Here is a 72089-nt window from a genome sequence, read left to right as displayed (position 1 = left end):
AGCTCTGGCTAGGAAGGCAATAAAGGTGGTGACCTAGGTGATGTCTGCGGCTGTCACAAAATGGGATTAGAGCATGCCCTGTGCACTGCAGCTACACGGATGCCACTAATATAGACCAGACACACATGGTAAATTTTCAAATCATATATATTTTTTTCAACTCAGGAGAAAGCATATGCCTTAGGCTAGAGATCTAGTAAATGATGAAACTGGTAAGGTGGCACAAATGGTCACACTGACTCTTCCACCAATCAAGATGCAGAGATAGATAAACTTGATGACAGACACCGGTTCTTTGTCTCCCACCATCAATCAATATCTGGTAGCTGCTTCTCATGTAACTTAGGAAGGCCTCTCGCTTTCCCTTTTAGCCTGATTTGATTCTCCACTGCAGCTTCCAATTCTAATCTCCTCTGAAAAAAAAAAAAGAATCCATCAGTGCAATGGTCCTGGCACCATGGCCCTGCCCAGGGCTTCCACGGGCCAACCCGCAGCAGCTGCATTTCTAGTCTCAGCTAGAAAGAAGCTCAGGCTCCTGCTGAGGGCCTTGCACAAAGACCAGAGACATGGATGGCACAGCCCCGGAAGAGACTTCTGTTCTTCAGAGATGGAGCCCAGGAGAAAGAATTCTCAAGGCCTACACCTGACCAGATAAGAAGAAACTCATTTAGAACAAATACAACATTCAAAGCTATTGTTTTTCACCACAGAAATTAATTGATTAACTTTTCCCTCTGCAAATATATTACTGAAAGTTTCTCACTGCACAAACCCTCCAAACAAAATTAATGGTTTTGTTTTGAAAATTAATTTAGATATTAAAAAATTATGTTTTCCACCAAGATCTCAGTTACTCAGATTAAATATTAACCAAAAGCTGTCTTCTGCTTAAATGGAATTTAGCCTTTGAAGTGTTTTTATTAATCTTTTCTGATGGAGGTGCTTGAAATTCCAAGAGAGTGGGACTGCCACCGTTCCTGCATCACTTACTGTAATTTATTTTCAGAACATAATTCTATTTATAAATGAAAATCCTATTAAAAGAAGACAAGAAAAATTAGTCCTAGACTTTGCATTGGTAGAGTAGAAACAAAATGAGCGGCCTAACCTGAAGTGACATTTACAAATTACCTGTTAATTTAAACCGGGTTGAGGGATGACAGGATTTAGTCAGACTGACAGAAGGTACCAAGGCAATGACAGTTGAATCTGGAGTGGCCATAAAGCTCTCCCTGCTACCACATTTATCTGTGTTCTTCTACTAGCCCAATGCTTCCCCCCAAAAGCTCCCTGTCTTGTAAATAATGTATTTCTAAAAATATTTACACTTTTGGCAGATGAAGGAGAAAGAGTGGTACCAAGACAGGGGATTTACTCCTGTTTCAGAGTTTGAAGTCATTTACTGAAAGTGGCTTCTGGCATTAGTCATGTGAGTATCCAGCTTACATAATCCCTAATAGCAATTGTTCTCCTCTGAGGTGTCTTCATTTAAATATAAGGACCCCCAAAAGACGGTAAATGTGACCAGTGCACCACCTGCATGTAAGCACATCGACTTTCACTGTCTCCCATCCTGGATTACATGTGTTGACCCAATGCTTCCTGATTTAAAAAAAAAAAAAAAAAAGAACTCTACTAGATTTACAAATTGGAACATTAAGAACATGTACAGAAAATCACAGGACAATAATTCTTTTAAAAATGTCTTAGAGAGAAACAGAATTGCTTTGGACATGGATAGCTTTAGTCCAATTGAAATCACTTCTAGCAGTAATAACTAGCTGAATCAGATATCAGATACCAGATATTTTGACTAAATATCTAAATAGATTTAGTAATAAATATTTTTCCAAAAGCTTCTAGTCACCTTCAATTTATATGAGTATGTATGTTTTTCTCTGGTGAGGCATGTTCTTGGTAGCCCTAATAAGAGGTTTATGTTTTAAATATAGTGGACACACAACACACAAGACATGTACACGTTTATGACAGAGAACACATCATATGCATACTGCGCATGTATCCACAATGCACAAATACATAAACACACAGAATGTGCTAGCACTTTGGTCTTTTCTAACCTCTATTTCTCTCAAAAGACAGGATTTCTGTTTGCCTTTAAAAAATTATCAAAGCTCGTGTTTACTTATTTATTTTTTTATTTTTAAGGGATCTTTACATGTGTAATGCACTGACAATAAACACATTTAGTAAAAATGGAATACATGAAAATTTAAAATAAAGTTGAGTAAAGCAGAACTATTTTGCTTAAGTCTACAGCGAAGCTTCCTGGTGTATCGCTTGCCTGCATCTCCTCAGGGCTCCTGTGGGCTTTTCCCTCCTCACCTGAGTTTCTCCATCTCCAAACTCAGCACACTTCAAAGAACTGCTACATCCGTTCATTTTGTTGACACACTCTCAAATTCCATTGTGAGCACAAGGAAAATTTTGCAGCACCAAAACAATTACTGTGAATTCAGACCTATCCCCAGAATCTTCACCCAGCATAGAGCAGCTACTCCAGACCGGAGTGTTAGCAGGGAAAGGTCAACTTCGCTGAGCAATGTCTTTTCATATTTGTGATAAAGATGCTCAATGGAGGCAATGAGTACATTGTTTTATAAAAAGAAATGTTATTTTTAAAAGTAACTTACCTTCAAATTTTGATCCAATATCCTGATTCTGAATTATTTGTTATCTGGCAATATGGATCAACTTAAACCCCCCAACACCCACTTAACCGAAACAACCTCATGAACAACTAAGTATTTCTCAATGAGAGTCTAGTTTTCAGGGTTTTGGTTAAGAAGAAAGTTGCAGACGGGGAAGTGCTGGGTCGCACACTGTAGTTTAGGCTGTCCTCAAAGTTACTGTGTGCCCTAGCTGACCTCAAATTTACAATCCTCTTGCTTCCATTTCCCACTGGTAGAATTATAGTTCTCTGTCAGCACACTTGTCTTCAGTATTGATGCCATTTTGAATTCATTTAAATGCAAAGGTTGGAACCTAGGACTAGCTTAAAGATGGCATATTGGACAAGGGATCCTTCGCTTGACAGCTCCTCTGCCATGTTGAATGTTAGCCTGGCCCATCCTGTTTCATGCCTTCAATTAGTGAGTAATTAAAAATTAGCATAAAATCCAAAACACTTTTTAGAAAGGGAATGGCCAAAAGAAAAAAAAATCATCTCTTCCCCCTTCTATACCAAAAGTTTCTTCAACAACCATTGAAAATAGGGTGCTCCTGTGAGTTCTGTGACAAGTACCTTTTATACTAAATGCTACTTTTGAGTTTTTCTTCAGTCTGGGCTTAGAGATAAATTATAAATGATCTGTGTCTTGGGCTCCTCTGTCACTTTGCTGTCAAGAAGTATCTGCTGGTTTGGACAATCCCAGCTATTTCTCTAAGATTTATGAAATGTTATTCTGCTCTAAGATTGATATCCATGTCCTTATTCAGTATATCAAGGGCATATGATAATGATAGCGATCAATGTTATTTTAACACTGCACAAAGGCCAGTGTCAAGGCCATCACTTCATTAGACAACAAGACTATTGATTATTAACTAGAGACTAGCTGAAATAGAAATGCCCTAACAATCTCTCTACACCAAAGAAAAAAGCATTATCACTGGGTAGATAGATTACATAATCTGTCAACCACTATGAAAACCTTACCAAAGCAGTCAGAGGAGGTAGGCAGAGCATTTCAAAAGCTACTTCTCAGTAAGTGGTCTCTCTATGATGCCCTCTGGTCTTCTGCTGTCCCAGCTCCTACAGCTCAAGTCATTTAAGACTTGCAACACTACTCAAGCCTTGTTCCTCAGATGGAAACTCTGATCAGAAATTGCTATGAGCGGGGCTGCGTGTGAAGCTTTGAGTGGGTGTAGGCCAGTGTAAATGGGGAAATAAACATGAAAGGCAAGAACTAAGACTGCCAATACCTTAACCTGAATTGTATCTCTAATTCTATTATTTTAAAAAGCAGATGTTTTCTAAATATCACAGGTCTAGAGAAAGATCTACACCATTTCCCCTTCCTGCCAAGATACATATTATTGTTTAGCTGTCCCTAATCACTGTTACATGCAAATTTATCAGCCTTCCATTTTCCTTGCCCTGAGCTATATGCTCTGAAATTCGTACACTCTTTATGCAGGTGTTACAGAGGCCCTCTATCCTGCAGGTATATATTTGGACTCTAAAGCAATTTCCCCATCATGTCTGACTTAATTGGACCATGCTTCCTAATCAACATAATTTCCCCCTTGACCAGCCCTCTATGCACAGGCACTTAGGAAAAAAGAAGTGGGTTAAATGGAGGGCAGTGAGAGAGAGAGAGAGAGAGAGAGAGAGAAAAGGCAGCCAGCACAGAGCAGCAATTTGAGCTCTAGGAACTCATCCTAAGTAAAGCAAATGGCAAGAGGCATGTGGAAAACTGATTAGTGAGGACCAAAGCAGACGTTTAGTGCCCAGAGGTAGAAAGTCCAGTAATCTCCCCTGTTAAGCCTGTCTTCATTTCCTCCTCAACTAACTTCACTATGAACCCAGATTCATCACCTGTCTTCAGTCGGAGACTGTTGTTGAAACCAAAGAGCTCAAAGGGGCTCTAGTGACTAGACTACCTTGGGACTCTGTCTGCCTGTTTCTCCTTGAGTTCCCATGATCATTCTGAAGTGTTGACCCATAGGGGACTTGGCCCCTTATATCTTCCAATAATTGTTCCTTTTTAGAAAGAGCCTTATGAAGTCTGCTATCAAAGTTCTGAGGCCACCATTCCTGGTTTTGAGAAGGAATATGAGCTTGACTACAGTGACTTATTAAGCATGAAGAGGAAAATCTATGACCCCTGAGTGGAGTGTTTGAGGTTATGGCACAAAGTCCCTAGCCAGAGTTGATAGTGTTATGCTAATAGAGCAGAGCCTATTTTGATAAGAGAGTGGCCCTGTAAAGACAAGCCTCAAGATGAAAGCAACAAAGCTTGACAGTTTTCAGCCACAACAACAACCAAAATTATAATAACTCAAAATGTAAGGTAAATATGTGAGTTTATAGTATCAGAAATAGGTGAAAGAAAAATAAGAGAAATATCTTCCCTTGAGAAGAATTCAAAATAACTTTCAGAGATCTCCTCTCCAAGAGATGGTCCTTGATACTCTTCACTAGTCTTCAGTGCCCATGAGATTGGATCTCCCTAGTGACTTGTTTGCCAAAGAGTATATGGTAGGCACATAGAGAAATGAGAAGAGAAATCTGTTAAACATTACTTGGACTTCAAAATCAATATCAAAACCTTTAGCGATGAGTCACACTGACCATAGTCCCTGAAAATTGGTAACAGGAAGGGTATCCTCCTCAGATATACAAGCACTGATCTCACAGAAAAAAAAAGTATAAAATCCCAAAGGGAGAAGGACTCTACAGAATAACTGGCTAGGTTTGTTCAAAAATGTTGTAGTCAGGATGACAAAGAAGACCTGAGAAACCATTACTGATCAGAAAAGAGATGATGTTTCTCTGCAATGGTCCTTCTGCATAGGATGAAAACATTAGTGAAATCCAAATTAACTCAGGAGTTTTAGCAGTTAGCGTGGTTTAAATGCAGGCCACCTACCTCCATAAAACATACGACATTGACATAAAGTGTTGATACCAGGGGAAGCTCATTTAAAAAATAAATATAAGAAATTTCCATATCCTTTTCAAATTTCCTGTAAATCAAAATAACTTCGAAGGAAAAGGTTATACACAATACACCAATATATCTTTATAATGACCACCCTAAATTTATACATTGCATAGAAAGAAATAAAAATGATATGATAGCATTTTTGTCAAGAATAAGAATGCAAGAAGAAAGGATAACTTGTTATTTTTTCTCCAGGAGCATGAATAGCACCTCCGAGCACTATATTAGCCACAGAGTATGGTTAAAGCTTCCGGGTCAATACCAGCTGTGTTTATCCATGTGCTAAGATTCAGGTGTGTGGTGTTTTCAGCAGTAGAATTTTGTCATCCAATTCAATCAGATGCAACGACAACTGCCTGTAACATTTGGGAGGATCATAGAACCCCACAAATAACCCAATGAAAAAGAGGTAAGCCATGCCCTGGCACCAAGCTTTCTATTTGATATCCCATATGTCTGGTGGGAAGCAATGTCCTTGCTCCTACCATGTCTATTCTAGGGCAAACCCATTTACACTCATTTTTACATGTTCACTAAATGCTCTAGTAGTAGTAGGGTTTCCATGTGGTATCATCAAAGGTCTTTAGTGTTAATTAGCCCTCCTTCTTCTACTCTTCTGTCCTCCTGTCCTCCACTTCATTTAAACTGTCTATAAAACATGTCTCCTTGGTTTATCAATGGCCACTTGGGTTTAGGTATGGTTGTTTGGGTCCACATTGAGATTCTCCATGGCAGTTCTGGTTAATGAAGCACTGTTTCCTACTTGCCTTCTACGTGGTCTCATTCTCTTTCATCCACCCCACTGGCTTCCAGAAGAGGCCTTCTCTGCAAGCCTTACATGTGTTCTCACTGTCAGTCCTTCCTTATGGTGCATGGCACAGTTAAATTATGTTGTATATTTGTGTATTAATGTTATATTTATAAGTGTACATATCCCTAAAGGCTTTAGCATGAGTTACATTTTTGTAGCTTGAAAATAGGACATATTCAAAACATCAGTTTTCAAAAAACAAGAAAATTTCTTGAGTAGTTTTTCTTCTTCTACAAAACAAGAGTAAAGTCAAAATTTTCCCTAGGCTACTTAATAATGCATTAGATCAATTTGAAGAATTTTTTTTTTTATTTTTGCTTCAAGAAAGAAATAGCTTTTGGTCTTCTCTGGGTTTCTTTTTTCTTTTTCCTTTTCCTTCTCTTATATATGGTACATAGAGAGCTTATTTCAAGATAATCTTTCAAGTCCATGACTATAGAGTTTTTTGTATTTTTCAAGGAATTTTCTTTCTAGTGACAGTGTGGAACAAAGCAAATACCTAGAAAATAATACAGTTTTAAATCCTAGCTTAAAACAGTTTTAAGTTTAGTTGGAGCTCTTGGGAGTAAGAATAAAGGGAAAAAAGAAGAAAAAGGCATTTGGCTTGAAGCTTCAAGAACACTTACAAGTTTAAAAGAATAAGAAGTAGAAAACTATACAGACAGGGCATATGAGCCCAGTCCAAGAAACATTCATTATACAAGACCCATGGTATGAAGATTTTAAGAGAGTAAGACTAAGAAGAGACAATATATGGTTGTATGTTTGGGAGTGATGCTTGATGCGCTTCTGTTTTATTCAGATTTGCATGACTATAGCAAAACACCTGTACTGATTACTTTAAAAGGAGGAATGATTTATTTTGGTTCACATTTTTGGACATTTCTTCCATAGTCTCAATCAATTGGCTAATTATCTGGGGTCTTGTGATGAGGTATTGGAGGTAGCTTACGGAATGGCACCAGGAACATGGGAGAAAGCAGTGGCCAGGCATGGAGATCTCCTTCAAGAGCATTGCCCTTTTAGAACTCTGCTGGCATGGAGATCTCCTTCAAGAGCATGCCCTTTTAGAACCCTACTGGCTGCTCAGGAGATGCCTTTTGCGAAGCAAAAGGAGTTGGGGACCAAGTTTCAAATCCATGAGCCTGGGGGGTTGTACTGTCTGGTTTTGTACGTCAACTTGACACAGGCTGGAGTTATCACAGAGAAGGGAGCTTCAGTTGGGGAAGTGCCTCCAGGAGATCCATCTGTGGAGCATTTTCTCAATTAGTGATCAAGGGGACAGGGCCCCTTGTGGGTGATGCCATCCCTGCACTGGAAGTCTTGGGTTCTATAAGAAAGCAGGCTGAGCAAGCCAGGAGAAGCAAGCCATTAAGAAATATCTCTCCATGGCCTCTGTGTCCGCTCCTGCTTCCTGACCTGCCTAAGTTCCAGTCCTGACTTCCTCTGGTGATCAACAGCAATGTGGAAGTGTAAGCTCAATAAACCCTTTCCTCCCCAACTTGCTTCTTGGTCATGATGTTTGTGCAGGAATCGAAACCCTGACTAAAACAGGGGTCATTAAAATTTCAACATATGAACTGGAGAGATGGCTTAGCAGTCAAGAGCACCGAGTGGCTCACCAGAGGAGGCAGACTAGATGCTTAGCACCAATGTGGTAGCTAAAAACAATCTCTAGCTCCAGTTCCAAGGGGATCTGTCATCCTCTTCTGGCTTCTGTGAGTGCTGCATGCACACGGTATACAGACATACCTGCAGGTAGAATGCTTAGACACACAAAATAAAAATAAATACTGTAAAATTCATTAAAAGCTGATTAGAATACATAAAAATAACTTACATTATAGGTTAAAGAATTCGAAGATTTAACGTTCAGCATTATAATAATAGCGATGCAGAGTCATGGCTAACATCAGAATTTAAAAATATAAATTAAGAAAATCATGCATCTAGTTAGCTATTATTCCAGGAGAATAGTTATGGATTCATTAAACACATTGAATTCAGGTTTATAAATACAGATTGACTAATAACAGCATCTATTGTTCAGGTCTCAGTTGGAAAAGCAGAAGCTTCTCTGGACATTTTACCCTGCAGTGAATTCAATATGTAAGATTAGATCTGTGAGGAGACTAGTGGAGAAAGGGCAAGGAAGCCTCAAAGAGTGAAGGAAATCAGGAAATAGAAAAACTGAAAGGTACTGCCTCTGGTTTCTGCCATCTTCAGTATCTAAGTGTTGCCACGAAGAATCTAGAAGAATCTTGCTGCTCTCCTTTCCCAGCCAGACACCTTCCTAGCATTGTCCCACAGCAAAACCATCTCCTGATTCTGGTTTTCAACCTTTGCACAAATGTCTTCATTAGTAGATTCCAAACTAGAAAGCTGCTGGCAGAAATGATAAGAAATTCAGTTCTCATTCTTTAAGTTCCTGCTGTCGAGATGTGACAGGAAATGGCACTGAGTTGCCGAGAGTGACAAGCTATAATATGGATTAAAGGAAGTAAAAATACAACTTAAATTGTGTTTAAAGGACAGTGATAGTAAACTATCATTCTCAAATACACTGGTGAAATAAAACAACAAAATAAAAGAGGGAGCTAGCTTCTAAGAAGTTTGTAAGTCTAATTCGGAAAAGTTCCTCCAACTCAAGGGAAAGAAGGAACCGCAAGACTTGCCCTGGCCAATCACTGGGCCCTCTGACTTGAGGGCTAGTTGATGCACTCTCATATATTAATGATTATGGGTCACTGTTGCAGGATATTTGATCACACTGTGAAACCCCAAGCTTGCGTTGTTTACTGGGGAAAAAAGTCTGTTTTTTTGTTGTGGTATGGCTCAACCCTAGTACACACCTTCATTCCATGCATGAAGTATCTGTTTATTGCAAACAGTACTAAAGTCAACAATAAGTCACAAATCAGAGCAAACAGCCAGTTGAAATGGTGTGAACATAGGAAGAAAGCATGGAGAGTTAGAGAAAGTCAGGAGGACACAAAAAGTAGAATTGAGGGATATTCAGTTTGAGGGGATTTTGAGATGGAATGGAGAAGAAAGTTTCCTTTTGTGACACTGGCTGAGAAAGAAGGTCAGCTGGGTGCTCTCTGCCTCTTTGAGTCAGCAGGCTCTCACCCCAGCATCTGGCTCCTGAGTCTTTATTGGTAAAATTGAATATTTAAGATTTTGTTAAAAACAACAGGCCACCAAAATTTTGAAGAAATTAGAGATGGAAACAATCTTCAGTTCTTTTCTTAACTAAATGGTAAATTGTGCACATAAAAACAAAGCTTCAAGTGGGAATTATTATGAACTATTACAGAGTTCTCTGTAAGTATCTTAGACAGATAGATTAGATCTGTAAAATATTGTAGTTGGAGGCTAAAGATAAGGCTCAGGGTTAAAAGAACTGGTTGGTAGTGAAGAGGACTCAGGTTCAATTTCCAGCCATCAGTCATTCCAGTTTCAGGGAATCTAATACCCTATTCTGTCCTCCATGGGCAACTCCCATGCTTGATACACATGCAAGGACACACACACACATACACACACACACACACACACACACACAAACAGCACTGCCTCTTGTTGCTCTTAGGATAAAATGCAGACTCAGAAATTCTCTCAGTCATTGCAGGTTAACACCCTTGACTGATGTGCTGAACCCAGGTCACACCCTCTGCCCTCAGGTGGTATACTCTACCTCCTCTGTCTATCTCTCAGTCCTTTGATTCTATGTCTTTTCATATCTTCCAAAAATGCCCTTACCTCAATCATGTCTACTATCTCCTCTGAGTGGACCAAATCTCTTCTTGCTTTCCTCCTCTTCCTTCTCCTCCTTTCTTCTTTTTCTTCTTCTTTCCTACATCCTCCCCCTCCTTCTCCTCCTCCTCTTCCTTCCTCTCCTTCCCCTTCTGCTCCTCCTCCTCCTTCCTCCATCATCCTTCCTCCCTCATCCCTCATCCTCCTCTTCTGTTGTTTCATATTATTTTGTTTTACAAAATGCTACTTTCCACTGCACTTTCCTTGAGGTGGAGGGTGGTAGTGAGGCTCTCCTTCTATCACACTAATGTTTCTGTCTTAGGGTTTCTATTGCAGTGATGAACGCCATCCTTCTATCACACTAATGTTTCTGTCTTAGGATTTCTATTGCAGTGATGAACACCATAACCAAAGGCAATTTGGGGAGGAAGGGGTTTATTTCATCACATATGCTTCTACATTGCTATTCATCATCCAAGGCAATGAATTCAAACAGCACAGGAACCTAAAGACAAGCTGATGTAGAGGTCATGGAAGAGCGCTGGTTATTAGCTTGTTGAGCCTGATTTGTTGTAGAACTCAGAGCCACCAACCCAGGAGAAGATTCATCCACAATGAGCTGGCCCATCTCTCATCAATCACTAATGAAGAAAATGCCCTACAGGCTTGCCTGCATCCAGATTATTTTTCTTAATTGAATTTCCTATCTACCTTGTATCAAATTTTACATAAAACTATCCAGCGCAAATGGCCCCCTGTCAACCTGACACACAAACACATCATTGTTAAGCCATAACCTTTCCTTTTCTGTTCATCCCCGAGATCACATATTAATATTAACATCAAATTATAAAATAGGTCCAGCTTTAAAAGCCCCAAAGCCTTTAAAATTTCAAACAATTAAAAGTTTGAAGTATCCAAACATTGCTTTAAAATCCAAAATCTTTGTAAAAATCCCCAAATCTCCATAAAAATTTAAAGTTTCTCAACCCTGGACTCCTGTAAAATAAAACAGTAAATACCTTTCTTTTTTCCAGAAGGAAGAACCAGAGTATAGTGCCAAAATGAACAAAGCAGGACTAAACTCCCTAATGTAAATAGCGCAGTGTTCAGTGTCTGGGCTCCAAAGGGCAGGTTCACTTCTCTGTCTCTGCCTTTTGTAGCACAAACAGATTTTCTCATAGGCTTGGGTCAGCTATACTTCATACTTGCTGCTGCATTTGGCAGATGTACCGTGCTACTGGCATCTCCAACACACTGAGGTCTTCAGCTTCAGCTGCAATGTACTTTGACCAGTAGCATCTCTTGGATTTTCTTCAAGGACTCCCACTTTGCAACCCAATGCTGAGAGTCAGCTGCTCTCCATGACTTGTGCCTTTAAAACCAACACCATCTGAGTGACTCTTGCAAAGTAAGTTCTTACGCCAGTATTTAGTGGATTTGGGAGATGCATTTTACACATGCTAACTCCGAGGAAACACTTCCTAGAAGATTCCACCTCGGCGATGACGGTCTCTTCTTAATCACTGCTAATTTCTTTAACTCCATTGAACCAGTATCAGTTGTCTCAGCAAAGCAAAAGGACTGCCTCAGTAGTTCCTATATCTTGTTCATCTCAGCTGATTCTTCAGCCTCAGCTAACCAGAACCAACAGTTCTTAACTCAAAATAGCAAACAGCCCTAATAGAGTCAAGGGACTTTCAAACTTCCCTCTAAAATGTCACAAGCCAGGCCTGAACATTCTTATCTTTCAAGATCCCACAGAACAGCTCATCAAGCTTTGAACACTTACTGGATTTCTCAGCCCAGAATTCCAAAGTTCTTCTGCAGTTCTCCTATAAACATCTCTGTCACAGCAACATCCCACTTTCAGTATCAATTTCGCTGTTAGTTAGGCTCTCTATTGCTGTGATAAATACCATGACCAAAAGAAATGTGAGAAGTGTCTCTTAGGGTTTTATAGCTATGAAGAGACATTGATTTCTGAAACTCTTATAAAAAAAAAACATTTAATTGGAGCTGGTTTCTTGGGGCTGGCTTGCAGATCAGAAGTTAGTCTATTATCATCATGGAGGGAAACATGGTAGCATGCAGGAAGACATGGTGCTAGAGAAGGAGCTGATAGTTCTGTATCTTGACTCACAAGCAGCAGCAAGAGCATTGGCTTGAGCTTCTGAGACATGAATACCAAACCCCTAGTCATGCACCTCTTCCAGCAAATCCATACCTACTCTAAGGCCACACTTCCTAAGAGTACCATTCCCTGTAGACCTATGGGAGCCATTTTCTTTCAAACTACCAGAAGAAGGAAAGGTGGTATTTTTTGTTTTTTATTTGTTTGGTTTTGTCTTTCTTTTGTTTTTTTGTTGAGGTGGGTTATGCTTCTACATAATTATTCATTATCAAGGAAACCCAAGACAGGAGCTCAAATAGGGCAGGAACCTAAAGACAGGACCTGATGCAGGGGGCACTGAGTATTGATGCTTACTAGATTGCTCCTCATGGCTTTCTCAGCCTCCTCCAGGACCACCAGCCCAAGGATGCTTCCACCCACAATGGAGTAGGCTCTCTGCTATCAATCACTAATTAAGAAAATGTTCTATAGGCTTGCCTGCACCCAGACACTCTGGAGGCATTTTCTCAATTGAGGTTCTCTCCTCTCTAATAATCCTAGTTTGTGTCAAGTTGATAAAAGACCACCCAGCATAGTCCTCATTATTCTCACACATCTTGTTCTATTGGTCTGCCTCTCAGAGTTTACCCAGTGAGACTACTGAACAACTGGCATAATTTCTTTTTTATATTTCTATCTCTTTCAATAAATTCCACAAAAATCATGACATCTATTAGTCTTGTTTAGAATTATGTATTTGGAGAAATAACACAGAACTTGCCATAGCAGTTATTCTGTGACAATTTATTAGTAGATGAAGAAAAGAGAAAGGTACAGAAGAGGGGAGAAAAGAGAGAAATAAACTATAATATCATCTCTGCCAGTATATTACAAAATCGATTCTTCTCTTGTAAGCAAATTCTGAGATTATTCTCCTAAACCTTCCCTTAAATCATGAGAACTCTAGAACCTCTGATTGTCTTTGATATGTTAACTCAAGTCATATTAATTCCCACTTTAAGGCCAACTGAAGTTGCACAGTCCCCGGATAAAATTTATGAAATATATATTATTGCCTAAGAAATGGGTCTTGTATTGGGGGGAGAATGGCAACTTTCAACAACATGGAACCAGGTCGCCACACCCATGGGCTCTTCCTTTAGATGTACAACGGCTCTGGCATCTTGTCCAGGATGAAAAAAGCTTTTACACAGGTAAAGCTTTTGCCACAGGCCGGGCAGATCTGGGCCTTCCTCAACCCACAGGAGAAAAGGGGGTCCTAGTCAGGTCGACAAGGTGTAGGCAAAGAAATGATGGCAGAGACAACACATGAAGTATAAGATCTAAATGTATTTCTTAGAAGTGGCATCAGACTTTTACAGTCATTGCAAAAGAGAGATGGTAAATCTGGCAGCTCAATAGTTGAGGTACATCTGAGGCTATCTGAAACATACTGGGTCTAAAGCAGCAGCTATCTCCTCTGGACTGGTACTGCACCCCCTTGAGCCCAAGCACTCTGGGCCCAGGGGAATGCGGATTACATGATTCTGAGTCCTAGCCCATCTAAGTTCTAGTGCTAGTCCTTCTGCGAATCCAAGTGCTAGTCCTTCTCCTTGTCCTGGTCCAAGTCCTTCTTCTTCTCCCAGTCCTCATGCTAGTGAAAAGCAGGCTTAAATAGCATACAGCAAGCAGGGCTGATGATGTCAAGAGTCATGTAGACAGATGACCACACATCAAGGTCAGTAGAGTCTGGTAGCTAGGTGTGAAGTAGGAGGAAGAGGAGTGGAGCCCTCCCTGTTGAGGTATTTTGATATTCCTAGGCTAATTCTTTGGTTCTGCTGGAAGCAATGACCAGGAGATTTCAATCTAGTATTTCCTGCTAGTTCTCTGGATCTAGCTCGGGGCAGGCAGTGGGGAGTTCCGACCTGACCTAACACTTCTAGCTAATGTCCTTGAGTGGAAGCCCTTCGATTACTCTCTAGTATGTAAGACATTTCTAACTATTATGAACTGTCTATTGCCCTAAGGAATGTACTCGACCTCTGTTGCTAGCTCTGGCAAGGTTAGAAACATTGTGTCGGCCAGGAGACAATGCCCAATCTTAACCATTTATGAATCATTTCTTGGGGTACCTTTATGCCTAATTATGAGGCCACATTGACGATTGGAGAGACTAATCTGGAACACGTCTGAGTTAGAGGATACCAGCGACTAGTCTGAAATCCAGGAGGCACAGAACTCCTTTTGGGGTCTTATTTGCCTTTTATCCTTTATCAGGATTTTATCCCCAATATTTTAGATGTGACTGGAGTACACAAGTGTGCGTAGCAAGCTTTGTCTCCTGTAACTTTAGTCCATGTCAGCTGCATCTTCAGTGTGGCAAGGAATCCAAACTGGATGAAATTAGCAGGAATATGTGTTTATTTGCATGCTGTCGTCTAAAATAGTTTTTGAGATGAGGAAATGGAGGGAAAAAGCAGGTGCAAAATGACGGTGGAGAAAGCCAAAATAAGTTAGGCTATTACTTTCTAAACTTGTTGATGATAGGTGACTGCCAGACATTCTTGCTTCTTACATGTGATCAAAAGCAAAGATCCCAAGGAAAAGCCAGCATACAGGGACATTGTCTTGTTTGCCAATACTCCTTCGGGACTCTGAAATCCTTAAAGCAACGACCAGACTACAATGAAGCATAAATACACCATTTTTATTTCTGACAGATACAGTTTTATTCTAAAATGTCTTGTTTAGAGGAAAACGATGCCTGGTTTTAACAGTCCAATCCTGAAATATTTCCATTTAAAAGCAACTCAGCTTGGTATACTCAATAAGTATCTGAAAATTAACTTTTTGTTGTCCATGAAAACTCATCCTTGTAAGAAAAGCCATAAAATTGTAATGGCTTTGCAGTTATTTTTTCAACTTAATGAACAGACACACTCAGAGATATGACAATTCCTCTAATATCAGCTGCAGAATAGCATCATTGTACAGTTCACCTTAAACAGCAGATGGGGAGGTGAATGACTGGTGTTCCAGAACAACCACAGAGGGTCAAATTCAAGTTTAGGAATTGATAAAATAAATAATCCCCACCCCCCTACACACACACACACACACACACACACACACACACACACACACAGAGTATCTACAGAGGTAGTCCAGATAGAAGCATAGAGACAAATAGTCTAGACCCTAAATATCCACCCCATACAGCCTGTTTCCTAATCTATTGCTGATGACCAACATTGCAACTGATCAGCCCATTCTCTAATATAGATTACTTACCTGTATGAGAGAATAACTGTTATTTTCCTTAGTGATTACTGCTAGCCTTGAACAAGCTACTAAACATTATGTCATTAGCATGATTGCCTAGACCATAGCAAACTACTGATACATGGGATAGCTATAATGATGCCTGGAAGCCCAGACTCCTTGCAAAATGAGCCATCAATCTATATTAGAATATTTTTTTCATATCTCCATTGTGGTGATTTGAATAAGAATGCTCATCCATTTGAATGCTTGGTCCACAGTTGGCAGAATTATTTGTGAAAGATAAAAAAAGTATGTCACTGAGAATAGGCTTTGGGGTTTCAAAAGCCCACACCAGCCTCAGTCCTTTCTCTTTGTCTAGTCTTTGCAGATGAAGATGTAAAGTCCTCAGCTACTGCTCCAATAACATGCCTGCTTGTCTGCTGCCATACTTCCTGACAAGATGGCCATGGACTCTAACCATGTGGAACTGTAAGCCCCACATAAATGCTTTCTTCTATAAATTGTCTTGGTTATGATGTTTTATCACAGCAATTGAAAAGTAATTAAGACATCCATTCAGTACTAAGCACTATATACTTTCTTAAGTATGACCTGAACAATAAATTTTGAGTCACATGCATGTATTAATCTAAAGCCACCCTTCAATTAAGACCTCTTTTTATTTTTTTATTTTATTTTTATTTTTATTTTTTTAAGTTTTTTTTGGGGGGTGGGTTAGAGATAAGGTTTCTCTGTGTAGTCCTGGCTGTCCTGGAATGCATTCTGCAGACCAGGCTGGCCTCAAACTCAGAAATTTGCCTGCCTCTGCCTCCCAATTGCTGGGATTAAAGGCATGCGCCACCACTGCCCAGCTAAGATCTCTTTTTATAAGCAGTTTCCAAGTGAAGTTATTTTTAACAACAAAATTCAAATTCTTTCTTTAATCTGGTGCTTTCTAAGGGAAAAGGCGCTCCTGATATCACACTAAAGTCCTTGTGAGATAATTAGGAAGACTCAGATTTTCTCAAACATATTGATAGATGGTAGATAGATAGATAGATAGATAGATAGATAGATAATAGATAAGATAGATGATAGATGAATGATAGATAAATGAGTGATAGATGATAGGTAAGATAGATGATAGATAAATGATAGATAGATGATAGATGAATAATAGATAGAAGACAGATAGATAGATAGATAGATGAATGATAGATGATAGATGGTTAGATAGATGATAGATGAATGGCAGATAGATAGATAGATAGATAGATAGATAGATAGATAGATGATAAGTAGATAGATAGATAGGTAGGTAGATAGATACATAGATGATTGATAGATAGATAGATAGATAGATAGATAGATAGATAGATGATAGATAGATGATAGATAGATAGATAGATAGATAGATAGATAGATAGATAGATGATAGGTAGATAGATAGATAGATGATAGAGGGATAGATAGATAGATAGATAGATAGATAGATAGATAGATAGATAGATAGATAGATGCCAACCCATGGCTGTTTACTCACTAAAAATATTAGTCTACTATTTACACTATGTGTCAAAGTCCCAAGTGACCGTGGATTCTCTTGTTTGATAATGAGGACTGTGAATGCTAACACACCACCTCAAGCCTAGATGCACATTCTGAGTTCTTCCATCTCAATTGCCAGCATCTTAGAGCACCTAACTCAGCTCTCAGTTTTTACCTCTTCCCTTCTAGGCAATCCTCAGCTGCTAGACACTGCTTACAATGTGTGCCAGGCTCCATTGTTTTTATCGAAAACGTTTTAATGGCTTTCTTTACTCTGAGAAAAGTGCACTGTTACCTTCTGGATATGATGAGACTGTTGCATTCATGAACTTACAACAGATCTGATTGTATGTACAAGTCCTGTACAAGGTCAAGCTGGGCAGCACCTTAGCATAGACTAGGAAGGGGTACGTGAGCCCTTTCCCTAAGGTTCTATGGACAGTTGATGGCTTTATGGGGAAGGAAAGTCGGTTTTAAGGGTGTAATTTCTGGTAGAGACCATACTCTCCAGGGGATGATCCCATACTTGTAATATGGTCAGTTCAAATTGGGATTGATGGGTTATTCAACAAAATGGAGGAAAATTGGAAGGTGGGGCTAGATAGGTGGTAGGGATCTGAAAGGAAGTAAAGTGTTGGGAATGAATATGATCTAAATACACTGTATGAGATTCTCAAACACACACAAATACACACACACACACACACACACACACACACACACACACAGTTGTAATGGCACCTTTTATTCACTCTGAGTCTACTTCTTCATGTATTTGCTCCCTTGCCTTCTTCTTAGTAAACTAACTTTCAATCTGAGAACAGTGGCAATCTCTCTGGCCACTGTCTTTATCCTCCTTCCCTGCCTTGTATGTCACCGCAGGCCTTGCCACACACCTGTTCATTAGTATCTTTTCTTGATTCTGTCTCCCACATGTCAGGTATAGTCACAAAAACTTTAAAAGTGCTTTTCATTTCCGTCCTCATTCACCTGTGAGCAGATGCTCTTAAAATCTACATTCTCGAATGAGGCCAACAAAATGGTAGGAAGTTCAACCCAACTTCTCACTGACATAGGTAGTTCTCTAGAAGTTATTTCAAGATTCAGGGATCAAAGAGACAGCAGCAAAGGGCTCAAGCAAAGATATCTCCATTATACAACTGCATTAGGAGAAAAAAGTAAATGGAGAGAATGGGAGACACCCTGTGTGAGGTGTCACAGTTATGGAATGAGGAAAATAAAAATCATGAATTTAAATCTCAATCTTCAGCTAACTAGCTCATATCACTCCTCCCAAATCAGACTCCAGCCACCTAGAATTCTGTTGAGGCGGGGATTCAAGGAGAATCTAAAGAAGTGGCAATGTGCATGTCGAAATTAACTCTGGGTAGTGCATAAAAGAAAACCTACACTAAGCTAGACTTCGTGGGTGCAACTTTGAAATCAGAAGATGAGGGAGAGACGCAGTGGCTATACAAGACCCGTCATCATCAGGGTCAGGAAGGGCTGAGCAAACACAGCAGAGGGAGAAATCTCCAGCGGGAACTGTTGTTTCAATTCTCTCGGAAAATACAACTCAAGGACCATCTGGAAATTCTCATTGTTAAATGGACGTGGAGAAACACAAATGCTTTATTTCATATTTTATAAAATGTGATTGGTTTACAAAGCGGCTATAAACACAAGGAACAGGCTCTTCCTTGCATTTAAAGTAGTTTTAAAAAAGCACAGAGATGCATCAAAAAGTATCACAAAAGACCTGGAATTTTAATAATTTGGAGAGAGATTTTGAAATACAAGGCGGGGGGCAGGGATTAGATTCTTGATATCCAGTTCTCATCACACCAGGAATCTCATATTGCTGTCTGTTAGGAAAGGAATCCGCCCTAATTCCTACTGCCTTAATGTTGAACAGAAATGTCAATATGCTTTATTCAACCTTTTAGTTTCCCTCATAAGGTAAAATCTGGCTCAGGAATATCAGTCCATGACAATCTTTATAAGTCTAAAATTGTGTGTGTGTGTGTGTGTGTGTGTGTGTGTGTGTGTGTGTGTGTGTGTGTGTTTGTATCTTTTATAAATATTTTATAATTACTAACTTTCAATTATTTCCCAGATTGTGCCCTTACACAGCAATTTGTGTGTAGGGGAATATTTATCTAAAAATATATTGAAAGTCTTTCAAATATTTCTCAAAAGGTTAGGGAATAAAATGCCATTAAAGAAATCATGTGGTTTCTAAGGTTGCACCAGAAGATATTTTAAACAGGTATTCCTCCATCTCTATCCATTTATTCTATATACAGTCACAATGCATGTGATAAGAAGCAATGACAAAACCTCAGCGACTGAGCAATAATGAAGAGAAATAATTTGATTAGAGAGTATAACCTTTGAAGCCAAAGAAAGCTTTACAGAGTCCTCAAAGACAGATTCAGTGCTTAAGAGTAAAGGAAGGAGAAATTTGATTTTACAAATATTTTATTAATGCTTTGTAATTCAGAAAACTGTTCTTGAAAAGTTCAAAATATGATCCCTCTCTCTGCTACTATCTATGGCCATAGCTAGGGTTATGTGTAAACACACACACACACACACACACACACACATGCATGCACCTACCTTTAAATGGAATTTGTCACTATAGAATATTTAAAATCCAGACTTGCTGCATTTAAAATGTATGGAATTTATTTTTAAACCAGCCATATCTGAATTCAATGCCTTATATTTTGAGTTTTAATTCCAATCATGCTAATTTTAAGTCACAAACATATATCTGCCGGTAATGAAGGTTGTTTAATTAGGTCCAGATAAAATAGCTCCAATTCTGTTTCTGATCCACCTGTCAAAGCAAATCAGTCTTTTACATGGCTAAAAAAAAACAAATTAGACTAGCTGATGACTTTTTGAATATTCAAGTAGACGCACCGAGGATAAATCCATACAGAACTTGTGACTGAACAAAAGCCTGAGACGTGACCTAGAGATGAAGATATCTTATTCTGCCAAAAGCAGATTTGCAAGTCGAGTTTTTCCAGTATTCTGAAGTCAAGGACAGGGTACTGGAAGGAATGAGAGAAGACAAACATGAAATAGCAAAGCCCTACAAGAAGTAAAATTTTCAGTGTTTTAGGGCAATGCAGGAGCTTACTGTGCTGGCAAAATTGACAGAAACACCAAGGAAGTCTCTGAATGGGAGGGTCACTAAGTATTTTCTGTGCTAAGGAAATTTCAAAAGCAGAAATACCCTTACTCTCAGAGTCTATACCCCCAAAGAAGTTAGTTTCAAGAATTACTACAGGTAGAAAAACTGTACCCCTCAGGGGTCTGACACACATGCCTTTTGAATATTTTTGTCTGTAACTAGTCTAATTATATTAAAGTATGACAGATGTCAGTATAGATCCAAGTAAATACAGAAGTAAAGGATTTTGAAATTGGAATGGTAGCCAAAGGACCTGGATGCTTTAAATAAGAGGATACTGAAGGGAAGAGAAAAAGAAGTCCCTACATCGTGAGCTGCTTCACTCCAAGATCTAAGAGGATAAAGCCCTGTCATGGCTACTTCCTGAGATAAGGTGTGGCTCTCACACTGTCAGTCCATCCTCATATGGTCATGTGACTGTTTTCCTATTTACTCATCAATACATTCACAGGAAAATCTTCCTTTCAGAGAAGGCGTTCATGTTTAAATCTGTCATTTTTGAGTTATTTAAACAAAAGGCATTACTGTGAAACCTCTTTTCTTGGGGACCTGCAAACAAGTGTCTACCCACTCCTTTCAGAACACCAACTGCCAAATACAATTCTACAAAAGTCCCACTTGGAGACTTAGTGAATTTTTTGAGCTTATATAGCATGGGTAAGCAGTTGGCTACTCACTAGAGTATGGGTGATTCCAAACTAGCCATGGCAGACAGTCATACCCACACATGAAAACTTTCCACATGGAGCTGCACCTTCAGTTAACTGTGGTCTATATTCTTGATCACCTATTATCTCTTAAGGGAACACCAAGGATCTGATATTGGGGTATGGCTGTTCTTAAAATTAACCATAGTTATTCTGATGAAGATAATAGCTACTATGCTCAGTGATAGCATTCTAAAAAAGACATGATGATATAAATAATAATGATAACAATAATAATAGCATTTCATTGGAAATGACAGAGAGATTAGATAGATAGGTAGGTAGGTAGATAGATAGATAGATAGATAGATAGATAGATAGATAGATAGATAGATAGATGCATGGTTTGCTTTGATATTTTAATGAGGGGATAGTTAAAAAATAAAACAACAAAACAATAGAATATAAACTAATCCAAGTCCCTCCATAACTCTATACTAAGATTGAAATTCAAAGTGCCCTCCTAAGGTGGATATTTTGATGAATTGATTCTTAATGTAACAGTGTGTAGAGTTAGGACCTAGAGAGGAGATTTGGTTATGTATTAAGAGTTGGGACCTATTTTGAATATGTGGTTCATTGGGGGGGTTATTTGGAAGGTCTATCTTGTCCCAGTATCCCCCTTCTCTCTTCCTCTGCTATCAAAAAATGAGCAGCATAGTCCCCTCTTTCATACTCTCTTTGATATGAATCTCCTTACCACCTCAGGCCAAGAAAGAGATAGGTGACCACAGACTGACCCAGGAGCACAAACAAATCACAAATTTTTCTCTTAAGTTGATTTTTTTTCAAGTAATCTTGTCTCTTTAACAGAAATACAACATTCACAAAAGTAACTTAAAATGGATAATGTATCTAAATAAAAATGTGAAATCATAATATACCCAAAAGTAGGATATATTTTTCATAATCTTCAAGAAGGCAAAGACTCCTTAGATTAAGATGAAAACAAGAATCCCCAAAGGCAACACAATGACCTTCAAATTAAACATCTTTACTCTAGAGGTGTTCTTAAGATAAAAAAAAATGATATAAATCATTTAAACACACACACACATACACACACACCTTTACTATAACACTACCCACAAAATAAAAATAAAACTCAGTTTGTAAAAGGGAAAAATATTTGGAAAAATATTTCCTAAACTATGATAGGCAAATTATTCATGTGCATGGAAGAAAGTGTGTCAAAAATTAGATTTGTTCTCTTTTTTATCATACAAGCTAAAACTATGATGCTATAGAAACACACATATTAGAATGATTAAAGTTGAAGATTTAGGATGTCAAGGATTGGCAAGGACATAAAGCAACCAATGTTTTCATCCATCTCTGTCACACAGTGACACAACATCCATAGAAAACTAGTTCCTTGTCAAGCAGTGGTGGCACATGCCTTTAATCCCAGCACTTGGAAGGCAGAGACAGGCATATCTCTGAGTTCGAGGCCAGCCTGGTGTACAGGGCAGGAAGAAAGAAAGAAAGAAAATGAGTTCCTAGGGGAGGATGCACAATACCCACTCAATTCCAGTTTAACTCTGACCCAGCCATTCCCAGAAATTACTTTATTCCCTCACTAGAATCAAGGGCCTTAGATAGGGCTCAGAAAGTAAGAACCTTGCTGACAAACCTGAGAATCTGAGTTGGATCCTAGGAACCAATATGTAAGAGATAGACTCCCTCATTATGTGTTCTCTGACCTCTACAATTGTGTTGTGGCATATTCTCATGCCCCCACACACATATAAGTAGATGATGACGATGGGATGATGATAGATGATAGATGATAGATAGATAGATAGATAGATAGATAGATAGATAGATACATACATACATACATACATACATACATAGATGATAGAAGATATATTGGAATATGATAGATATATTGATAAATGATAGATTATAGATAGATAAATGGATCATAGATAGATGATAGCTAGATAGCTAGCTAGCTAGCTAGATAGATAGATAGATAGATAGATAGATAGATAGATAGATAGATAGATAGATAGCTAGATAGATAGATAGATAGATAGATAGATAGATAGATAGATAGATAGATAGATAGATAGATATGTAAAATTTACTCCTAAACCAAAATGGCCTGGAGATGAGGAGCTTAACTTCCTAAACTTTAAGAGATTCTATAGAGGTATTCAGGATGGTAATGGTGGTGGTGGTGGTGGTGACAGTGGTTGTTGTAGTGGTAGTAGTGGTGGTGACATTGATTTCTGCTTTACAAATGTCATTCTCTTTAATCCCAATAACAGATGCTAATTTTCATTCAGTTGTTCTCCAACACTTATTTTTGTATAGTATGAAGATTGAACATGAATACTGTTTTCACAAGGTCACAAGGTAATAAATAAGTAGGCTAGCCTTAGACTTTCATTGTTCAATACAGTAGTGACAAACTACTTGTCGATACTGAGCCTGGACTTGAAATGGGGATGCTTCAAACTGGCAGATGCAAAGTAAATTTTCTTGCATATTCCTCTTTGCTAACAATAAAGAAAAGAATGATAAGTAATAAATTATTAATTTTATATTGATTACTAAAACAATGATGTTTAGGATGTATGGTTTAGTCAAATATATTTTCAAGTTCATTTACTGTATTTGTTTATCAGAAAATCTTACATTCCATACATGTCTCACATCTGTGGATAGCAATATGATTCTGTTGGACAGTGCTAGTGAGGTAGCTACCATACTCTTTGCCTTCACCACACTGACTGGTTTTCCCAGATGAGTCTTCTGGGACACAGCTTTATCTAATAGGTACCCTAGTGTAAACTGCTATGTAGTCCTCAGGCATTTGCATGTTCAATATCTTCTTCAGTCTAAGATTATTGCCACTGAAGGGAAACTGAAATTAACAGAAGCTAAATAGCTGTCCAAGGTCAAGGTGGCAGAGAGGAGCTTTCAGACCCAGGTGTTCACGACTCATGTTTGTTTCTTGCACTATTCTAGTGCCACACTAAGCTGACAATGTGGACAGATACATTTTGGAGTTGAAAAAGTATAATGGAGATGGCTTGCCATTGGAAGGTCCTTGTCCTAGAACTGATACCCTCAGAATGATTTGCCTCATGCTGCCCAGGAAATTCAGATATGTTCCCAAGACTTTTGGACCATGTAAAGCACAGGGTAACTAGGCTGAGGAACATCAAAGAACACTTAAGAAAAGAAAATGTACCACATTTTCTTTATCCATTCTTCAGTTGAGGGACATCTAGGTTGTTTACAGTTCCTGGATAGTATAAATAAAGATGCTAATAAAGATGTTGAACAGGTTATATGTGGGATGGTGGAATATCTTTGGGGCATATGCCCAGGAATGGTATAGTTGGTCTTGAGATATAACTATTCCCAGTATTTTGAGAAACTGGCAAATTAATTTCCAAAGTGGTTCTATAAGTTTGCACTCCCACGAGCAATGGAGGACTGTTCCCTTTGTTCTACATTCTTACCAGCATGTGCTGTCACTTGAGTTTTTGAACTTAGCCATTCTGACGGAATGGAATGGAATCTGAGTTGTTTTGATTTGCATTTCACTGATGACTAAGGACTTTGAACATTTCATTTTTTTATTGTTTTATTTATTTACATTCCAAATGTTGCCTCCCTTTCCAATCCCCCCTCAAAGAGTTCTTCACTCCTTCCCTGCTCCCCTTTGTCTCTGAGAGGGTGCTATGCCAACCCACTCACCCACTTACACCTCACCGCCCTCCATATCCTCTTCTCTAGGGCATCAATTTTCTACAGGATTAGGTGCAGAAAAGACAGTCTTCTACTACATACATGTCAGGAGCCATGCACCAGCCCATGTATGCTGTTGGTTAGTGACTTAGTCTCTGGGAGCTTCCAGAGGTCCTGGTTAGTTGATACTGTTGGTCTTCCTATGGGGTTGCAACCCACTTCAACTCCTTCAGTTCTTCCCCTAACTTTTCCATAGGGGTCCCCAAGCTCAGTCCAATGGTTGGCTGTAAGTACCTGCAACTATTTCAGTCAGTGGCTGGTAGATCCTCTCTACCAGCCATGCTAGGCTCCTGTCTTTAAGCACAACATGGCATCGGTAATAGTGTCAGAGTTTGGTGCCTGCCTATGGGATGGATCCCAAGTTGGGTTGGTCATTGGATGGTCTTTCCCTCAGTCTCTGCTCCATTTTTGTCCCTGCATTTCTTTTAGACAGAAACAATTCTGAGTAAAAAAGTTTGCTGGGGGCCCTATCTATCTACTTGAGGTAGTCTCTTCAGGTTCCATCTCCCCACTGTTGAGCATTTTGGTGAAGGTCCTCCCCATTGGATATGAGCCTCTTATACCCCAGGTATCTGGAACTTTCTAGACGTTCCCCCCAGCCCCTGCAGCTTCTATTCATTCTTCTGGCCCTCTGATGTTCTCTCCTCTTTCTCCCATCTGATCTTGTCCCTCCTTCCCCCTCCTTTTCCCTCTCCCACCCAAATCTCTCCCTCCTCTTCCTCCTGTGATTATTTTGCTCCCCCATCTAAGTGTGATTGACGCATCCTCACTTGGGCCTTCTGGTTGTGGTGGTACATGCTAGTAGAATTTGCTGAAGGAGGCAGAGGCAGGAGGATCTTGAGTTTGAGGCCAGCGTGGGCTATACCTGAACATTTCTTTAAGTGCTTCTCAGCCATTTGAGATTCCTCTGTTGAGTTTTCTCTGTTTAGCTTTGTGCCCCATTTTTAAGTTGGGTTACTTGGGCTATTAGAGTCTAACTTCTTGAGTTCTATCCTTTCCCAATTGGTAGGGTGCCATTTTTGTCCTATTGACAGTGTCCTTTGCCTTACAGAAGTTTGGCAGTTTCATGAGGTCCTACTTATCGACTGTTGATCTCAGAGCCTGAGCCACTGGCATTCTGTTCAGGAAACTGTCTCCTGTCCTAATGTGTTCAAGGCTATTTCCCACTTGTAGCAGAAGTGCAGCTTGGTCTTCATGCCCCAAACAACTGCAGCAGGGGACATTTGAAAAGCTGTGGCCTGTCTGTGGGCTATGTTCTTCTAGCTGGGCTGCCGTGTCTGACTTCAGTGGGAGAGAAAACACCTAGCTTCACAGAGACTTGATATACCAGGCTTGGGGGATACCCAGCCCTCCCCCCACTGGCTCAAAGGAGAAGGGGGAAGGGGAGGAGTATTGTGGGAAGGGGTGACTGTGAGGGAGGCAATGAGTTAGCTGTAGAGTGAATAAATAAAATAATAAAAATAAAAATTAATAAAGGAAAGAAAATGTGAGAACAAGATTTGTTGTTTAAGCTTGCCTGCCTATGACATACTAAAGCAACATAATCTAAGTTTTATCCTGTGCTCTAGTTAAAATATATGTCCTGGTTTTTAAAAATATAAAACATGTTTTATAAACTATAGTCTAAACCCTTTTGTTCATGGAGATTGCAATCTAGTTGGGGATGTAGAGAAAGTACATATACCAAAGCGATAATGTAAGGGAATTCACTCCAGTGCCAAAACAAGGAGAAAGCTATCAGTGGTATGTGCCAACAGTTAGCTATGTCATCCCATTCTCTTTAGGATAAAACCCCAGCATTGTCCTCTTGAGCTCTGGCCTCCTATACAACATAGTCTGGCAGGGAACAAAATAATAACCAGGAATGTGAGAATATAAATTAGGTATAGAAGATCACAGAAACATAGATGGAGTTTGAGTTGTCAGGTAAAAGGAAGATTTCTACTGAGACCTAAAGGGAGAAGGAAGTAGAATGGGACTAATCACGGTGGGAAATAGTCAGGCAGAGAAAAGAGCCTGGACAGTTTATCACAGTGGTATTATGGGGCCCAGACACACAATAAATATTTACGCAAAAGACAGATGCTGTTCTGTTTCTGGAGGTTGTCATCCTCCCATAAACGGAGCCATTCCCTAGAAATTGATGGTCCCTTGAACAAGGTTCACACCAGTTCCTTTTCCTACTGATGGTCTCACACAGAGAAAGCGAAGATGGAAACACCGAGTTGAGAGTCAAAGAGAAATACCACAAATAAACAACAGAGAATCCAGCTACAGAAGAGAGGACCAAGGGTCATCTGTTGTCCCTCCTGAGGGCCACCTGGTACCAAGTGTGCGATTGTAGGGCATTATGTTTTCCTTACTAGGGGAACATGCTGCCTTGCTCTCATATCACCATGTAGTTAGCTTGTCTTACACCCCATACAATGCCACAACCAAAGACAGGGTGTGACGACTGACACTAGACCAGATTCCCACTATAGTAAAATGTTCTAATGTGATGCTATATCTCCTTTGAGAGATAGCATCTCTTCTTGATCCATTGACCCATAGATGCTGCCTCTTTTTACTTTGTTTCAGGCACTGTCTGCATTCTTTTCTTTCTAGAATGATAATTACCAGTTCCATACTTACACTGAAGTGTTCAATCAAAAGAGTGGAAGCAATCTAGACTGAATGACCTCATCGATGCAGTGGGAAAGAGTCATAGCTATGTCATCCCATTCTCTTTAGGATAAAACCCCAGCAATCTTTATTAAAAACTATCTAGCCTGCTCTGAGGAAACAGGGAGGCTTATTTACATCTCTGTATCTCATTCACCTCCTTATAAACCAAATGTAATAATATCCATTTCACAAAGCTGTCATCGAGATTAAATATATAATATAAACACTTAGGACAATGCTAAACATAGAACTATGCTCTGTGTAAATGGAGGAGAACCAGCAAGAGTAAAAAGTCATGAGCCGGTAACTTCACCCTGAGTACGTCTCTAAGGCTTCCTTTGCAACTCAGTTTTCTGCAATGAAAGGTGCTGTATAAGCAAAAACATTATTAGCAGTATTAATAAAACTATTTCAGCCATGCTGCTTCTTGCATCATGCATAACTCATTAGCGACAGTTCATAGGCAAGACCAAGTTTTCATGTGAAATAATGCTTTATGAGTCTTTAGGACATTAGACTCATTGGGTGTCTCCCCCCTAAGAGGAGACCTCCGAAGGAGAGAGGACAGACTGAGAAGGCTTTCTGAAATCCTTTCTTGCACGGACTCACCCAGTAGTTTTTCCTTCTCTTTTGACAGCCACACTGTGACAGAAAGCTTACATGGCTCTTCAAAGGGTGCATGTTGCATTGTTCATGGAAATAGGATTTATAATGATGTTACCTCAAAAGAAGAAATTACATATAAAAAAGGTTAATGAAAGGTTTCCATGATCAATCAAGGGCCAGAGAAGTGGCTGCTTTACAATTAAAATACCCAAAAACATTGTTATTTATCACTATTGTATATTGCAGCAGTGGGCTACAATTAATCGTATAAATCACCCCAATGAACTAAATTCTGAAGTTCTCTTTCTGTCAAATAAGATGCCCATGTTATTGTTAAACTGATGAAAAGACATTTTCTGATATTCTGATTAAAAACCCTCTTATTTAAAAAGATCTTTTATGCAGAGATTATAGGGAAAACTCTAGGCAGGAAACTTTAGTGATTATTTCAAAGCTCATTAGATTTCAAGGATGGATATATACCTCTCATTCAGATGTATAATAGTATTTCCACAAAGGCTTAGAAAAGGGTGAATTAATTGGGCCCTATGCTAGGTAGTCATTCATTCACTCACTCACTCATTCACTCATTCATTCACCCATTTATTAAGTCAGTACTTACTGGGTGTCGATAAGTGCTAGATACCCAGACAGAGATGATGTAACTAGAACAAAGGATTCTGTGGTCCTCTGCAAGGAGATAATCTGATCAAGGAGATCATGTTCCTGTGGGGAAGTCATTGCTGTGAAATTGTTTCTTTCATGTCAGTTCCATCCCCCAACCTCAACACTTGAAGACTACAGAATGGCGGAGTCCAGGCAACTGAGTTGAGGCAGGTTTGTTAAAGTCAGCCCCTAAGTTTAGGCTTCATATAGAAAACAGACACTTAAGAGTTTTGTCATTGTGTTTGGGGGATTTACATACAGTAAATGTAATACGCATTCAGTATGTTATTCCAATAGAGCTTCAAGGCAATCTCGCGTGCTTAGGCAATGCCCAGACTTGCAAGTGAATTCTGTGCCTAAATGAAACAGATCCTGGTGAAAATCAGTGATTTATCTAAATTCACTTACAACTCAGAGTGGAAATCAGGCAGTCTGAATCACAACCATGGTCTCTTTACCTAAAGTATAAAATAAAAAATATAGAAAGGGAGGAAGGGAGGGAGGAAGGAAACTGAAATTTAAAAGCTGTGTGTTCCTTATTTTGTGAACTTGAGAGGACACGGGGGTGCTGGGGCAATTCCACACAGGGCTATTTTTATTATGTTATTACAAATATCCAACAGAAGGGAAACCTGGAGGGTGAGAGGTGCTGGCAACATGTGGTAGTTAATTGAACATATAATCAGAGATGCAATGCTGTGGCGGCTCTGGATTATATCAACAGGCATAATGATGTTTCTAAAATTATGCACCTACAATTATCCCTTAAAGGTAGGCGATAAATGAATTAACTAAGTACTGGAGGCACAAACCTTCAATATTTAGAAATTGACTGCTGTGGGGTGTGCAGGAGCAGTGTCAGGGCAAGAAGTCACCGTTCGGGGTGATTTTTCGGTTCTTAAGCATTGAAGGGGTTCGGGAAGCACTCATACAAATGCTTCATGTAGCTGTAGCACTCTGAAATGGAGGACACGAAGAACTTATGTGTTTGCTCTAGTAAAGGCAGCAGGAGTAGGGATGCCATCACACAGAAAATTTGCAAACACACCAATATAAGCATAGTTTCTCTAAGCAATAGAAAAGGGTCATATCTTTAATTGGTCATTCACTAACACCTGTTGTGATATTTCAGTATGAGCATCTCAAGGAGAAAGCCTAGCAAACTTCAACCAATAGAGAATCCAAATGTGGGAAGAAAAGTACCATGAGCAGTGCCATAGCATCATTATGAGTGACATTTGACAGCTTCATGTGCTTAGAAAATCCAAGGTGGAAGCAAGTTCTGGGACCAGAGTGAGAGGACAAGCCTGGCTCATATCTCCTATATTGGATTCTCTCTAGAAAACCACACAAGTTGAGTTTTTAATCTCTGTAGAGTTTGTTTTCCCCAACTTCAAAATAGGAATGAAAATTGCTCTAAACATCTTTGTCTTGTTGTAAAATTAAACAGTTAAATTTAATGGCTAGTTTGGCTCCTGGCACAGAGCAAGTGCTCATGGAACAGACACCATCACTACGGTTAGAATGGGGCCTCAGGCAACCATGATCTATGTATGCTGTATACAGCTAGGCATGCCTCAACCTTCTAATGATACCACATGAACTTCCAATTCTTGATTTGGATGTGAAATGGCACCCAGAGGCTCACAAATTTGAACACTTGGTCCCATCTGCTAGTACTGTCTTGGAAGCGAGAAGAACCTTTGGGAGGTAGATTCTAGCCTAGGGAAGTGGATCACTGTGGGGGCAGGCCACGAGGTTCACAGCCTGTGACTCATTCCCTCTCCTCATTCTGCTTCCATTCTGCTGAGGTGTGAGAAAGAGAGGCAGTCCAGCAGAATATTCTTGTTACTATGGTCTGCCCATCATTCTGATGGAATGTACCTCCTAATAGTGTGAGCCAAATAAGCCCTTCCTCCCATGAGTTGCTATTTACCAAGTAGTTGGTCACAGCAATGAGAAAAACAGCTGATGCAGCCAATATCTCCACTCTATGATGTTTTATAGAGCCCATGGACATCCAGAGTCATCAGTCCTCTTTGTTTGCAGCACTTTGTTTGGGTGTACCCTCTGCCCAGATAAACAAAGATCAACCACTGCCACCATTCAGGTTGAATACTAGATAGGGAGAAAAGTTTCAAAGTAATGCAAAGATGAAAGGGGACCACTCTGTGCCACACTCAGCTGTGCCAGACAGTGTGCATCATTCTAGATAACTGATAACCGATCGCATTTCCAAAGGCTCCCTTCAAATGGGAAGCTCCTCTTGGCATCTATAAGATTCGATTAAAGGGCCTGTGTAAGCACACATCTGGTTGAACCAAATGAGAGATAAATTGACCTATAAACAGCACGCTCTTTCTTGTGGAATCCTCTAATGGCCTGATTTAGGATATCAGCAGATGGGAGGTCAGTGCCTAGTGCTTTCAGAGTTCAGCCTATTTATTACAATCAGGTTCACCATGCCACAGAGAGGGTCTAATGAAATACATTCCAGCCAACCTCATAGAGGGGCAGCTTGAGTGTGCACAAGGCATGAGGGGAGGCAGCAGGCAGACAATGGTCATTTTGAATGTCCAGACAGGTAGAGGTCCTCTGCTTGTACTGAGTTGTGTTCTTTCAGGGAGAGCCTCTCCCTGAGACATCTTACCTGGAGGAAGCTCCTTTAAGCTTTTAGCAGAAATGCTCTACTTCACATTTTTTAAAAAAAAAAAAAAAGGAAAGAAAGAAAGAAAAAAAGAAACCACTGTTTGTCACTAGTCAGTGCCCTCCAATATCAGGGCTCTAGTAGGAAGAGAGACATTAAAAATGTGCCTGATTTCAGTGAATTCCTCCCAATCTCAGCTGATAGTACATCCCTTGAGCCTTCTTCCAGAGTCTAGGGGCGGGAGGCACACCTCTGGGTGTGGGTGGGGTGAAAAGAAACACAGATACTCTGAAACCTGCAGAAACACAGCTTCAAATAATAGAACATACGTGCTTGCAGGAGTTGTTTCTTTTAAAGAAAACCTAAGTACTTTAGAGGCCTGAAAAAAAAAAGTCTGCTTTTGTGTCCACATCCATTGACACACACACAAGAGCTTTATAATCTGTCTGTGAACCAAATTAAGAACATCCCAGCAAGAAAACATCCACTTTTAGCACACACGTATCACACTGCAGGGAGTCTTACTGGCTTGGAAATACCCAGTGTCCTGCAGTATTAGAGGAGAAAGAGAAAAGCTGCCTTTTACATGTGCTTCACAAGGGATGCAGAGACACATGTGATGCATTTGTAAGTCGTCTAAGTGAATTATGGGTAAAGCCCTGGGATCTTTGGTGCTGCTTCCTGTGAGGACCCCTGCTAGGGGGAAAGGGTTCTTCCAATGCTCTTCCTAAATCTGTGTCACTTTACTATGTGAATCCGCCACGTGAACCAGACAGAAGTTCCTGGGGAATTCATTTTATAGAATATTCTAAGGCAGAGTAAATGATTTCTTTTCAGGGTAATTTTTAAAAATCCTTCCTTATTTGGTTAAAAAAGGCTTATGTTTTTCCCACATAAGCATATATATACCTTTGAAACACTCTTTTCTGTTATGTGCGGAGTTGGCATAAAGAAGTCAGTTGATCATAGCTAATAATAACCAAGTGTAAAACATTAAATTCTGGGGCTTCGGAGAGTTAAAGAGTTAGGAGCACATGCTGCTCCTTCAGATTCCTGCAGTTCAGGTCCTAGCACTCACACTGGGTACCTCCCAACTGACTGAACCTCCAGCAATTTGATGCCCTCCTCTGACAGATGCTATACCCACCTGAACAAACCTACACACATATTTAATTAACACATATAAGTTAATTAAAAAATAAAGTCTTAAAAATCAAACATTAAAATCTGAAATCTTGGTACTATGTAACCTGCTCCTTCTAAATAGATTGCTTTATCTAAAAATGCTTTCAAGTACACACACACACACACACACACACACACACACACATACACACACACCTTAAATATTTTATTTTGAATGAAAAATGTAAGTGTCTTAAGAGAACAAATTAGTAATGGTAGTAGCAAGCTTTTTAACTGGTGACTAATTACAAACACCTGCTCTAGGGCTGTCTTCATTATCACCCCATCTGGCTGTTGACCTCACCTCAAATAATAACATATGATATCATATGACCTGACCTCATATGAAGAGTTGTCAATGCCATGGGAAGTTCAGGGATCTTGACGGTTGCTTCTACTGCTCATGAGAATGCTTGCTTCTCCTTTCATCCCTCTCAAGCGTGCTCAGTTGTAATGATGTGCAGTCTTTCAGTAAGCACAACCTCAATAGACACTGCACTGTTTACAGGTGTGTTAGCTGCTGGCATAGCGAGCCAGACTGGGCCTCACAAAATTGAGTACAATCCACAAGGAGAGAGACACATCAGTTTGACTTGGTGGAGGTGATGCAGATTTACAAGAGTCAGGCAGAGGAGAGTCTGTGCTAAAAGGCACAGAGAGCATCCACTGAAGACAACCTCCAGAGGCAGGGATGGGTGAGTGTGAGGGGGAGCAGGGGGGAACATTAGGCCAGCAAAGGCTCTCACTGACTCCCAGAGATGACACTGGTCCTCAATCTAGCTCCCGTTGCTTTCCATACTGCTAATTTCTGTTCTTTTTGTCATAGCTCTTGTTACTTCAATGAAAGATCCTTACCCCACAAGGCTTGGATGCCCAATTAGATAACTGTAGTAAGTATGGCATCTAAGCGCAGAGAAAGCACCATGATTTTTAAGGACTGCAAGCATTTTATTTGATTCCACACATAAATGGGTGCCAATTACTTGACACAAGGCTAAGATTTTCTTTCTGGAGGGAGTCCTTACTTTTTCTTTGTTGCACAAGCAACACAAAAAATTTCTAGTTCAGAAATTTTGTGAGACATAAATATCTTACAGAAGTTAAAAGAATTTAAAATTGCAGAATAAACAGCATTTACCCCAAGGTTTTATAGTTGCCTGGTTGATATTTTATTTGAATTAAATGTTTGCAATTTTATTGTATTTGCTCAAATGTTACAAATTATTCCTTCTGAAATTATCATAATTTGCTGTTAAATAATTTATAATGTTTATTCTTCCTAGAAGTGGAATTTTTAACTATAGGGATATACCATATGCTTAGAACTCAGACTATATCCTGATTTTTATTGATATATAAATAACTATTGAAGGAACAAATATTTGAAATATGTATTAAATCTAGGTAAGACATTTAAATATTATTCTAAAAAACTGGCTTCTGATCCTCCTACCTCTGCCTTCTGAGTTCTGGGATGACAAGTCATACCCCACTCATGTCCAGCTGGCATGACTTTATTTAATGAAAATAACTTTTTTTGGAACAGGAAAAACAGAAAGAAACCAGCTAAGAACATGAATAAATAATGAACCAGAGGTTAGATAATAATGACTGTGATTTGTAAATTAAATGAATGTGTTTTAAGTCATGTTCAGGGGACAGAATGCAAAGAATAGAAACTGGTCTATGTTGTCTTCATGCCTTTTCATCCATAAAATTAGTAATATCTATGCTTTGCCTCACTTGTAAGAAGGTATCAAAAACTCTGCCTTGATACCACCAATTCCTCCTAAAACAACCAGCAAGGCTCATGAAAACTGTATTATTCAATAAATATCCAGGGTACAATCACTTTTTAAACTTTTAGTTTGTTTTACTTCTACATGAATCTTAAGCTGAATGTCAGAGAATCATAAAGACCTGTGGCTAGGACCTAAAATCATTCAAAGTCCACAGAAATCAAGCAGAAAGGATACGTAGAAAGCAAGCCATGTGCTATACCTCCCCCTTTCCCCAGGAGATTCCTGCAAAGGGTAATAGATTCGAGGAACACTGCAGCATCAGAGGAGAGGTGCCTGGTCCCTCTTCCAGACATTATGGAGAAGATCTTGAAAGAAAAATTGTGGAGGATGCAACCATCAGCTAGAGGGTCTGAGTTCTCATCAGTCTTGTTTTCAAAGAGGCTTCTAGAGGGCAAGGAAACTTTCACAAGATACTCATCCTAAGCAAGGATTAGATCCATGGAAGAAGGAAGTCTTTTGTGCAAACAAAAAGACATGTACGTGCTATCCAGAGGAGGGTGGCTTTATACCTTTGCACTAGACAAAATCTTCAGAGAACAGAGATCGCTGCTAATTATTTATCATCTAACCTATACTACTGCCTGTTATGGAATCTGAGACACTGCAGCTGGTGAAGAAATGAAAGTAGGGTAGTGATGAGAAATCTTGGGGAAAAGGCATTCAGTGAGCATTTGTTGTGGTGGTGGTGGTGGTAGTTGTTGCTGTTGTTAAAAGGCAGATGTGGCCAAAAATAAGGAGTGAAAAAACTCCATTTTAAAAGGAGAGACTAAGGCTATATCTCTGTAGAGGCACGGTGGAAACAGAAAGGAACTGCCCTGTAGAGAAAAAGAAGAAATCTAAAAAGGCTTGGTGGCAACAGACCAGAAAGGGGATGGTAGGTTCCAGAGTTTTCACAAAGGAAGAAGTTTTTGAACTTGGGGATGAGTCTGACATGAGAAGGGAGAGAAGATAAGGAGTCCAAGATATCTATAGGATTTGGAGTGGCTACAAACTGGAAGATAGTAAGGCCAATGGGCCAACTGCAAGAAGACAGTTCTACATTACTGCAAGGCAGAATCCATCCGAATCTTGAGCCAACAGTCTTTGCCCAAATGGCACAGCAGGGGGAATAATGAGACAACCATGTAAGCTAACCAAGTCAGAATTTTAAAAGGAAAAAAAAAAAGAGAGAAGGCAAACATAGATAAAACAGATTTCGCCAAAAGAAAGCAAACCCAAAAGTAGAGTCTCAAAATCAGGATGAAACCCAAGGCCATGTCAAAATGAAAAGGACATGGGCTGCAGGCATACGGTGATAATAATAGCTAGCATGGTTTGAGAGCTAAGTGGCAGGCGTGAAGTTATTTTGTCTTCACATATATGTCTGTTAACTCCAATGATTTACAGATTAGAACAAGATAAAACAAGGTTAAGTTGCTTATCTAAAGTCACACAGTTGATACAATGTCACAGCCTTTGCTCATAATCATACTGCCATCCATATTCTTAAGTTTAACCATCTGGCTAGGTGGCCACAGTACAGGCCTATAATCTCAGAATTTAGAGGCTGAGATAGAGCATCTCAAGTTTGAGGTTAGCCCAAGTTAGTCTGGGCTACACATTGAGAAAGGGCCTACTCAAAGAGAATTACTTATCATCCCTGTTTCTAGGTAAGAAGCCAGGCATCAACAGAAAGAGGAAGTTCAAGTACACTCAAGTTATCGTTCCTTGGCCAGAACCTGATCCACTCACTGTCTCAGGCAGGCCAGTCACCCCTCCATGCACTCCACTACAATCAGAGATACAGTGTTTTCAGCCAGCATAGATTTTTAAAGTGCCTATAAATATTAAAATTCATGAAGTTTACAGAGGTGCACAGGACTCACAGAAAGTACTCACTGAGACTCAAACATTTATTCTTCATTTTAACTGGAGTTGTAATTTATATAATTCTTAAACTGCATATAAGTTTTCTAAGATTTCACCTCTCTCGATTACAATCCTTGTTGGCATTTCACTAAAGACCTTGAATGCAAACCGATATATGATTACATGTATTTCACTGTTTAAAATGTATATATATGTAAATTATTACTCCTCAGATCCTTTCACATGCAAGATATAAATGCTGAATCAATGTGGGAAGCATCAAGTGTCTGCTTAAACCCGATTTGATTATACCTAAATATAAAATATAAATTAGCATTTTATTTTTGGTTGTATTTATTGTTGTATTATATCATGCATTAATTAAAAATATATGTGTTTTAGAAACACCTAATTTACAATTCACTTGCATATACCATCATAAGGTCAAAATGTGCAGATTGAGAGATTTATACTTAATTTTTAACAGAATGTGGCATATTCTTATTGATTATTTTTTGGATTTATTATCAATTTTATCTCTGTATTAAGCCTCTAAAAGTATCAAATAACCAAGTTCCAAGATGTCTGTGTTTGTAACATTGCCAAATATCATTTTTCTAGTCTATTGATTTGATTGACATGTAGGTATGATTCAAGGGGAAGCCATTATTAATAGGAAGGAAAGTTATGACTATTGAGTCATGACACTTTGCTGTTTTAAGTAATTTGCTGGCTCTGTGTTCTCAAAGAGAACATGGTTGAAATGGAGAACAGGTTAAGAAGTCTGTACTTTTTTTTAAAAAAATCAAAACATTAATGGAATGAGATATTGAGGTTTAAAATAAAATAAGTACTTTGGGGTGAAGAGTGTACAACACCAAATCATACTTGGTTTTCAGATTCCCACTCCTCTGTGTTCCTCACCACCCCCATTCCTGGTTCCCGGAATGTGAACCTCCCACAGTTGTCACACAATGAAAATTATGACCACACGACTGACCATGAATAATCAAAGAAGTTTCCTTTGGTGAAATGCCACTTAGCCATAAACCTGAGACACAGAAGTCTCCAAAGCACAATGGCATGTGCTACTGGGGATACCCTATAACTCATTCTATCGGTTCCTTTTGTTCCGATGTGGAGTTAGTTAAATCACAGAGAATAGGGAGAAAAAAGCCTCAGGCTTAATCTTATTTAGGTCCACGGAATGTTATTTTCTACCCTATGTCTTTGTAATACATCCAACTTTAATCAACCCTTAGAACATATTGGGCATTCTTGAACATAGGAGCAGACATGAAGGGATGGGCACAGGTCTGTGAGTCCACCACCACACTAAGTGGGAACAATACTCTACCATGGATGTGGCATCTTTGGGATCTAAGTAGCCTATTCCTCGAAGGTACCTGGATCTCAGCATCTCATCATGATATCCTCTGTTTGAATTCTCAACCTTCATGCACCCAACTTACATTGGACTCCAAGCTTGTTTCTTTGTTCCTCCTTTCCCAAGCAGCACCATCTCTCAAATTCACCATTATCAGTCATAAGCACCCAATCACATAGTTCTAGCTATGCCGTTGGAACCAAGTTCTTAACCTTTTGACACTCCTCTTATCTATCATGTGTGCATGCACACGCACTCATGTGTATGCATGTGCTACTGCTTATGAAAGGTATATATGCATATGTTGAGATTAAGTAATGTAGAGAGTGCCAGAGAGTTACTCTACCAAAATCAATCTTCTCCCCCATGCCCCTCCCTCTGTCTTTGTATTTTTCTCTGTCTTGGTCTTTGTCTCTGTACCTCTCTCTGTCTCTCTCTCTATCTCTCAGTGTGTGTGTGTGTGTGTGTGTGTGTGTGTGTGTGTGTGTCTGTGTGTGTCTGTGTGTCTGTGTGTGTTTAGTAACATGCAGAAATAATATATGTATTAGCCATTAAATGCATGTCAAATACAAAAAGACATTTAAAATTAAAATTAAAGGCATTAAAAGTAGCCAAGAGTGACTTCATAATTTAGAAACTCCATAGTTTGGAAATTAATGAGATTGCGGACAAATTTGGAACAATACATGTTCCATTTTGAAGGGATAAAAATCTTGTTTTGAAAATATTGAATTCCAACTGACATGGAACCTTAATGTGTAGGTATTTAATGGCAGCTGACCACCTTCAATCAAGATACAGAATAGATAACAAATTAGGAATACAGAATGTGTTCATTCGTTAATTTATACCCCTATTCAGTTAGTGTCTGTTGGGTGTTGTCTGAGTTCCCGCCACTGTTCTGGATGCTAAGGAAAAACTGGCCTCAGATACTGTGATCCCATAGCAATCACTCCAGTGATAACTTAATGACTACCCACTCTGCCCAAAGCTGGAAGGGACACAAAGACATACCACTATGAGGAAATCACACTTGAATCTTCTGTCAGCATGGTTCAGACCACTGTCCCAAGTGTGAAGAACCATGTGCAGAGCTTGGTGCTGAGACGGCCCTTGCCTTGGAACAGGTGGAAGATTTAACAGAACTCATGCCTTAAGAGGAATGGGTATAAGTCAGAGGAGAAAGTACATGAGCAGCTGATGTGAGGGAGGGCACAGGATACATCAAAACCATACAGGGAAGTCTTTTGTGAAAACAGGGAGTTTTCAGCAGTATCAACTGATGCAGAAAGGACATGAAAAGAGGACAGGAAAGATTGGACTCGGCAGTTGAAAAGAGACTGAGCATCCTTGGAAGGACTTCTGAGGAGAAACAATGAGTCGTCAAAGAGTTAGGGCAATCTTAATGGACGGGCACAGAAGCCTGACACTCAGAGACACACTGCTGGAGAAGTCTGACCTAAAAACTCAGCCAAGTTAATAAATGAGAAGCAGGGATGAAGGGGTGCTACGGACATCTGATAAACACATTTTTAAATTGCATTTCAATTAAATTTTTAGTTAGTGTACAAAAATAACATTTTTATTGTGACATTTTTGTGTGTATATATATGTATATTTATGCATACATATGTATGTATATATAATTGAATTTGGCTTTTATTTGTCCTCCATTACCTTCTAAGGAACAGATTTTTCAAAAGCTTGTATAGTATATAAAATAGAAGCTGACTTGGTTATCAATGAACATTTCAAGTGTTTCATTTAACTTAAAGCTATCAAGCTCTCTTTGCAACTGGAGTTCCTTTCTCCCTAAGTGTGTGGTTTTTAACTGTTTAGCCCTCCCCTCTGGGCCTGGGAAGGCTGGGGAAGATACTTTAATTTTCAGTTAAGTAGCTAGTTAAAGACTTGTAAATAAACTAGATGAAGGGGTCTATTATCTGGTATGGTAGGTTTCAACAGCTTCAGAAATGGGATAGACATGATGTAGATGCAGAGTATTTCAGTCATAGCAGCCTGTAAAACAGCTCATATTAAATGATACAACCATGATATCAGAGAACTGGTAGATAGTAATTGTCGGTACAAAATGAAATTCTTGCACAATAAGATGAAACATCTCTGAGAAATCTGTCAGACAGACTTGCTATCCCCATCCTCATTGGTTCATCCCATTGAATTACATTCAGTGTATAAATATACAATTATCTAGATCAAAAGAATCAGCATGGCGGTGGTAGAGAATACCAACACATATGAGCTGTTGTTGGGTGGTCCAAAGAAGAGCAATTCTGAAATTGGGACAGGATATCAAGTGGAGGGAGGAGGTTGCCATTCCACAGTTAAAAGCTCTGAGCCAGTATTTTTCCTGTCTGAAGGAACTGCAGGAACAAAAATGGAGAAGAGAATGATAGAAAGGAGGTCCAGTGACAGGCTCAGATTGGGATCCAGCTCAGTGGGAGGTCGGGAGCCCTGAGACTGTTACTGATATGTGGTGTGCTTGCAGACAAGTTGGCTGTGCTCCGAGAGGCCCAACAAGCCTCTCGGAGGCTTGTTGATATTAAGGAGTCATAGCAGATATTAGCACCCAACCAATGGCCAGAAGCCAAGGACCCCTCTGATTGAATTGGGGAAATGCTGGAAGAAGCTGAGGAGGAGGGTGGCCTCGTGGGAAGACCAAGAATCTCAACTGACCCGAACCCCTGAGATCTCTGAGACACTGAGCCACGAACCAGGCAGCATATACCAAGTGATATGAGGCCCCCAACACATATACAGCAGAGGACTAGCCAGGTCTGGCCTCTGTAAAAGAAGATGCACCTAACCCTCCAGAGACTTGATGCCCCAGGGAGTGGGGAAGACTGATGGAGTGGGGAGGACTGGTGGGGCGGGGGTGGGGACATCCTCTTTGAAACAAGGGAAGGGGGGGTATGGAATGGGGAGCTGTTGGGGGGCAGCCTGGGAGCGGGATGAAGCCTTGACTATAAAAATGGATTAAAGAATAAAAAATAATAATTATTATAAATTTAAAAAACGAAAGGGAAAAAGATTCTCAGAGTGCTGAATTATTCAATCTAATCCTCACATATGAGGGAATGGGAAGGGAGAGAGGAGAGGAGAGGGAAGAAATGAAGAGGAGTAGGGAGGAAATATGAGGAGAGATGAAGGAAAGGGAAGAAAGGGGAGAGGAGGTGTAGAAGGAAAGCAGACAGGCATACAGTTAAGAACCACAATGGACACACCACCTCCTTTCTAGAGTACCAACCAGAATGGGGACAATAAAAGACCTTGAGACTTACATGGATACATGTCCCCATAAGGCACAGGCAGATTATTATTTAGACACTGGCTGACCTTGTGATCTTGAAGCATGTCAAATCTTGTAGCCACTCATTCTTAAAAGGAAATTTCTAGAAGTTAAATGACGATAAGTATTCTTCATATCCAATCACTACTGTAACCTTCATGCAAACTCAATGTTCTTAACAAGAGCACACAAAAGAGATATTCAAGCCTTGTCCAGCCTCTAATCAGGTGGCACTATGTTTGAAGGTAGACATTCTGTCAGCAGAAGACGTCTAAGGAGCACAGGGTTATCTATCCCACAGTTATCAGATGAGGTAGTTACAGTGTCCACTGGACCACTTCCTAGTAGGGTATGGAAAAGTACTAGCATAAAATTCCTATATGATGCACAACTTCTCACTCAAACACTGATGCAATAGCTCTTTTCCTAAGTTGAAAAATAATTGATATTTTCCCTTCTGCATTCCACATGTCCATAATGATTTGTTGGACATGCAGCAACCACATTTTATTATCAAAGGATCCAAATCTGTTGATACATACGAACTGAAATGCAGACAGGGGATCCTAACCAGAATACTCATCCTCATCCCTGACCCTCTGCAGCTTCTAGCAGAATGTTTGAGAACATGTGCTTTTGAGTCAGACCATCTGATTCAAACTCTGTTTAAGATGGTTCTGTCTTTTGACTTCATTCATGAGGAAATCATTTAAATTGATCATCTGAAAATTGTGGGTAATGGTTGTACCTACCTCATAGAGTACCTGATATATTCATGTGTCGTACTTAGAGAAGAGACTGGTCCAAAACAAACCCTCAAAATGTTGGTTAATATCAGAACTAGATTATTAATTTGGTTGATTATTCAACAATCAGTATGTTTTAAAATTCTTTTCTGGAATTACTACACCCAGATTTAAAAAAAAAATCAAATTATGATCTTTGTCAAGCCCATGGTTAAGGACTGGATATGAATCTGGCAGTGGGAGTTCTCAGTAGAAGCAAACTGTGACTTGTGATCTGATAACATCTCCATCAGAATGACCCAGCCCAGGGGAGAACCTTTTCCAGGGTTCAGTCGTTCATTTTCCTGCCTATACCTTCAGCATCATATAAGCACATCTTCTTGTCATTTTTTCACGTATGTATCCTCCTTACAGGTGGATCAGTTTGTAGAACTGGAATTTATGGTCATAGAATTTGTGCATTAGCATGGGGCTCTATAACCAAATGCTTACTGCTCTCGTGGCACTCTCAATATACCCTTCATATACTTTATAACAAACCTGCACTTTTATTTTGCACTGGGCATCACAAATTAGATAGATGGTAATTTCTGAGGTCTTGTGTTTTAAATTTTACAACCCTGAAAACAGTGCTAAAAAAGTTCTGTCAACGTTTCTTAAAATAATGTTGCTTATGAACAAATAAATAGATTAAATAAGGGAACAATACTAAACGTAGTCAACAAATGAGACTTTTGAATCCAATTTTTTTTTCTATAAAGGGACAATGAGGAGCCATACTGGGCTTCAACATCTTACTTGGGATGTCAGCCTTTCAACAGACAAAGCAAGGGGCATTGACATACACTTACTCCGGAACTCTCAGCAGGGCCAGGGGTACTGAGGAAGGGAGTTAACGGTAGGATGAGCAAGGTCTGCAGTATTCGTTCTGATAACTAGATTCCGTCACACTTACTTCTTCAACGTTATTAGTTATTTTAAATAATTTTGTTAAACGCTCGAGAGGGAAAATGAAGACATATTAATAAACACACAATTATACAGGTTAGGGCAACAATGCAGTGCTGGTCATTCAGGAACCTCGTGCTAATTTTAATTAGCTTCTTTCCCTTGCTTTCAGATGTAATTAAAGGAGCTTAGTTGTGCTCAGTGATGCAAGCCACCTTATTTAATCACTAACATTATTTCCCTGAACTATTAATGATTTTCAAAACGCTTGTTTATGCAGAATTAGAACAGTAATTACCTTACCAGTTAATTTCGTACCTTCACATTTCACACCTAGCTCAAACGTCATTCATTTACCCCAGCCTCTCTGTCAAAACAAAGAAATGCTTGTTCTAAATGTGCTTCTGGGTGCCAAATTGAAAGCCAAGTTTTGTAACACTAATAAAGTGGCTCCCAAGTGAAACAGGTGTAGTAATTTAGACCCTTCCTGTCTCAAGCTTGCACGTACATGCTATGTCTTTTCTTTATTAGCTTTAAAATGAGAGCTTGGTGTGCAAAATAAGCTATTTAATTCAGACTTGTGGAGCAGAATATAATCTTTAATTTAAACTAGTGCAGTAAAAAGAGCCCTTTAATTTTAACTGGCGTGTGCGTGTGAATTTGAATTAATAATCCAGAAAATTGAAAGTGTTTTGCTGCCGTTGCTGGATATTGACTGTTCTCCGTGTTCCCTTAGCTTCGCTCACTCGATTTCTCTCCCAAACCATGGCCGGTGCTTCCTTCCCAGTTTTTTTTCTCTTTTCATAGCTGCATTACATGAAGCAGAGCTTTCTGAAAAAGAAAGTCTCAGTTAATTGGATTCTCTTCCCCAAAAGGAAGTATTTTAATATATATACTAAATCTGTATTAATTTACTTTACAAAAAGGAATATAATTGGTGTATTCATTCTATCTACTTAAGATGTAATTCAAGCGTGCTCTGAATATATGGTTGGCTGGACATGTAGATAGGACGCAATCTACCCACACTCTCCAGGACCCAATTGTACCCTTTCCTACTTGGAAGATTATTCCCACATTAGGGGAATTTTTGAGAAAATACTGGTGACAATAGTTAATCCATGATGCCTCATTGGCTCTGATTTGGGTGGCTTTTAACCATCAAAGTTCTCATATTGGAATGGGGCATCCAGACATTAAGCAAACACTTACTGGACTCTATATCCCAGCACCTGAGTAGCTCTGAGCATGTGTAATTCACATTCAGTTCTTATTAATACATTCACAATTTATTCTCTAATGTAGGGTACTTTAACTTGATAATACATTTCATTGTTAAAAATGTTTCCCCATATTTTCAAAACCAGATGGTTGAGACCCACATCTTTTCTGTTAAATGTTTTTATGTGCTTTAATAAGTTTCCAAAATAGAAATAAAACTTAGAGGCATGGATATACATGACAAAATGTTAAATAGGCAGAATGATGATGCACAAATGTACTGGCCTGAAAGAATGATAGGGTTGGTAGAGAACATACAATGTATACTAGAAGATAAGGAAAGGGGAGGGAATAACCTGCTAGGGTTGGGAGGATTGCATATTTTATTTGATATACATTTATAGTAGGAAAAGAAGAAAATGGGTAAATAACAAAAAGACCAGGAAAGGACCAGCATATTGTTGTGTCTGGAAACAAACAGCATCAAGCACACACCCTTGGCATACCAGAGGAATTAGACAGGATAACATTCCCCAAGAAACTTCCCTGCTCACAGCTTCATGTTAAAGAATCATGTTCCTCTCTAAAGGGAAAAGAGCGCTACCCTGCAGGAGACACCATGGGTGGAATCCCAATGGCTTCGCCACCCACCCAGCCAAATATAGATACCCAATAGATAAATAGACAGCCAGACAGAAATAGATATGCATTTATGTAAATGGATATACCTTGTGCTAGTTCATGATGCTCCCTTAATAGAAGGCAGAGCTTTTCATTAATTAAAGCTTAAAATTTAAATTGCTAGAAGGCAAACGTCTGGGAGGGTAAGACTCATTCACATCAGAATCAACAGTCAACACATGTACCTCACAGTTGCCTGAGACTCCAGTCAGATGGCTACAGGGAGGGGTGCACAGAGGCCGAAGGGCAAATGCTCCATTGTCTATGCCATGCATACTTGGTGGTAAGAATAGTCCATGCTCAATGGATTTCTTAAACAAGAAGAACTATTTTAATCCTTGTCATTTGGCCACATCTCCCCAGTTAAGTTTTGTTAGGGAGAATGGCTTCATCAGAGTTAGCATCCACGCTGAAGATGCTTATTTCCTAGTCATAGTCAAGTAGCAAGTAGCGCTCTGATTTAAGAACAGAAGGTTGATATAGAAGCATTATTTGACTCATTGGCTAAACAGAGTTCAGTTACCTGAACCTACTGCACCATGTAACCACTGTCAATATGGCTAGGCCTGCGGACCCCTTAGCTTGTGTCATGGCTGTGCATTATACAATTTCATTTAGCAAACTGACTCTAAACTCCCATGTACTGGGCACTGCGCTGAGCTCTGCAAAGATAAAGATTACTAAGACCCCATCGCTGCCCTTAGCAAGTTAGGGAGAAAGACAGATAAATTGAATATGCTATGAGAAGCATCACGGAAGGGGATAGAATCTCTCAGAATACATTGTTGCCATTTCTCATAAAGATCTCCAGGGATATTTAAGAAATTTATGTTTAGTTCTATATTCTAGCTCCGTCCCATTCTGTAATGATATTCTAGAATGCTGTTGAGGGTCTTTTCACTTCTAAACTGCTGGCTATACCTGTTTTCTTACGTCAAGTTGGAAAATATTCTACTCTAAATGTACTTCCAACTGTTAAATTTTTATAAATTGCAGAAAACAGGTAGTCTTACTTTGTATACATATTTTTTTATAAACATTGGGCTTCTTTTTTTCTATACCTATTCTCACAGGATGGAAAATAGTATTCTTAACTCTCTAATAAAAATTACAAATATGACTGTTTAATACACATAAAGTATACTTTGGCCAGAATAATTAAAAGTAGTTTAAGTAGTTAGAAATAATTTAAAAATAATACATTTTAATTGTTTGAATCATTGTTTTCTTTTATTTTTTCCTTTGTTTCTTTCCTTTCTCTCTTCCACCTGCTTCTTGGTGTGCTTTGTAATGATTCTTCACAGAGTGTATCTGCCCTTGAAGAGCTTACCATTTTGCCAGGAACACAGTATAAATAATGTGTTACCAAGCAAACTACAAATAAAGTGCCTCAAAGTACAGAGGGAATAGAAATGAGTAATCAGGAGAGGATCAATGGAAAAAGTAGGTAGGAGTGATTTCTATGAGAAGAGGAATTGAGAAAATACATTCAGAAAAAAAGAAGCGGCATACACAAGAAATGGAGTGTTTTTTACAGAAGTATCCCATATGCTTTGGGAATTCTCAGTAACAATGGTCATTGCATGGATGTAGAGGGCACTAAATGATCCTAATGGAAGGAAGAATAGGAATGGAACAGAACAAATTGGAGTCAAGGGTTGAAGGCCCTTGCATGCCGTGCAGTCATGGTTAGACTAGCCTCTGGGGCAATGTGAGCCACCTTAAGCACCTTGCAGCTGAGAAGCAGAATCAATAAAGATGAAAACAAATTAGTCTTCTTGTCTCCTCAAGCTAGAATGATAAAGAATGAGCTGTGAAATTAGAATTACTCGGTTAAATTCTGGCCGTTCAACTTTCTAAGAGCTTAATTGCATGAACATCTCTTAAACCTCTCCCACACCTCCAAGACCCAGGTTTACCTGTAGGATAGGATGTGTCATGAAAATAAATTGATGTGCTCTGATGAAATGTCTAAGCCTGGCATGGACCACATGCTTTTCTTGTTTCCTCTGTTTCCTATGTGTATTTAGTAATGTCACTGGTTCTCTTCAATGTCTCACTCTACCTTACCCTATCCAACTAATGGGTACATCCCCTATTGTTCATTTCTCACTATCAGTGGGTTCACACATTTCCCCCTCTGTTCTGTATTAGATTTTCATTAGTTACTTTCTTGAAGTATTGTTTTGAATTTCTCCCTACTTTAGACTATCATTATGCCCTATTGACTGGCTGGATTCATCTTTCCACAGTTCTTGGTCCCTATAAATGTCCTGGCTAAAATATAGCTTGTATCTTGATTTCACACTCAGGCCTCTAGAATGTCTACCAAATCTTTTCTAATGTGAGTATCATCATTTATGCTTTAGTAAAATTCAACTGATTTCTTGCAGAAGCCCTGCCAATTCTGTGCCATGGTCCATACAGTTCAGCAGCCATAGTCTGCTCTTTCTATCATGGCTTCTTTCAACTGTGTTATTAAATGGTCTTGTAGTAGAAGGTACTAAGAAAAATTAGGGGCAAAGAACACAGGTTCTGGTGACGTCAATGGCCTTGAAGAAACCAACCCAAGAGACACCCAGCCTTCCTTAGCAGTTTCTAGTTTGTGAAGTGCATCCGTGGATTTTAGCCAGCTTAGGTGGGATTTTTTTCTTCATTATCAGTACTTGAGGGCATATATTACTACATTATGGTCACTCTCCCAATGAGCTCACAATTTAGCATTCTCCCATATTGGAAAATACTTTGTAAACAAATATATCTTCTTTAAAAATGTAGCTTATCTGCTGGGATTCATACCTCCGTATGGTGCCCTAGAGATTCCAAAAGATGTTTGGGGCTTCAGTGACCTATTAGTGGTCCACCTGGTACCCATTGTGATTTCCATACCTTGATTTAGTCTTCTCAGAGCTCTCTGACAGACTACTTTCTTTTCACATGGAGTTTTTTTGGGAGATGAAACTTTAGATGTTCTAACACAAAAAAAAGACTAATAACTACTTTATAAATCCAATATATTAAATTTAAAATTCACAACTTCTCCTGTTGAAAAACACAAGCCAAGTGTTCAGGAATTAGAACAGAAGACAGTAAAATATCAACACAGCCCTAGATGGGCCATCATCTTGAGCATCACAAACACACAAAATTAAATAGCTGTCTTACTGTTTCCCTAGTTTGGAAGACTCAGGGCCCAACCCTCTTTCCTTATATTATCAAAGGAATTCAACTCAGAGCTGTTTATGGTCCTGTGATGGGTAATCTACTGAGAATCTTATGATCAAAAACTCTACCTTCAACTGTGCTCTTTTGCGTTATCGATTTGATGAGCATGTGTGAGTGTGTGTGTATGTGTGTGTGTGTATGTGTATATGTGTGTGTGTACAGGTACATGTGCCTTGTATTTTCTTAAACTACAAACTTTTTAATTATTTGCTTTTGAGATTTTAACTACATTATTTCTCTTCCCTCTTCCTCCTGCAATATACCCTTCCTTGTTCTCTTTCAAGTTCATGGCTTCATTTTTCATTAATTGATGTTGTATACATACATGTCTATACATATATATTTCTAAATGTATTTAGTATTGCATAACCAGTTTAGCAGCTCTTCCTAGGGGAAGACTATTTCTCCTGCTGTCAGCATTTCTTAGTTGCTTACAACAGGATTTTTGTGTATGTTTTTCTTTTACTTCATTTTGTCTTTGTTTTTTCACCTTTGTATAGTCCTGGGCATAAGAGATTTTCTCTCCCTGGCATTCCCCTACACTGGGGCACAGAACCTTCACAGGGCTGAGGTCCTCTCCTCCCATTGATGATCGACTTTGCAATCCTCTACTATACACGTGCTGCCAGAACAATCAGTCCCATCATGTATAGTCCTTGGTTGATGGTTGAGTCCCCGGGAGCTCTGAGGGTACTAGTTAGTTCATATTGTTGTTCGTTCTAAGGGGCTGCAAACCCTTCAGCTCCTTTGGTCCTTTCGCTAACTCCTTCACTGGGGACCCTGTACTCAGTTCAATGGATGGCTGTGAGCCTCTACATGTGTATTAGTCAGGTTCTATCAGAGCCGAGGGTAGGATGGCAAGCATGGGGAGGGGGGAGGCAACAGGAGTTTGTTCTTGTTGTTTTTGTCTGTCTGTTTGTTTGTTTGTTGGAGGAGAAACTGGGAAAGGAGAAATCATATGACATGTAAATAAAGAAAATATCTAATAAAAAAAAAGAGATTCTCTGTCTATAATGAAGGGGTAGATGAAAGCCACGTAAACAATGGATTGAGAGACAGTGAAATGGGACCTAGGAAAGGTATTCAAAAAGCAATGAATTAAGGGAAGTAATTGGTCTCTCAGGCCAGATGCACTCAGAGGAATAAGTAAGTAGTTTCAGGAGATACCTCCCATGTGATGAAGAGATTGTGATGCACTGGAGAGAAGAGGCTAAGAAAGGATGACAACTCAACCAACTGTATGAAGTATTGAGTTAGGAGAAAGCAGTCAAGATGGAACTGGGAAGAGAATGAATTAATAAGTTACATCATCAGAGTTGAATACCATGTGATGCTAGACGTGTAGTTGATGGACTAGACTGAAGAGTAATTCCCTGAAAACACTTCTCAAAGAAAAATAGTTTACTTCTGATTCTCTGGTTCTGTATTTCCTGAAAACGTAGTACATCTATATCATCTAATTCTTTCTACGCAGTGAGGTGGCTATGTGGGTTCTTGACAATGTACTAAGAAATGCCTCTCTCCCACCCCTACACCTTCAGATGGGGCTTACTTCTCTGTGTTCACATTCCTGATGTGACTTCCCCATGCCCATATTCTTGCCATTGATTGAGTCTCAAAGCACTTTATGGAACCTTATCCATGTGAAAGAAATGTCCAGAACCAGTGGATGCCTAAAACCACAGACAATCAAACCTATAATGTACTCCTTTCTCCATCCTCACTGGGCTTTTACCATGGCTTACACCCAGAACTTTTGCAGTTTACAATGGAACAGTAAAATCAACACATACCTTTTTCTCCTACCTTTAGAGTTTCAAGGATAGAAGCTTCAATTTTGCTGTCAAACTGCCCAAACTCAATACACATTTTTTTTGCCTTATACTGTCTCACAAAAACATTCCTTCGTATTCTCCTTTCTTCTTTTATATCACTGCCTTAGCACCTTGGGCACCAAACATAATACGACATACTTGAACACTAACACTGCAGCAATGTGGCAGCAGATCTGCTAACTAAAATGGCTACTCAGTGACTCACTGCACTGAAGTGCTTGCAGTGTAGATACAGAGGGCAAAGGGCCAACTCACATCCTAGGGTGGGGTGGGTGTGGCATGAGTTTTCATCATTCTACTCAGGATGGTGGACAACATAAGGCAATTATTTCTGGAAATTCCCATACTTTGGTTATCATAGCTAAAATTGTATAAATGGAAATGGTAGGGGTGACTATTACTGCATCTATAATAACAAGTTAGGGATAGAGCCAAATGATGGGTAAGCAGGATCTTTCAATGTGGAGAGGAGCCAAGTACTCACTCGAAAGCCTTCCTCACAGGGAATGCCCCTCACTCCTGTGGGTTATTACATCAAAGGGAATACTCTTCCTTTTGTAGAGACACAGGCTGATAATTGGGTTTCCTCACTGAAACATTTCCTTACCACCAGCAAAAATCCTCCTTTCCTTTCACTGGTGACCCTTGTGTTCTGGGGGAAAAGTCCAGAGTCATCTTGACCCAGAGGCAAAGGAGAACACCAGTGGTGTCTGTACCCTTCACTCATAAGGACATGACATTACGCACAGAACGATAGGGTGCACTATTGCAGATCATGTTGGCAAAATATGTTTGAAACCACTTCCCCCAGCTTTCAGAATCATAAGGCATTTGGTGGATCTAGGCACAAAGGGGTAAGATGCACATGCATGTGTGTGTGCTTGGAAGGAATAAATGGAGCCGTTGTGGTTATAGTCTCAAAATTTAAAAATCTGAAAATGTGTGCGTGTTTCTTCTTGTTTTCCTCCTTTCCCTCCTCTTCCTTATTTTTACAAACAAGCTTATTCCAGTCATTTTATGGTTCCTAGAAATCTGAGAGCTATATTTGCAATGGGGGACTAGATAATATATTAGCAAATATACAGGACCATGAACAGATACTCTAAGATTTCTTGTCTTGACTTCATTTGTTCTTAATTTCTCTTTACTAATTATCTCATGCATGAACTCTGACCTCCCAAATGGCACCAGGAAGTCATGCATCATTTTAAGCCATTTTTGATTATGCAAGCCATAAACAAAGAGATGGAGCAAGAGAGAACATAAAATAAATAAATACATGTTCAAAAGGACCCTTCTCTACAGAATGAAAGTTTTATATGCAGAAGCTATAAAACCCAGAGGGACAATGTGTGCTGTTCTGAAGGTGATTTCAAAGCAGGGCCATTTGGATAATCTACTTTGTAGCCTACAATTTTCTGCTTCTTACATGCAAGAATATATTTATTAAGCTATTTATAGAGTTTTAACATATAATTTGCTGTTCTAAACACTCATTTCTTGATCTTTGCTCTTTATACCAAACATCCATTAAGTACGACACATATTATTCAACTGTCATAATAAGAAAGGCAAAAGGAAAATACTGTTTTAATTTAGCAAGAAATTGTGTTTTAGTAACTCGTTTCCTGCTTTTTTTAGTTATATTATTTATATATAAATTAAATAAATCATTTTCATAAGACTTTTAACAAAATTTGAATGGGCTTTTTGTAATGGTTTCTACCTCCTGCAACTTTAATACCATATTAGAAGAATTATATAATCACTGAAAAGATTCTAGGGAGTAACACAGTAGTCAGGTTGCACCTATTCAAAACTACAGGAAAGGTCAATGCCATTTAAGATTTCAAATATATACCCTAATTTTAAAGCGGCCAAACACCTCACATATAATCATGAACACTTTAGGTATAATGGTAGCAATGTTAGTTTAAGAAAAAGGCATATTGAACTTTACACTAAATATATTTAATATTTAAATATAGTACCTACTTTAAAGAGATTAGGAAACTTCAGGTGAAAATAATTTCAATATTTCTACAGTGCCCTGATTCATGGTCTTTAGCCAAGTTGGCATCAGAAAGTTATACAAGGCTGACCTGGCTCTTACAGTGACAATGATGCTTAGATGATGAATTACAGAAACCTGACTTCAGTCTTTGTTATCAGCTACCTTACTTCTCATTGCATTAAAATAACTATTCCATCATTCATAATTGTCAATAACTGATTCATCATAATTAAGATTTCTCTAGTCTCCAAACTTGAAACCTGGAAGATGCTTTTCCTTGTTGTTGGTTGGCATATATACACGTTTCCATTATTTCATGATCTTGTTTTAGTAGACACCTGAAAATAAAGTCACACAATTTTAAAACAAACCTATCATAGGACACACACTTGAATCATAAGTAAACATGGCAATTTAGAGTTTGTTTGCATGCAGTTGATAAAGATGGCCCTTGAATGCCTCTCAACTAATCACGAGTAAAAAAGCAGTGGCTTTTATAGAATAAAAATAGACCATGGCATGTACCACTTGAAAATATGAAACCAAATAACTAAAAACTTGAAGAGATATTCTAAGAAAGGTAGCAGAAAAGTGACCCCTTCCTTAGTTAAGCCTTAGTTAAGCATCATTTTCTTACATATTTTCTTTTTCTGTCTTTCTTCCTTTCTTTCTTTGTTTTTTGACTAATGATTTACTGTAATAGATGAACTGAAAAAAGCATAACATCCCAGATAGGAAAGTCAGAGAACATCCATGGTGCAATCCCATTCATAAAATGTTAAAAATAGGCAAATAGAAAAAGAAATGAATACTTAAATGAACTTCAGGTCAGTGGTTACCTGGTGGGCAAGACAGAAAATGAGATCTAAAGGGAATTCCTGTGGAAAGTGGAACCCACAAATGGTTCTGAAATGACAGCAAGTAAAGCCTTGTTCCTTCCAGATTAGATTGGTAAGAAAGTTTTATAAATTTTTGTACTTGGAAAAAAAACAGTTTTCTGGTGTCTTAGATGAATTTGAAATATCTGCCCAATATTATGAAGATGCAGGAGATCGACATGAGAGAATTTCCTAATGTTTGTCTGAAGTGGTCCAGAATTTTGACAAAGGGGTAAGCTGGCACTCATCCCATTTCTTGTGCAGCTTGCTGCTTCTTTCTGACTTTTGAGGAAAATAGAAAGAGCATCAATTCCACTCATTTAGAGATTAGAATATTGATGAAATCAGGGAAAGCAAAACTCTGGTGTGAAAATGCTCCCATCCCCCTCTATGAATGCTACCCCCCCTCTCTATTTCCCTTTTCACAAGGCCATAGCTGTACCTCTGAGCCAAAGCACTATTGAGCTAAGTTTTCAACAGCGTTAATAGACTAGGGTAAAATGTACCCTGGAACATTAAGTTATGAAATGAAATATAAGGTTACAGAACATCAAATCTCTACATTCAAAAGCTGAAAAATTTATTTAATGCATTAACAACATTTTTAGGTCTGGATCTTGGAAACTTTTTAGAAATTGAGCATTTATCAAAATAATCTTAATATTATATATGATGAAATGCTTATAATGAAAGCTTATAACTAAAAGAAATACCTCCTTCCAAATTCCAACAATGGATGATCTTAATATTTTTCAGATATTTCTCTAAAAGCATATACACCTCTTCTAAGAAGAAATAAGAAAGGGGCTTACTACTAATATCACCTTGAGGCCATTTAAGCTCAGAATGAAAGGCATATATGTGCTTATACAGAGATGGAAGTGCATACTGTATTCACACATTATCATATATGCATATTACATGTATAGATAACACTTAGAATAAAATACATTTCATCTAGATCATACTTTCAAAGATTTTTGAAATTTTATCCAACCTTCATGCCACATGCTGTATAATAAGCTCTATTATTACATCATTACATCAAGCTAATGTGGATATTACCCCCAAAGAACTGGTTCAGCAAAATCTCTCAAAATGGCAGCTTGTCCCTTCTCTTTGGCTTGGACTCCAATTAAGTCTGATCACTCGGGAGTGGCTTTCTGGCAGAAGCATAACAAAAGGAAGGGGATAACATGAGTCTTAGGCCATGGGGAAATTAAAGGTAATAATAGAGACCCAGGCCTATGGAGCTGCTCCTCTCAGTCAACCTAGGAAATGCTGAGAGGGGCCCAGTGATCACCAGTCATGTTCTCTTGAGTCCTGACTTGTTGGGGTTTTTTCTGTGTAACAACAACCCCCAGCATGAGAACTCCAAAGTGAAACGGACTCAGACAGATCAGTGAGCTAATGAGCACCACTGGACCAAGTACCTAATGCCGACTCCTCAATACTACCAGTGTGCTCCCAGAGTCTGGCTAACTCAACTGAAGCCACAATTTCTCAGAAAAAAGCAGGTGGTGACTGGTGCTTTGTCAGTTCCTCTGTTCATTAATGTGCGCATGAGTCCCTCTTTGGTTCTTCAGCTGGGACTTAATGAAGACACAAGATATGTAAGTTGTGACCCCACTTCTGCCACCAATTTAGATTGCCCCAGAGAATGGATATCACTTCCCTGAGCATTTGTTATTCTATAAAGTGAAGGTGATTTTAAGGCATTCAAAGACCTCTTAGTTCCTCTTAGATCAAAATTCTTACCACAGTGATGTGTAGGCGTCCCTTCCATATCCCCAAAGTGTCTATTGTATACAGTGCAGTTTTCTAGAAGTGATATGAGATAGGCTACAAGGCAGACTGACTGAAGAAGCTAACATTAAAATCCATCTATGTACCACTAGAGCAGATTTTAGAAAGATTTGTCAAAGAGACAGGGCAATGCCATTCTTACAACTGTTCATGAATTAATAAACATTTGGAAATTTATTCTTAAAAGATTATTTTAACATAATGAATATTGATAGATACTAATCACATAGAAAGTAAATCTTAGTTGTTCTCAGTATTCTTAAAGTACCTGACTGAGATCAATGACATGTGGAACGAGATGATTCTGAGACTCTTTTCAGCTCTATGTTTCTTTGACAACCCATAGGACATTGAATGTTATTGCCTAAAACAGCAACTTTTCAAACAAGTAAACCTTCCTGTTTGTTTTGGCTTGTATAGATACTACCTATAAATAAATAATTGAGATTTTTTAAAAATTATACAACAAAGTAAATAATTGATTGCCTATCCAATGAAGTTATTAGAGCCACAAACTTCTGCATCAAGAATCTACATCTAGTTATTCACACCTAGATTACTCTGCATTTTGAGCTCTCCTTTCCTGAAATATTTATTCTAAATGCTTACAGCGGGATTTAGCTCCCATCTAAAACACAGCACTTGCAGAATGGATACTGAGCCCATACAGTGACTCTGGGTAAGAAATCTGGTCATTCTATGCTGAAGATAAATCTATACTATCTAATCTTTCTATAAGGGAATTTGGCTGTAACATATTGTCTTAATTACTTTTCTATTGGAGTGATAAAACATCATGACCAAGGAAACTTATAAGAGATAGTGTTTAATTGGGTTTACAGTTTCAGAGAGTTAGAGCACATAATGATGGAGTGAAGGCATGGTAGCAGGGACAGATTGGAGTCACATCTGAAACTATAAATAGGACCCTGCGAGCACTCTGGGGATGAGAAGTGTCTTTTGAAAACAGTTAGGTGTTTCCTCAAACAAGCATATACCCTCTATTTCTCCCAAAACAGTTCTACAGAGAGAAAAAGTCATTAGTAAATATAGTGTGTGGTCAGAGAGAGGGAGACCAAGAACAATGACACATGGCACATTAAAACCACCATACTAGAATAACTTCCTGCTAGAGTCCTTCCCAGACTGTTCAGGATCTCAGGGAGTCAATTGTCTTCTGGCCACATGCTAGAATCAGTGCCCATTTTTACATGTCTGTGTATATGCTTAATAACAGGACAGAAAAGCCTAACAGTGTCATAGTGCTAGAGGAACTATTAAGAAAATAAAACTTAAAGGGACAAGGAAAAGAAGGATAGTACATGTAGGGAGACCAGGCACACCCACAACAGTTACATGTACACAGATAAGACTTCATTTTGTATATTGCATACACACATGTTCAACTCTTCTTTGAGAGCTAGTGGTCTCTTTATATTTAAAAAAATACAAAAAATGCCATCTAACCATAGGGAATGGAAAAAAACAACCACCTCAGAGGCAGGGGAAGAGTCATTTCAAAAGCAGAAGAAAAAGAATTGGAACAGATGTAAGAAAGGACAAGGTCATAAGAATTCACCAGAGTTACCACTCAGATTTCTTTGAGAAGTTGCAAGAAAAGTAAGCTGAGAACAGCAGTTGAACACAGAAATCATCATACATTGAGATCAGAGGTCAAGATGAATTAAACAGGCCCAAAATTCCATAATCCTTCCTGTATGGTTTTCTAATGAATGGAATAACTTAGATTTTGAGATCGTTGGTCTGACTCCATTGCTAAACCACAGTAAAAAGAAAAAAAAATTAGTACACCATAAATTTCAAGAGTATAATGCTCTTTCTAAGACATTTTCTCCCCATATGATTATTTGCTTCACATATATTTTTATTGTTCAATTTCAAATAAAGAGTTTAAGTGTCTGAACATGTTAAACACTCAAGAATTTGAGGGAAATTAGATTTAGGTATTGACTTCCAAGCACTGTGACGTCTGCAAGGACAGAACAAATGGGCTCCTTCCACAAATCTAGGCATAAAGAAACTATGATCATGAAAGATCACACCAGTGCCTTTGCCTTGAAGACTCCCCTAAAATATTGGCAAGGAATGAGGATGTGGTCTACCATGAAGGAGGAGAAAGATCTTCATGATGGAATGTTCTATCTGGATCCTAGAAAATGGGCAGATGTGAGTATCTCCTAAGAGAGGAAGTAAGTGAGAAGAGAAGGGGAAAGGAGACTCATGGGATTAGATGGAAATAAGTCCTATTTGAAGGCATCAAAAGTTTGATAGGCTCAATGTGAATAGGGTACGAAGCAAAACAAGACTGGAATGGAACATTCACATTGAGTCAGAGCAGGAGGGTCTGTTCAAGAGGATAAGGTTGTAATTGTAAAGACTTCAGTGCAGAGAACTGACATAAAAATTAATTACTGTCATTTGGAGAGTCTGTGCTAGAATAATTTCAAAGAATAGTCACAAATTCACAATGAAACCATTTTAATTCTCATTATACTTAGGAGAAAAGTAAGGCTCAGGGAGCTCATCCCAAAGTTTCTCCAGATTGCAGAGCAAGGAGTTGAGTTGGATGCACATCCATGTCTGTCACACTTTGATGTCAATGTTACTAACGTGGAAGAGTGTAGAGTCCAAGGCCATCATAAGCATACAACTGAGACTTATTACTGAAGAAATAAAGGGGAAGCTGTGGTAAATGCAAGAGATAGAAAGGCATTCTAATTACAGACAAAACATGTTAGCTGTGACTAATTCCTATCATTCTGGATGAAAACAATGACTCTGTTACCTGACTAGGTCTGCCGACAGAATGCCTTTCTTTAATCTGACTGCCAATGTGTTTTTGTCGTTGGTCTGAAGGTTTACAAAGAATTTGGTCAAGAGGCAGGAGGGTGACTTGGTCTATCAGCATGTTTGCTGATGAAAGAGAAATCTGATATCTTCCTACAAGAAAAATCAAGGGCGTCATGTGGCATATATTCTTCTGAGGCAAGGAGATGGTTTTAACTCTAGGAAAGACAGTTTGGGGATGAGACATTCCTATGTGCCCACTCATTTTGACCCCAAGAGCATTGTATGATTTGTTCAAAGTTTCCAGAGAGTCTAGACTCATAAAGAGCATAATCATCAATGGAGTTTTGAAAGATTATTTTTTTATGAAAACAAATAGATACTTGACTCACATCTGCTCATTGAGGTATTCTATAGCTTCAAATCCAACCAGACACTTACCTTTTACCATTCTCACCCACATATTCCACAAATTCATTTCAGAGTTTATTTTGCTTTGTTTTCTTTCCATTATTCTCTTAGACTAACTCTAGAGACACCTAGCTTCTCCTTCCAATTACTCGTTTTTAAAAGAATGTATAACTTATTAGATGCCCATAGAAGCTAAGTAAAAAGGAGGGCCCAATCAAGGGTGCTTGAAGCTCACTGAGAAGGGGAAATTGATTAGAGATTGGGGGTATATAGAAGAAGGGAACTGGGTAGAGGGGGTAATGATTAGGAACAGAAGGAATTAGGTGTGGGAAAGACAGAGGGAATGAGTACTGGGAGAGACAACTGGATTGGGGCAAGGGTGGGTTCTCTGGGACAAGCTGTAACCCTAGAATAATAGAAACTCTGGGAAACCTGAGGGTAACCAAATCTAACACTCTTAGCCATGGTCGTCCTGTCCTTTATGACTTACATCTAGTTGTAAGTGAGGGCATGCATGTTTGTATTTCTGGATGTGGGTTATGTCATTCATCATCATCATCTTTTCTAGTTCCATTCATTTGACTGGCCCAGCTTGAGACCCATGTCATCAGGGAGCCCACCCCGGACACTATTAATGTCTGTTATACTTGCAGACAGAAGGCCAGAATAAATGTCATCAAACAGGCTTCACCCAGCAACTGGTGGAAACTGATGCCAAGCATTAAGTAGACCTTGGGGAATCATGTGGAAGAGCAGGGAAAAGAATTGAAGGAACCAGAGGGCTCAAGGAAACCATAAGAAAACCTAGAGAGTCTTCTAACATGGGCCAACAGGCACTCATAGGGACTGAACTGCCAACCAGAGAGCATGAATGGGGTGGACATAGGCCATCTACATATATGTAACAGTTGTGCAGCTAGGTCTTCATGTGGGACTCATAAAGTGGATGCAGAGTCTATCTCTGACTACACTACCTGCCCTTGGATCTTTTTCTCCTAATTAAGCAAACTTGTCTAGCCTCAATAGAAAAAGGTGTACCTAATATTACTGCAGCTTGGCATGTGAAATGTGGGTGATATCCACGGGAGGTGTCCATCTTCTCTGAGGAGAAAGGGAGGAGGCTTTTGGAAGAGGAGAGGGGTGAGGGAAGACTTGGAGGAGACAAGGAAGGGGGAGCTGCAATCAAGTTGTGAATCAATAACATAATCAATAAAAAATAAAAAAAGAATGTTTAACTCACTGGTCCTTTAAAGAATGAATCTGTACAGTCCATCCATTCCACTCACACATATCTAACCTCTGAAGGCCAAGGTCACATGAGGAAAGGCCAAGTCTTCAGCTCCTCAGAGGAATGCTGTGCCTCAGGAAGTAGCTCAGCGGCCATATTTGTAAGAGAGGTGCTCATCCCTCATGGCAGCCGCTCCAGAAGTATACTTCATTTGCATTTTTCCCAAAGAAATATGAAGACATTTTAATGAATAGGGACAAAGACTAACACATGGAAGAGGGGTATGCTGGGAGGAAAGGTGTAGTTAGACCAGATAGCTGAAAATAAAGACAGGAGAACTCATTACCAATGTTCACCTTCCTCTCTGCCTTTCCCTCCTACCACTTACACAGCCCACTTTCTCCATCCCTCACAACTCCTGCCCCTCCTAAGATCTGGCCAAACATCCTCTTGAAATTGAATCTCTGTACCAGCTGTCTTCCTACTTCAGATTCCCGAGTAAGACACCGGAGGTTCAAATTTTGAAGAGATAATGGTATACAAGTGCCAACCCTGAATGTAAGTATCATCTTAAATTTGGAACCCTAGGGATCTCATTTTTTTGTGCCCTCAGATCAATCCCTATTCTCTTGTGGTTTAAATGAATCTATACACTCATTTATTATATTGACTGTTCATCATCTATATCTGTTTATATGTAGCTATAGAAACTTGGTATTTGGTTTGTGTGTAGATTTTAAATACTAGAACTCGATCGAGACTATAACCAGAACTAAGCGAGTGATTGTCAAATGAGTAAATGAGAGTGATATGAGTCAGAGAAACAAAAAGCTACATGGATGGAAACTTGATTAGAGTATTGGGATTAGATGTTCATTATTTCTTTCTAAAGGCATTGGTTAGATCATAAACCAAATAGATATCTGAAGATCAGGAGTGAAATGAAAGCAAATTATGAGGTCCCTATTTCAGAAAGTCCTGCCCTAAACAGGAAAGTATCAGTTGCCTTTTCCCAAAACTTGTCATTAAAGGGAAGTTTAAAAATAAAAATTCACCTAAACCCTTTTAGGAATTCTCTGAAAACTCAAAATAAAGGAACTAAGTACTAAACCAGTCCCATTTGAAATCAGTATAACAAAAACTTCAGTATCAGTGTTCCTGGGTTTGTTGCACCACTGTTGTCAACATCTCAGACATGCAATCTCGGCAGTTGTCAATCAACAAGGAACCCATTAGCATAGGCATGGATGAAGAAATGATGCTATCTATACAAATCTGATTCAATATTAAAATAAAAGTGGTGCCGGAGATTCATGTCTTGAAGCAATGTGGGGTGATCCTAAATGACAATATGCGAAATGAAATAAGACAGACACTAAAGGACAGACATCCCCATAATCTACCTGATATATGGACTCTAAAAGTGTTAAACCCAGGTCAGAGGAAATGGTTCAGTGCTTAAAATATCTCATAAAGGAGAGGACTAGAGTTCAGATCCCCAGAACTCACATAAACACGTGATGAACATGGTAGCCTGGCTGTAATTCCTGCCAGCCTCAGAAGGCAGAGATAGGGAATCCCCAGAGAAAGCTGCCTAGCAAAACTAACCATTCTGGTGAGTTCTGGGTTTGATTTAGAGACTCTGCCTCACTGAATATTGTATAAGTGCAACTGGGGATGATTTCAAATTATTGACCTCGGGCACTTACATTCATGGACATCCCTGTCCATGGCCCCCACAATACATACATACACACACACACACACACACACACACACATGCACACACACACACATGCACACACACACACACACACACACACGAAAATGGAAATCAGTAAATATAAATATCAAGCTCATAGGCTAGTGGAAGGCTGCTTAGCCGAGGCCAAAGCAGAAAGGTAGGTGGTAAAAATGGGGTTCATGACCAAAGGTTCCATGTTCCAGTTAGGAAGGAGAAATAAGCTTCAATAATCCATTTTACAGACTGCTGGAGTATATTTAAATGTCTTTATACACACACACACACACACACACACACACACACACACACACACACAATACCCAGTGTGATAAATTCTTTATTAGCCTCATCCTTTCATTTCATATTGCAAACATTTATCAAAATATCACATTGTCCCCCATAAATTAGTGCAGTTATCATTTGTCAAGTAAAATTCATTTTGGAAAGCCTTTAGCTTGCAGCATAGCAGCACAGGGGCAGCGACCATAGGCTGGTACCCAGTGCTGGGAAAGGAAAGCATGGCTGAGAGGCAAACGGGAGAGAGCCAGCAATGACTAACTAAGCTACTGAGCATGCAAAAGACAGTGCTTGGTTAAATGGCAAGAAGAATGGGGGAGAAACGAACGGGAGAGATCAAAGACACATGGAGCTGTCCACTAAAAGAAGCTGTCTGAAGAGAAGGTCCTAATGATCCTGTGGATAACATCATCTTCATAAGACTTGAACTGTATTACTCGTTAACATTTTCCTTCTGGGGTAAAAGCAGAAGGAAGCTGGTCCACAGTAAGAGGTATCTGAAAGAAATGAATAACCAGCTTACAGAGAAAATGTTTAGAATATATATATATATATATATATATATATATACACACATGTACACATATGTGTATATGCATACATATATATACATATACATGTATATATACATATGTATATGTATATGTATACATATATACATAATATATATTAGATAGATATACATAATATATGTTACATTTATAAAATTTGTACTTTCCCACAGAGATCTATGGTACAGAGGATTCAATTACATATCACATGTGATATATATTATATTTATATATTTACAATACAATATATATACATATAAATGTACTAGATTAATGTCCAGCTAGTCTTTAGACCAATGCAAGAAGGATGTACAATTGGTAAAACAAAATGCCTTTAATTCTTTATCAGAGAAATCCCAGTGTTCACATCATTAAAATATTCACTAAACGTCTAAACTTAGAAATTAGTCCTGCTAGCAAGGCTCTGATGTTAAGAGAATTAGAAAATGAGAAGAGAGAAGATGGATAGATGGATGGATGGATGGATGGATGGATGGATGGATGGATGGGTGGATGGATGGATTTCTATGTATCTGCAGCCAACTAGAAGGCAAGATCATTGTATTAACCTGGTGCTCAGCAATACCTGGGTATTTAATTAGCTGCTTGGGGTTGCAGTTCATCCTCTGAACCATTGATTCATGTGGAAAAGGGGCAAAACACTAAATTCAATTTCACCAGGAATGAGATTTATTTGCACTAAGCTCAGACTATAACAATATATCTTATGGCATATGTATAGGTATAGATAGATATAAATATGGCATTTAACTCAACCCCTGATTTTAAAAAGACACTAGAAGAGTTACCAGGTTCGCTGTGGTTTAGAAAGAAGGAGTACTGCATGTTGCTTCAGAAGTTTTCACACTTCATTGTCTTGCTCAAGAGCATAGAGATCCCTTTGCCAAAGGTCATTTGAGATACACATATGCCTTCTTTCCCCTCTTCCATCCCTGGGAGATCAATCATAGAGTACAATGCACCACTCAGTCACTTCAACCTTGCTTCTATAGAACCAATTTTCATTATTGTAGCTTTAGAAAAATCATAAAGTGGGAGGTTCATTACTATTGTTTCAGAACCTTAATGAAGAAGAAGATGAAGGAGAAGGAGAAGAAGAAGAAGAAGAAGAAGAAGAAGAAGAAGAAGAAGAAGAAGAAGAAGAAGAAGAAGAAGAAGAAGAAGAAGAAAGAGGAGGAGGAGGAGGAGGAGAACTGCTTTTGAGTAACTAGAATATTGTATACATTAACCTCTCTTCCCACCATGACTCCCTGTACATGTTCATTATGTGCTAACATTTTGTTTGTACAGTGTCACTCGACTAACTTACACATTGTGAAAAGTAAGCACATACCCTTTTTAGCTGACCCTATTACTATATAAACTTGGAGCTCAATAGTCACAGGTGCAGGAGGTTGTGTCTGATTTCTCACTCACATTCTATTGTATTGTAAGCTAGTCCACCAGGGTGATCCATAAGGCATGCACTGAGTTGTGTATTTCCTCAGAAATTTCACCCTGTGTTTCTGTGCCTTTGCCTTGGTGCTTCTGAGAGCAGGAGAGCCTCAGGGAGGGGTGGCAGAAATTGGAAAATATAAATAACAAATCAAAAATTACAATTGATTGGATAAACAATTTCCCTTAGTCTGTTTCTTAATAAGTGATCGATTTTATGATCAATATTCATTATTTCCCAGAACATACCACACTGCTTATTGAACAAATGAATGTCTGAAACTACAATGACACAGATTCAAAAAGGTGAACCAATTTCTTTAATAACATGGGTTGAACAGACCAGCTCATCTTACTCAGTTGTTCCACATCGATGCACGTCTCCATGTAGCCCTTTGGAAAAAGGCTGGAGTTCAGGGAAGCAAGGGAGGTAATTCATCACTCATCAAAAGAAGTGGGTTATGGGAGCATGTGTGTGGAAGCGTGAGGACTAGCCAGGCCTTTGTCTGTGTGAAATAAAGTCTCTAGGCTGCTAAACCAGGCTCCCTTAAAGCTAGTCCCTTTTGTTTCCCTTGATGATTCAAGAGACAGAACACAGCAGCTCGTACACACTGAGCAGATGCTCTACCACTGAGTTGCCCATCCTCAGCAGGTATTGCTCTTGAAGTCATAGGTACTTTGTAGACGTGTAGTGAGTCAAGCCATGGTATGTGTACTTTCTAGAGATACATTTTGCTTCGATTAAGGAGGATAACTAATAGAGTGATATAATTATAATCTAATGAACTTCTTCATTGACATTGCTTTTTTATTGCTAGTTCTATCTTCACTGTTTAAACATCCCATCAAACTTTTTAGTTTGGAACTAGTTTTTACTAGTTCTGGAACTATTCAGACCATCTAACATGCTGTACAATGTGGATTTCTTTATCGTCTTAAAATGCCATGCTGACCAAGGTATTTTTTACATGCTGCTATTAGCCTGACTTTTAGTGCTTTCCAACAGGTCCCATGGCCACAGAAAGAGGTCCTGGGGAGATACAATTATGTGGCCCGTTAGTGCTAGCACCAACTTTACTGAAGTGATGGCACTGTGTGAACAAGGAGTGCATGTTAGTTCCCCTCCCCTCATAGGTCACGACCCCTCATAGGTGAAACTCATAGTCCGGTTACTAAGACAGCCTTGCTCCTTCCAGTCTGCCTGGGTATGGATCAGGAACCACAGTACCTTATTTAATCCCATTTAGAATGACTTTCCTTTCTCATCTCTCATGTCATAGTTGCATAGTGTCTGTAGCAAGTGCCTAATTACCCAGCTCTGGTAGAGTTGCTGGACTGATCAATTAAGAAAGCAACAAATGATTAACTTGCTTAAAAAGAAAAAAAAAGCCATCACTTACTTTAAGTTAGTCATCCAAGGCTTTTCCACCCTACTTAGGAAAACCTCATTAAGTCAGGCTCCCCTAATTAAAAATTAGATAATACTGACAGGAGCAAAGCAAAGTTTACCTTTGTACTGTCTGTTTTTAAAAAAATGTTTGTGTGAAGTAAAAGAATAACAAAAACAAGTCGTAATGATTCTTCTAAATCTAAACTTCTAGGATAGATGCGATGTGTCCCTAAGAGTCCTGACAATGAGTTGTCAGCCACCATGCTGCATGCAAACCTCCGCCTACAGAAAATATTCCAAGGTTTAATTGTAAAACATTCTTATCTATCAGTAAAGACTTTACTAGGTAACATAATTGGAGCCGGGTTGTAATTAAAGCTATTTTAATATATGCATAAATGTCTCATTTATACCACATCATCAGGAATTCATACAAGTAAAATTTCAGACAACTGAGATATTTATTTTAAGAAGCAGTGCTTATTTATTTTAATTAGGGAGGTGTGGCACAGTGATTAAACAAGAATGCCAGAGCTAGGTTGATTTCTGTACCTTGGGCAAAGTAATGTAGTTTTGTTTTATTGTGGTTTGTGTGTGTGTGTGTGTGTGTGTGTGTGTGTGTGTGTGTTTGTTTGTTTTCAACCAGAGTCTCCATCTGTGAAATGGGAATGGTAACAGTTGTGCTGGATGATGAGGTTCTGAGGGTTTTATGATACAATGCACTTCTTAAAGCTATCAGTCAATGCTCGATGAGCAGAGATTACTATTTTTTAACACTTCCCAAGACATTACAGAAAGACTGTGGACTGGAGAGACCGCTCAGTGGGTAGCCATTTGCTACTCAGGTATGAGAGTCTGAACTCAGATACTCAGAATCCATGGAAAAGCAGACATGTGTCTTTTGTACCAAGGCTTCTATAGCAAGATGGAAGAAGACAGGAGAAGTCCCTGAAGCTTGCAGGCCAGCTGAGCTAACACACAGCAGCAAATAATAGGAGAGACCCTGTCTGAAAACACGTGGAACAAGAGAAACAATAGTCAAAGCAATGCATCATGGGCATGGGATGTGTGTGGCCACAAGCACACCCTCAACACACACACGACTGAAAAAAAAATAAAAGAACATATTGCACAATCATCTTTCCTATCAAATACAACATCCAGCAAGATTTAACACATTCATATCTTCAAAATCAATATCATGAAGATAACTTTCTATTCTGTTTTAGTAAATAAATCAAAACATCAGACTTCCTCCCACCACCTCTTTTTTTCCATGATTGCTCATTATCTGCTGGAAGAATATCCCTAATGTTTAAATAAAGTGAGATTTTATGCAGATTGATCTGGGCAATGATCTACAGGGTATATGTGCTCATCACAAAGTGTACTGTGTGCATTCTGGACACACTTTCCTCCTTGTAAGTAAGAATTTTCTCTCATTCTATGGAATTCTAAAGTCTGATCTTTATACTTGAGTTTTCTAAATAACCAAATTGGCCATATAATGTAATAAACACCTATGAGCTATGCCAGCATATTTAAGGCTTGGCTATTTACTTAATATTTATTTATTTAAACTTCTATGATTGAATTTTCACTGATGCTGTCCATCAGAGTTTCTTTTTACATAATTTATTTCAATGAATCATGGACTCTTTTTAATTGAAAGAGCATAATAATCAGAATGATGTATTTATGTTCCATAGAAGGTAGTAAGTAACTGCTAATGTATTCTTTCTCTCAACCACCCACTTGCACCTATGAGTTATATCCATCTAAAAGAAAAGTTTGGAAGGATTTGGGAGTAAAATTCTTTCCTTAGTCCTTCATCATGTAAATCATATAAAAAGACTTGTAGGCAGTGAAGCCTTCAAGCATGGTCAGTGGGGCCCTCTAATGAGTTTCCACTCATCAGCATGAAGGTCAACACAAATGGAATGCAAACTATTTTGCATGTGGTGTTTGTGATCTCATGACATAAGCTGGTGTGATACTCAGAATTCATGACATTATACATATATGTATATATATATTTCAATTAAGAACATTTTTCTAGAGAAGAACAAACTGACATCAAAAGACACATGTTCTAGAATATCATATTATGAAATGTCCTTCATATTTCTCTACACATCAGATTTAAAGGGGCCATCATCTAATTGCATGATCCAAATGTGAGTGTTCATGGAGGTGAATATGACAATAATGTCTAATGCTCATAGCGATTTCTCATGTTATCTAAGTGGCATGCCACAGGAAATGGTGGGCATGACAGCAGGATGGAAATAAATGGAAGCATAAGGTGATGACAACGCTGGGTTAAAAATGAAAACAACTGAGTGTATAAAAAAGAATCCACTCCTGACGCCAGGCTCAAGACAAAATAAGAGAAAGTAAGCTCACAATTCTGGGGAACTTTTATAAAGAGATTTATGGAGCCTGAAAATATTGCTTTTGTCATTCACTTGGATTGGAGCCCAACTAGAGAGTGTTTAAACTGAACATCTGTCTCAGTCTTCTCCACTGGAGAACGACAGCTAGAAATACTGTCCTATCCCTTGCATATTAGACTCCAGAATGAATGCTAGGTTGTATTCACAATCCAGGGAAAGCAATCAACTACCTATTCTTGGGCTGACACTATGGTCTTTCATCAACCTATTCCCCACAGCTACAAGGCATGTCCTCTCTCATGTTAAAGTTGACCATATCTTGGTGACAGTATACAAGGTTTCTGTGAGAAAACCTCAGAATGCACGTGTGTTGTTCTCCTAACTTACAAGGTTTGAACATTATCTTTTGTGCCTCTAAATTCCAATAGGCTCGTACCATCATTAAGTGTCAAGACTATTTACTTCACTTGTGTTCTTGTCCTATAAAAGCCTAGTTGTTAAAAGGTTGAATCAATTAGTCCTGAGCGAAATAATTATTCCTAGTACTTCCATCAGCCAATGTGATTCACATGACGGCAATCAATGCCATGTAGGTAGCTTCAAATATTGAATACAGAATGTGATACAATTGAGTAGCAAAGGAAATTTATTAATTCCTTTATACTGGCATATCTTTTCTATCCAAAAATGAAAAAGTCCCATATTACTTAATCTACTGAGGTGTCTTTATTTAGTCTGTCTTGCAAATGGTCTTATGTCAAATAAGGTATAGGAAATGACCTGAAACAAGAACAGGAAGTTGACACTATAGGAGGGGCATTGATGGAAGTCCTCTCAGATTACCAGACTGATGTTCTGTTGTGATGCTAAAAAGTCTGCTTAGGGTTCCTTAGGAGAAGGGTGTGTCATTTTATCAGGCAGAAAGTAAACTATCTCACGAATGGATGAAGAGTTAGACATTTATGTCCCAAAATACCTTTTTACTGGCATTATTCAGAAGCCAAAGTGTCTAAGTCATGTAGCACTAACAGCAATCATGTCAAGCACAAAACCTTTAAAATGTAGTAAACTATTTATAACTCTTGATAATGAGATACGAAGGACCAGCATGCATCTTTTATACCATACAGAGGTTAGCTGTTTGTACCATGGACACAAAATGTAAAAATCTTATGACATTTCAGTGTAAGTCAGTATTCTTTTTATAAAGGTAAGAGGTATAAATTTATGTCTTTTCCTGGCAGAAAATATACTCAACTTGTTCCTTAAAGTTTCACTCATTATTTTAATTGTGGATGAAAAACATGGTAATTTTTTCAAAGGACTAAGACTTGGGAAAGAGCTTTAAGAACTGATACTGAGAAACATTTCCATTGTAATATAATTTTACCACAGAGAATGATGTTTGCCACCTATAAAAAGCTTCCATCTCCTCACACTTCTTAACAACTTGAAAACAGAATATTATAACTTGTTTCAATGCTGCAGATCAAAACTCTCAGAGGAGTTTAAATTCATATGCTTAAAAAAAATGTAAGAATATATAGATCCTAATTAGTTTATAAGACAACTGACATCAGAAGGTGAATATTTGCTTGTTAGAAACAGCACAAATGTCTTTCTAATGATAGGGACAAATTAAAATCTAGAGACCACAAATAGGATATCTTTTGTTTGTCCTTTGTGATTGCCAATGTTGACTGTGAACTGGGTAAGATCTAGAATCACCTATGATGAACTTCCAGGCATGCCTGTGAGGGGTCGTCTAGATTGTTTTAACTTAGGTAAGGAGACACACCAAAGCTGTGCCTAACATCTCTCTCATCGGCTGGAGACCTAGCCTAAATCAAAAGGGAAAAGAATGGAGAGATAGCCATCATTGCTCTCTTCTTCCTGTCCATGGATTCAGAGTGACCCTCGTGTCCCCCTCCCACTCCTACCACCACAGCTTCCCTGATATGATGATTTCCCTTCGAACTCTAAGCCAAATAAACCTTCCTTACATTGCTTTTGTTGAGGTATTTTGTCAGAGCAGTAAGACAAGTCACTGACACATACCTATACTTTGATAAAGTGTTCTTTTTATAACTCCAATTTAAACTAAAATTTAAAATCAGAATGTAGAACCAGATGTTGTATCACAAAGTATTAAAGCAAGATGGTAAAGAAATTTCAAATGAGAGCAAATCCTGATCATAATAATAATTTGTGTGAGGGGAAGGAAAACCCTATGTTATTACTTAAAATAGTTTATCAGTTTGTTCTTGACAGTCGAACTACTTACACATAGTCTGTTATGTATCAGCATATGCAGGCAATAGTACATGTATAATTTATAAGGACACACATACATATTTGGGGATAAGTGCTCAAAAAAAAGGAACATTGAGTGATGTTTGACTTTAAAATTTTGGACCACTTTGGGAGGGTTGGTTCTCTTTAGCATGTATATTCTGTTTCATTAAATAAAACATCATAGTTGTCAATTTCAGACTCTCCTAAATAGAGGAAAAATCTGGCCATAAGCAACTCTTTCCTTTCAATTCTAAGAGTGGTTTTGAGTCTCTGAATGTATGAACCATCATATTCCACCTCAGAACTAAACCAAGGAATTGTGTGTCTCACAGACACAAGGGATAGTCAGTGTACCCATTGGACAGCCACTAGTGAACAAACATTTCTTTTTTTGAAAAGTTTTCCTTGAGGTCCTATAGGATCCATCCCAGATGCTCAGGAAAGTAGTCCCAGCTCATCTCACCTCTACCTGCAAAGAACTTACAAAAACCAAGTTTAGAAAGAAGCCACCAGCAGCCACTCTGTGGAAGAGTTCCATGAAATGTCCCTGCCCAATTCCTTTAAATTTCAGGGCAATATCCACCTGTGGTTTTAAAATATCTGTCAGTATGCCTTAAGAAGTTGATCCAGCGTCAGTTGCAGGCATCGTGCAGGCAATTGCTATTCCAGCTACTCTATTCCCTCCTCAGCCCTTCTGGTCCTCTGCCCACACATTTCACAGCGCCACCAGAAGCTACCAGGCAAGCAGCTGCCACCAGGCACCAAGCAAAGATGATGATTTCAGAAATTTCTTGAGGGATGCTTTCCAAATGCCAGAAAAACAGAGAATCAAAGAAAATTAGCCCTCTCTGACAATCACAGTGTGGAGGAGAGAGCAAGGTCACTTCTGCACCTAGTTATAAGAAAGGGCAAGTGATTTAAGATCTGTTTTGAGGGCTTGTAGTTCAAGAACATGTTCCCTGAAAATGTGGAGGCAAAATCATTCACATCTTCCAAACCATCCTGAGAAAGTCCTGGAAATCTCTAGGGCAAGCTTCAGAGTGCCAATGCATTCCTACAGGAGTCTTGACTTTCTATCTTTCCCCCAGGCTACTTCTTTCCATCTTCAAAAGCAATTCTCCTGTAGAGCTCCATAGAAAGTGATGGATTATAGTAGGTGGCTCGAGGATGAAATCCGTAAGTAAAGAAAGCACAGGAAAACATACCAATCTTTCTCATTACTATCCTTTCCTCACAGAAGGAAAGCAGACAGAAACCATGAGAACCAAGGTCCACCCATTAGTTGGTATGGCTTGTATCTTAAGGTGGGGGTGTTGGTAGCATATGATGAGCATTCATCATTATACCATTGAAAGGTTTTAAATTTATTTTGCAACATTTTTCACTAGTTCCCCATTTCCCATAGTTGGTATACTTCAGTGGGATGATCTTCTCACGATCTAAGCATTCTAAGTAAAGAAGTTGGGCTTGGGACTAGAAAAACTCACAATCAGAAGGGTCAGTAACTTACTAGCTAGGAAGCTATGGAGGTTTGAAAAAGAATGGACCTAACAGGTCCATACCTTTGAACAGAGTCATCAGGGAGTGACACTGATTTAGAAGTACTAGAAGGACTAGGAGGTGTGGCTTTGTTGGAGAAAGTGTGTCACTAGGAGTGAGCTTTGAGGTTCAAATTCATACCAGGTTAGGTGCATCCACTGTCCCCCCTCCACTGCCTTTAGTGCTATGCTTGCTGCCACATTCCAAATCTTAACAACAAATGATTAACTTTCTGGAACTGTAAGCAAGCTCCTAATTAAATGCTTTATAGTGTAAGAGTTGCCCTTGGTCATAGTGTCTCTTAACAGCAATGAACCGGTGACTAAGACAGAAGTCATGGGCTCTAAGAACTGAATTTACTCAGCTGACAGCTACAGAGACACGTTAGCAGGCCCTTGAAAGATGGCTATGAGTAATGAAACTGGATTGTATAAGCAGGAACACAGTATCATGCTGTCTTAGTTACTTTCAGTAGCTGTGAAGAGACACCATAACCAAGGAAACTCCTATAAAAGAAAGCATTTAATTGGGGCTTTGCTTGCAGTTTTCAAACTTTAGTCCATGATCATCATGGTAGGAAGCAGACAGGAATGTCACTGAAGCAATAACTGAGAGCTTTACATCCTGTTTCACAGGCTGCAGAAAGAGAAGCTGGGCCTGGCACGGGCTTATGAAACCCTGAAGCCCATTCTCAGTGACACACCTACCTCCTCTAACATAGCAACATCTACCCTAACAAGGCCATGCCTCCTAATCCTTCTCAAACAGTTCTACTAATTGGCAACTAAACATTTGAATATATAAGCCTATGAGGCCATTCTCAATCAAACCACAACACACCCTTAGCACATAAAAACTGCCCAATCAACATTAGCTATCATCAAATATTATTTTATGATTTCTCAATGTCATGTCTGACACTCATTCTTTCAACTGTGGGCTGCATTCGTTGAATATAATTTTGCTTCTTTTCTTTCTGAAGGAGCTGGTGGAGCACAGAATAGCAAATACTGAAAATGACTATTCACCAAGAAAGCCACCATCTTTGAGCTCAACTCCACAATCCTTAATAATTTAACACAAGGATCTTTTGTTTCAGAAGTTAGTCAGTTTATTCCCTTTTTTCTTGAGGTATTGGTTTTGGTACAAATACACCAGAAAATGTTTTACTTTCCACTATTGTTAAAATATCAAATGTAAGCCTCATTCCATTCTTCATGGGAGATATGTAGAAATGTAGAGCAACCATAGTATTTTATGAGTATCTTCAACTTTCATACAAGATGGACTTCTAAGAATCCCACTTCAAATACTCAAAATGCTCACCATTAACCAATAATACCTGGCACCATAGAATATCAGGCAATATTCTCCATCTTCAAAGGTCTCCAGGGGAATGATACAACCTTGGGTACAATGAGGGGTACTCAGGACCTACACCTTGCCATTTCGGTTCACACTCTGGCTGTGCTCTAATGATAGATGGCTCTGTGTAAGAGCAAAGAGGTCATTCCAGTGGTATCATAAATCGCTTGGATAGTGCTATCAGCATTGCTCATGGAGCCATGAGGATGGAACTGATCCAGGTGAGGTTTCAGAGCCTGTACTGGTGACATAAAGACTCCAGCTGCTTCCTGACCA

At 38.9% G+C, this 72089-nt stretch overlaps 1 long non-coding RNA gene across 1 annotated transcript; it reads right to left on the bottom strand.

Moving 5' to 3' along the window:
- Positions 1–43257: 43257 nt before the first annotated feature.
- LOC116094368 lies at positions 43258–44703 on the bottom strand. Its single transcript, XR_004120067.1, has 2 exons — positions 44624–44703; positions 43258–43505 (listed from the first exon to the last, which is right to left on the bottom strand). It is a non-coding gene; the product is annotated as an uncharacterized LOC116094368 (long non-coding RNA).
- Between the last annotated feature and the right edge of the window lie 27386 nt (positions 44704–72089).

The sequence above is a fragment of the Mastomys coucha genome, unplaced genomic scaffold (genome assembly GCF_008632895.1).
Source record: "Mastomys coucha isolate ucsf_1 unplaced genomic scaffold, UCSF_Mcou_1 pScaffold16, whole genome shotgun sequence".
Lineage (NCBI taxonomy): Eukaryota > Metazoa > Chordata > Mammalia > Rodentia > Muridae > Mastomys > Mastomys coucha.
Note: the sequence above shows the minus strand (reverse complement) of the source record. Positions and strands in the feature narration are given on the sequence as shown.